We start from the raw sequence: 72,089 nt of genomic DNA on the forward strand, positions 1-72,089 counted from the left end.
AGCAGTTTTGGAAGGTTAATAGGACCCAAACCAGCAACCATTAACTGCTTTAACTGCCACACCACCGAAGATCTACACCACGTATTCAATATATGCCAAAAATATCAACCCGCTCGGAAAATATTTATCAAAAACCAAAAAAAGATTGGATCACCACACACATACCCAGAGTTACTTATGGACTTTAATAAAAATAAACAATCAGCATATAAAAATATAAATAAATTCATAGACTCAGAAGGACTTAGGAACAAAATATAATTACTATCCCCACAAAACCAAAAGACCCAGTAACTAGCTAAATAAATTAAGAAGCCACCACATAAAAACCCATAACATATCATTCAATTTTATAAAAGTATTAATAAATAATTCACTTACGAAGCACATATCAAAAACTAAGGAAACCGCAAAATCGGATGTCCTAGATGTCCTTAACGAACCGAGTAATCAGCTAGGATTCCGGTCCTAGATGTCCTTAACGAACCGTGTAATCGGCTAGGACTCCGGTCTCTTGCTAAATAAAGTATAAATAACATTCAATCTCTAAAAACATTAATTAATAAATAACTTAAAGAAGTAATATCTAAAAACTTATAAATAACATAACGTAGGAAACACACCCTAAACACCTCGACTAGTAATACCATAATAACCTTGAAAATCTCTCTTCATACATGGTTTCTACTAAGAACCTCTATAAACAGCATAGAAAATCCTCCCTCCTTTTAGAACATTTAGAAGAAGAAAAAAAATCTAAAAAAAATAGCAAAAAAAATAGCAAGAAACACCAGGCAAATGCAACAAGAAACCAGCGATGTAAAGCAAGCAGGACCGTTCCCGAGCTCTCCTTCCCACTAATGACAGCCAACCATTCAACTGTAGGGACCTTTATGGACCCACAGATTGAGGCCAAACTATCAGGGTTCCTTGAATCCATAAAAGCCTGGGGGAGGTGTCACCATCCCCTTGCCCAGGAACAACTAGCAGACTTCGGTGCAGTCAGAAAAATGTGGCACATGCACAGTTGTGCGCACGCTACTATAATTAAACTCAACAACAAAAATCATTAGAACATTTTGTTATTAGGACTTCAAAAATTTTATTTGTGGATTATTCTTGGATTATTTTAGATCTGATTCTTGGTTCTTAAAAGCGGAAGATCATTTTGTTTTCATTTTTACAGAATTTTTCCAGGAAAATAAATTATTTTCTTATTTCCAAAGCTTGTTGTTTTCACTCTTTCTCGTGTCATTCTTTATTCCAGCCTAAACACGTGACTATATATATATATATCAAACTATAATTCAATAGGGGAATTAGATGAGTTTCAACAAAAGATTTTGCGTGACTGGCCTGATAACCTGGCCTTACAGCTATGTCCGTGAAAGAACGAATTAATGATGGGGAAATGGGTATACGTTCACTATCTGAAAATTAACGTGTTGAACGAATTTTTCTTTAATTATCAAATATAATATAAACCACAGACACTCCAGCTAAAGCATCACTTTTAATCTGCCAATTTATTATGGTGTTCCAGTTGTTTTAAAAAATTTCGTAAAAGTTTTGTTTTCCGTTTAATTGTTGTGACTGTTGAAGGAATGAGTGCAATTTACACGCAAGATGTTTATGGGAAAAGTTAACCACAAAAACATATGCATATTTCGGTTGAATAGTAGTAATAGTAGTAGTAGTAGTATCTCCAGCTGCATAATTTGATAAAGAAAGCTTTAAAAGATTCTGGTTTTGTCTTAAACTGTCTGTCGGTTATTTTATGGTATTTGTACGATTGAGAGTTAGATTTTAACGTACCTTTAACAGTTTTAGTTATATCACTACAATGTCTGCAGTGTTGCAGTTTATAGTGATGTCTAGAACTTGGGCATCATGTCGCAGACATGCAACATCATGTCCCACCCAGTCACATTAACTTGACGGCAAGCCTATCAGTCTCAACACTAACCTCTTAATGCTGAGCGCCAAGCGAGGCAGCCGCAAGTACCATTTTTAAGGTCATTGGTATGACTCGGCCAGAGGCTCTAACCATTTAGAAGCGATCTGTATATGTCATAAGCAGTTTCTCGGATTACTCTGTATTCAAAGTCTACAAATGTTGAGAAATAATCATAAGCAGTTTCTCGGATTACTCTGTATTCAAAGTCTACAAATGTTGAGAAATAATCACATTTTAAGACACTGAATGTTTTATAATGTATACAATTTTACTGGACAGACACAATTACAATCATCAATTTCCTCTTTCCATGAACACAAATTTAATGTATTTTGGAAACAGAATCTTTAACAATTCTTCGGAAACACTGCATATAAAATATAGATCTGATAAGAGCAAAAATATACACAGAATCCTTCAACATAACAGTTACACTACTGTCCGTCTAAAAAAAGTTCACAATGAGTTTCAACAGACAAAATGCTTTCTGATTCTAAAATACAATAATCACTGTCAGAACTCTGCTAAACTGGCTTGAATATACTTCAATAATGGTTTTAAGGGTCCTATATGTAATGGGACACCTAAATAAAATTGAATAAGGAGCGTAAAATAAACCAAATTCATACAATATAGTGATCCAGCTGAATGTTTCTGCAGTCCATACAATGAACAGTAAATCATGTTGAGTAAATTAGCTGCATTTTGGTTTATTAATGACATTATAATCAATTTCGAGTTATGCAGATAGCAATCAGTCGTAGATCAAAAGTATGAAAGTATATATTTATACCTTCACTCTACACGTTAATTTTCAGATAGTGAATGCATGCCCATTTCCCCATCATTAATCTCAAATATCACTGTAGTCATTGACTGGATATTATTGTATCATCTAGCACATTGATGTTTTAGATTTGAGACACCCTTCCTAATCTCGTATCAACTTACTTTAATCCCTTTTCCAAACAGGTTGGAAACGTCTAGCTCCACTGCATTTTTATACTTTTATTGCTTCTTTCTCTGTCTGTACAGGCGAACTTTGCACAAGACACATTTCTTCTTATTGGTTATACGTCTTCGCTAATCGCATTGTTTACATGGAATTCGGTATGTATATATTATTCCTGTGCGCTATTTATAGAACTCAAAAACAACATTGCCTTTTTAAAATACGTAATTTTTACTTAGTTTATCTATTAGGTTCAAATGTTTGGCATTTACAATATGGGGCAGAAAGTTGTGTTTTTACAAGGTCAACACACCTTTTTATTTTCTATAATTTTATATTTTTCATATGCTGTAGTAAGTAAATATTTCATTTTACAATTTTGGGCACAATTCTACGATGAATGGAATCTATTTTTTATGTTTCTGAGAACCGTCAAGCCACAGTACCTGGACCAGTAAAATATACCTTGCACATGAGTGACATCATGATTGAAACTAACTCTGAAAGAGACTCTTTTCGAATGACTTTAATGAGACAAATCAATCAAAACCGAACAGGATACTAAGATTAAATATTATATCAAAAACAAACTAGGACAGTGGTTACGAAAATGGGGCATGCGATTCCAAGCTAAGAACATGCAACGTTATGCAAATAACAAGAAATAAATGCCATAAAACCAGTATGTCATATTAATTGGAAGCTGATACTTTAGAAAACCTCAATCAGATAAAATATTTAGGAGTCATAATCACTAGTGATCTGAAATGGTACTTCCAAATTCAATCATTATGCGCCCAAGCAAACCGTAATTTAGCCCTATTCAGATGTGGACCGCGCCGGATGTGCGATGCTCGTGGGTTAGACATCCAGGACGATTCATACCAAAATTTATTTAAAAAAAGAATGGTACTTGCAGCTGCCTTGCGAAGCGCTTAACATTAAGAGGTTGGCGTTAGAACTGGTTGGTCAAACAGAAACGTAACTTGTCTTCTTTCCCACAAAATGTGAAAGAATTACCTTTCATTCGTTTCTTTAGACCTATTTTAGAATACACTTGTACAGTTTGCGACCCCTCATTCACATGTTTTAGAAGATGAAATTGAAATATCCACAAGATCGCAGCCATGGTTGTTACATTCGATTATGACTGTATGACTATACCCCTAGGAAGCATCACCTTCGATTATGACTATACCTCTAGGAAGCATGACCTCCGTATTCAATAAGGCGTCCTAGAAATCATCAAAATTAATTTGATTGTGAAATAGATTAATGCTTTTATAAAAATTCAAAAACAAAGCAAAACTACATGGTCACAATTTAATCAGATAAAAAGAACCAATATTTACGAGGTGGGGTGGTGTAAACGCAAAAGTTCAAATTTTCCATTCACGGTAGAATTTCATGGTGACAGTGAAAACATTTTATAAGATGAAGTTTTACATCCACAGTGGCATTAGTACTAGTAAATTTTCAGGTGCATGTAAAAGGATAGGAAAAATGTCTGCACGAAAAACCTCCGTATTTCATTTTGATTTATTGTAAAATTTATCAAATGTGAATTATAAATGTTAAATGTCATTATTCCTTTAACTGCCTGAATACTTTTTGCTTGTACATTATAAAAATCAAAACACTCTGGCCTCTTGAAATGACAGTGTAATACTTCTTCCACGTTATACTGACCAGATACATGGTTCCAGCCCATATCATGTGTGCGCAATGATATTTGAAGCATTAAGTTTTATCTCAGCAGTGACTGTGTTGGTCCCATCTCGTGCTTAATTTAGCAGCGGATTAGTCTAAGGAAGTACGCTGACTTGATTTAGCTGTTGCAGTTTTTATTTTTAAAAAAGTATGTATTTTTCATAATGTATGTTCATAATTTATAATTTATGATATTGAAGATAGATTCAATTGGTCCTTGTAAATATTGCCCTTGTTATAATATTACAGCTATGATAGTCTATGTATGCTTTATACATCTTTGATTTCTACAACGATAATCAAATGAGTCGACGCTCTAAAAGAGTGTTTCAACTCCATCGGTACTAATTCAGACAACGATTATTTCTAATTCTCTTGTGACCAATGTCGGTATTTTCGAACTGAAAATACGCGACTGTTGTGTAGATATTTCCTTATATTTTTGGCCGCTGTATTAAACATTGTTCATATTAGAAATCAGCTTTTATATTTTTAATTTTATTTTCAACAATATTACAGAGTATTATCTTTCTGAATCTAAACATTCAAAATAAAACCAGTCACATAAATTAACCGTGGAGTTTTTAAACGAAAATATTGCACATAACCAAATTAATTGTGAAGTCATTATTTCTGCCCCCAAAAAATCATCTTTCTCTTGCTCTCTCAATATGTGTGTGTAGGTGTGTGATAGAGTAAAACAAAAATGTCGTATTACATACCTGAGTGAAGAAACGTTAATTTCGTGAGAAAAGTATTGTATTAAATTCATCTAGATATTAAACTCTTCCTACATTAGTCTTGCATTCTTGCATGCTTTTCTGTTTGCAAACATTTGCACACAGCAAACCGTGAATGCACGTTATTTATGCCTAGCCAGTCAATCAAAACAAAAAACAAAACATAAAAGTAATCTTAAAATGTATTGGAAGGAAGCACTATACACTAAATCTTCTATACTAGGGTAGAATGTGAAAGTCTAATATTTGAGTTAGGCAGACATAATGATTAAAATAATAAAACAATCCTGAGCCATTTCAGAAAGCCCTGGAAACGTATATATTTTCCTTGAAAATGCCTGTTGGGAAGAGACGCTATTAAGCGGATATTTACCATTGTATACCATAGGATGAAATGATGTTGAGCTTTGCAAATGTTCAATCACAACTTGCAGTTCAATAACACTAGACAATTCTTGTACAAGTTTATTATGTAAGTTTTGTTATCATGTAAGCTGTCTGTAGGCCACACATTCTTATCAGCTATAGATTGAATATGAACAATTTCGTCAGAACAAAGAGCAGGTGTCGCAACACTCTTTTTAAAGCTGTCTCATTGGCTTCCTTAATATCGTGAATTGCAATTACAAAAAAGAAAAGAAAAATCTGTCTGGCGGTCCATTTTGCCGTATGCGAATCTTGAATTCAAGATTAGAAAGTACTTTAACGATCTCAGGTGCTAAACCCAGTCTCCTCGAAACAGCATTAGTCGCACCTAAACATTTGCATGAATGTTTATCATACTCACATACCATAAGGTGCTACAATCGGGAACTGCAAATATAAATAAATGAGAACTGTTTTTTTTTTGGTATTTTTAAGTTTTCCACCTTGAATTTCAACGCATCTAATTTTCAAGATGCAACTTTAAGGCAAATCGCGGGGTGTAACCCATATTTTTAAAACAGTGTCCAATCCGGAAACATATTACTGGTCAGCAAACCAGAGAATTAAAACAGTGTCATAGTTCTTGAAATGACTTTTTTGTTGTTTTTGTTCTTGTTGTACTTTGGTTTATTGTTTGTTTCTATTTTAAAGATTGCGTGTGGTGCATTTATTATTCTCGTGTTTCCTTGCAAGACCTCATTTAGACAATTCCTCCGTTGAAAGTATCTTTTCAATTAACAAAAAGAATGTTTATTGTTTAACTACAATATACTAGTTTCATGAAACAGCGGGTCTCCAGAATGTCATGCCATCATGCCATCATCTCTTGATCAAGAATATTTTAGATACAATTGGCCTAAAAACGCATCTTTACTTCTCACAAATCTGTGTAATTGTTTCTTTCAGCTTGCACCATCTTGGTGCTCAAACCAACCCGGATTTTCATGATCAACCTGAATACGCCTGGTCTCTTACAGTCCGGTGATGGAGTTCACTTCCTTCGTTATCTTTGACAATTGGTAAAAAGTTTTATTTCCACGGTCAAGTACGAAGTTTTGAGAAAATGTAGCATGAATTTGGTCAAAAAACTCAGTGGTTAAAAAAATTAAAAGTTTAATTTTTTCATTGACTTATACCTAGCCGACAGATGTGCCGCTACATTCTCCCTTGAACACGTTTATTGTTTAGCTTGAAGATAATGTATGGTCTCGTACTAGACATACAAAAAGCAATAGCCTTCTTTGTAGTTTTGTATTTGAAATCATGTGTAACACAGAGATGTAGACCACTCCGTTTGATGGAAAGAATATTGCTCGGTTTCTTTTTCAGTAAGAATTAATTCTATTCTAAGCGTATGAAGACGTGCTGTTCAAATAAAAGACTTCCTCCTAGATTATCTGTGAAGGACGCAACGCTTCAGATATTTTTGTCTAGTATATAAATGGTGACATATAAAATGGAGAAAGTTTGCAGTATCATGCGAATCCCAGACAAAAAATCATTAGAAATCTTAAATGAAAATTCAAGAGGTGTAGAAAACGGTAATTAGAAGTAAATAATTGGTTGACTTCTTTTGAGATTAAAATCGAGTATATTATGGTACCAACAAATGCTAGATATACGGCTTCATTCGTACCACAAAAATCAAGCCAAGGAATTAAACTCACTCGTTTTTGTTTGATTTACTGATTTATGTAATCTATGAAACAGTGTTGCACTCTTCCTTCTCCATAGTAATTAGTAACAATTAATGTTTCTGAACTTTATCTCCCGTTGGTCATGATGAGAAAATTTAGAAACAGAAAACGAAGTGCCATGATCACTGCTGATTGAATGATTTCAATATGTTCAACACATCAGTATACTAACACATGTATCACACATTATGAAACTTAAGGGAAACGTAATGCAGATTACGGTCAGTGATGATAAGGTCAAAAAGTGCCATCTTCAAACCAGTCTACGCCCTGCGAAGAGTGTCCAAGGTGTACATGGCACCACACTTAACCTTCCGTCCGTATGTACTTCTTTGAATCCATGTGTCACACCGTTACGTTCTGCCTTTAGGTTTATTTAAGCACTGTTAGGATCCCCGCATACGTATTCTGCGAAAATATTTCTAGCAATATACTTAGTAATTTTGTGCTAGTGTTTAAGTATGTAATATATCATATACTATTATCACTTGTTTAATTAGTCCTTCTATGTAAAACGTTCAATCTTAATTGTGTTATATAATAGGGTATAGAAACTTGGTTGACATGTCTAAATGCTGACGACTATTTGGACATAACAATCCTAGTTTCGTAAAAGCCTTTGTTTCTGGATCTGTTTATGCATCTCAACGGTTCATTTGGGAATCAATACTCAAGGTTATTTGATATTTGGTTAAATCTACAATCCCAGTTAAATAATTCAATACCCTGCGAAGTAGTAAAAAGTAGTAAAATATTTACTTTATATAATAATAAAAACATGCTTACCTTTTTAAATATGTGCAATGTATACAAAGTAGCAAGAAGACTCTTTGTCTATTAACAGTAGTATGTGGCGACAGCGACAACTACGACACCGACAAATTCTTTTTTACGCTCAGGTTAAAATACGCAACATATGAGGAAAATATTAGTATCTAATTTTTCTTGCGTGTACATCAGCCATGGACGATATTTTTCCTCACTGTAAATGCATTTTAACAGACATATTACATTATTGCTAAAATTGCTTCAGTATCATGCTGAAACGTATTTACATAGGTATTGATATATTTGGGAAGACAGGTTTTAAATAAATGTCTTACTAAATACGGAACACATATGGAACTCTAACAAACTCATTACTTTACAATGATGAACCTATGGCAAATTTCTCTTCTTTAATAATAAAGGCAAATAAAAAAATAAAAGGAAAGAACAATAGCAAATCGTGTAAAGGTGAATTGAAATTAAGGAAATTTTGATAAAAGAAGATCAATCATTTCAGATAGATTTCTTAACATACCGAGTTTCTCAGATCACAAAAATTCTATAACTTTTGGTACATTTGGTCTTGTATAGAAGTATTTAGTAGTATATGCTTTCTTTGTTTTCTGAAATAGCTACATTCAAAGAGATAATTAAATTCATCACCCACACTGCTTGGCATGCAAAGTTTATATAATCTTTCATATCTAGGTAAATGATCCCATCTTCCTTTCTCTATCGGTCAACAGAGATTACATGTTCCAAATTGTATTATATTTGCCTATATTTATGATAGGCCTTTTAACAAATAATGTACTAATTTTAATTCAGTTTAAAAATGTTATATCTATCAGTTTTTGTGGGCTTAGTAATGGATGATCCCCATGTCTGTATAAACTGATCACGAGGTCTTTCCTGAAATATTCTAAAATTATTATCGGCGCTTTTTATTCCTCTCTGCTATGATCAGGCTGTTTGGCGTCAACCGCCTTCGCCACTTCTTGTTCACGTTGGCGTGCTGTTTTACAGAGACTTCATCACTGTTTTGATGTACTTAGTTATTTCACGATGTCACCATCAATTTACCACGCGCTTCTTATTCCCAAGACAGTAATACGGAATCAACTGAATATATTTACAACCCATATTGGGATAGATGAACATTCGAGACATTTTATAATGTAAACTACCTTTCAATGGCTATTTCTCTAACAACATGCCATATGACACTTTTAAAACGGTATCTAAAACGATGACTGATATGACATTTATTATGGGTTTGTTTATTTTGTTTTGTTTCCCTTTTTTCATTTTTTTTTTTTTTTTGTTGTTGCTTTTATCAGAATTTATTTAAAATGAACAAAATCTTTAACATTTGGGACAGGTAATGTTTGCTGCAGGGTTATACGTTTTGTTCGGATCTTTGCTTTTTCTCTGTTTATCCTAAATCAGCTGTATGACATATAGTGAATTTTGGTATCAATTAGTGATATTGTGTGCGAAACAGTAAGTCATTTTTCATGACAACCAGTAACATAACTAACTAATAGATGTATGCATAGGTTTCCTTAAAGCGTGATCAGTACCTCTAATATTCACTCAAACATATACGTCTTTGAAGCAAACAGTCTAACCACACATGAGAGTTTCACAAACTCCGAATAGCCAGAAAATCGACGTCTCTTTCACAGGTTGATCAAAACCACACTAATAGTTCATTTTTGCCATCTTGAAAATCATTATGAAAGACAGTCTAACTTTGAAAGACAAATGAATAAAGCAGAAGAACCATTCCACATTCCATCGAACTAATCAAACCTGTGTGGACAAAATGCCAGGTTGTTTTTTTAAAACAAAACTACATGACATATAATCAAGTCTATACATCTTTGAATTCGGCTATTTTCATAATAATGAAATCTCTGTATATTGTCCACCTGTCTAAAACGATCATATTCTAGTTTAGGAAAATGTTACTGCACCATCCTTTCACCCGTTAATTAATTATACATTATGTATGCTTATTCCAAGCTAAAAGATGAACGACATTTTGTCCCGAAACGGATTTATTTATTAATGAATATGTCACAAACGCTGAAATTCGGCTAAAACACTTTTCATTTTAGATGTATAATTATACAAATCAATTTTTACAACCTGTAATGGTTATCATGTATTTAGTTCATATGCTAACATGAGAACCATGTGACCTGATAAATCAGAAAGCCAATGCTAGGAAAATTAGTCCATATTTCGTCTGTTTCATTCTTATATCTTGAAAGCAACATTATTTTAACAACAAGAATCTAAACCGAAAATTCCAGTATTAAAACGTATCAATTTACTTTTGTGCTGCAGTGCAGATTCGTCCTCGAAAGTATGTTATTCTTTGAAATGTGGTTGTGGATGAAGATTCATGTACAATGAGACCACAAATAAGTAAACCAGTGTGAATGTCACTTTATTTCTCATATCTTGGTAATTTCCTGGTCAGATTACGTCAAGGAAAAAGTACTCTAGGTATGAGATTATCATTAGGTATATTTGAAGCGTATGTATGATCAGCAGATATGAAGTAGGCTAGACATGGCTACATGAGCAATTTGCAATAAACGTTAACATAAAATGTTAAACGTTTATGTAAGCGTTCGTACCCACAAAATATCATCAAAATTAACGTTATTTTGATGTAGATTACGTCCTTTTAAAACGTTATTTGCAGATAATGGTATAATGAAAAATGCATATCTTCTAGTTTATCCTTCTTTGTATCTTCAATCTCCTTTATCGGTCATGAATTTTGTTTCATATCTTCCTAGATATAATACTTTGTTCCAAAATATTTAATTTCTCGTGTCTATTTTTTTTACTCTCTCTCTCTAATTTGGTCAATATATTTGTGTGAGGTAGTTAAATACGTTCGATTCTTGCCACGGTTTCCATACCATCCCTTGAGTCTCAACATGTCCATAGAAGTAAACATAAAACCATCGAGGATTCTGATAATTTTATAAAGCTTCCAATATCTAACTGCTCAGTGCATGACATGAACAAAATTATGACGAATTAACATATTTTGCTTTTGCGAGATTTATAGAACACGATGCTTGGTTAAAACAGAAAGAAAAAAATGGAAATTGGTTTAACTGCCTTTTTCTTGATATTTTTTCATCTCTATGATGTCTTCTAGATTGGCAAATCGATATCTAATGAGTTTTAATCATGACTAACGCTGCCGATATCTTCAAAACGATAAACAGAACTAACATCATATTCACGGTCCTATATCATGTGGATGAACTGGATACTGTCAATGTTCTTTTTTAAGAAAAACTTTCCCCTGAATAACCCAAAGAAATCAAGATCATTTCAGCAGCCATTGCCCCCACCCCACCCCATTAATGCAATGAAAATAATGCGCATACAGAAGATAACAAAACAACATAGTAATTTAAAGTAAGTGGAAGGCAAATATGATAATAAAAGCTTCTGTCTTGTTTGATTGACAGAAACTTTAGGAACAGAGCATGGACTAATTGTCGAATAATATGAAACAAACGTCTTGCTTTTTTATACTAAGCACACAAAGATATACTGTCTATATTACAAAATATATCTAGCCTCAATCATATTCCATTGTGAAAACAACTTGATAAATGGTAAATACGTTTTATGTAACCTTTCTGATATCATTTAGATACTATATAAAACGTCTCAATAAATGGACCGAATATCTAGTATAAGATGCTGATTCATAGTAACATCGAACGAATATGCGCATGCGTAAAATATGAATCCTTACATTAATGCGTATGAATTTTCCTAAATGGCAAACGAAAAACCGTAACAAAGTGGATATATCAGACATTTAATATGAGTCTGAATATATTCTGGATTTGGAGGAGTAATTTTATTTGTGGACAATACGTGTATTTTCTTGTTTTCACAGATGCTGACATTCAGTGTACATGGAAGCTTTTCCATTAGCAGAAGTTGATATTCATCAACATTTAGTGTGCGCATTTGGAATTTTCTTCAGATGAAACATTCTGACAAAATATTTGCTGTTGACTTTATAGATGCATGAAATTCTAAATTGATTCAGTTAAATAATATTTTAATTGATAACATAATCCAGAATCATTTTTCCGAATTCCTGTGAAATTAAAGAATGCAGTTGCATGTTGATCAAAGAAAACGTTTCTTCATTTCATTCTTTGAAGTTTTTACATGTCGCTTGTACATAGTGACTGTCGAGCAGCTCTTTTGCAGAACACGCACAATGAGAATCAACTATTTTATCGTTATTGGAATGATTTGTATTTTCTATGATTCACAATTGAACCCTCTCTTAATCTCGGAACTTTATTTTATATATGTTTGTGTTTTTATCACGGAGTGTATATGTTTTCATTTGGTATTCCGACTCTATGGTCTACAATAAATAAAAGGAAAGAGTGAGAACCAACAAGTTTTGTAAAATAAAACAAATAATTCATGTCCCTAGCATGCAAAGTAAAAAATGTAAAACGAATTCACGGTATTTTGAAACAAATCCCAAATAGCCCTAGAATTTCGAACACAAGCAATGATGATTAAAGTTCTGAACAAACGTTAGTGGTATTTAAAAATAAATTAAACGCTGGAAGCTATTGTGTGCTTCTGGTTGCCTGTGTCGTATTGATGTGTCAATAGTCTTTTGTTGAATCAGAATAATACAATCCAAGAATATATACTTATCTGAAATTTGATTGTGCATCCAAGTGTATATTTTCAACAATGTGTATGATCTCTTTGTATTTCCAGAGAAGAAAACATTTAATGAAATAATTTGAATGAATGAATTTCAGCCAAAATGAAGTACCGGACACAACAAAATAAAACAACTGATTTTGCTCATATCATAAAGCACGAATAAATATTTTTTCCAGTAAACAAGATGTTATACTCCTCTACTTGAACTAGGTCACAATTAGTATTTTTTAAAGAAAACTATTACCTAATGGAACTAGTATATTTTAAAGAAAACTATTACCTAATGGATGTTTTCATTCTAGAAGGATCCAAGTGTTTATAGGAACTTGATTATAATTAGAAGGTCTGTTACCAATAGTATAATAAAGAACATAGCAAACACATTGTCTTAGATACAAACCAGGATAGATATGTTCACTTCTATTAATAATGACCGTAATATCAAACCCGTACTCATAGAGAAAATATTAGCTATGTATTTGTTAATAAACACAAATATATGAATGTATGTATGTATGTATGTATGTAGGTATGTAGGTAGGTAGGTAGGTATGTATGTAGGTAGATAGGTAGGTAGGTATGTGGGTGGGTGTGGGTGTGTGTAGATTGGCTACTACAGAGAACGTTGTTCTCAATAAGATACAATAAGCACAGTTCTGGCAAGAACTAAATGGCAGACCCTTTGACATACGCTAATAGGCCGTATTTATTCTTACAATGTGGAAAAAATAACTATATAAGATTTTATACGCCGGTTCCTTAGGACTGAAAAATCTCAGAAGGCTTTTGATAAGTTAAGAGCCATACTTAAAAGCGCGCCAGTTCTTACAATTCCAAATTTCAGCCAATCATTTAAACTTAATGTTGATGTTAGTGATGTTGGGGTTAGAGCAGTGTTGATTCAACAAGATGGAAATGGTGTTGATCATCCAGTGTGCTATTTTTCTAGGAACCTAAATAAGCACCAAAGAATGTATTCAACAATCGAGAAGGAATGTTTGGCTTTGATATTTGCATTACAACATTTTGAAGTTTACATTAGTTCAGCTCCTTCTTTGATTATTGTATTTAGTGACAACAACCCCCTTACTTTCATCGACAAGATGAAAAATAAAAATCAAAGACTACTAAGGTGACGTTTGTTGTTACATGAATATAATATTGACATCGGGCGCATCAAGGTAAATAATAATTTAATAGCAGATTCCCTCTTCCGTATATATAATGTATTTTTAATGTACACTGTGTATAATTCTTTTTTTTTAACCTCATGTATAAATAATATATGGTAAAAAGAAAGCTTTGTCATATAAATCTTTCTTTTTCTTTATGAGGGGACGTGTTATGTATGCTTGATTTAATTCATATTTGATACAATTTAATTGTCTGATTGTTAGTTTTATATTTTTTATTCAAGTACATGTTCTAGTAATGTAATTTTGTTTACTGGAATTTGACATTTTCCAGCAATTAGTCTGACCTGACTTTTGTCATAAACACCTAAAAATAGAACTTTGTATTTTTATGCAGACTTAGTTCCTGGCCGTGATTGAGAATCAAGTAAACAATTTTTTCATTATTCATTCGTAATGTGGGATTAATAAGAGTTAAATCTATGCTGTCTTGTGAGTAAGTGATTTAAATCTTTCTATTTGTTTTTGGAAAGTGATCACCTGCGCAGTAGCTAGGTTTAATATCGTTGTTTTGAGTAATAATCGGAGTTGGGCTTCTAAACACTTAGATATCGAGGTGTTCTTTCTGTTGTGACCAGCTGGAGTTACATTTTAATTTTTCTTTATAAGTTTTGGGTTCTAAGAGATTAATCGTTTTCTCTGGAGAATATTTGAGTGTTCATACAGAATTCTTGGACAAAGACGTTTATTGAAATTTTATTCGGAATATTAATGTTTGTGGATCAATAAAGAACTGTTGACACGTCAGTGCTATCCCGCCTACAGTATACGTCATAGCCTTCCATTTTTTACTTCCGTCGGAACTTGAACTCAAATTCAGAAGAATTGTTCTTACGTTATTTTTGGATTTGATTTGATTCTTAAAACCGTAAGTTCTTTTCCTCAATTTTACCTTGTTATTCTAAGGAAATAAATTATTTGTTAAAGTTTACAAAGCTTGTTGTCTTCACTCTTTTCTCGTTACTGTTTATGAGAGCCTACACACGTGAAACGCTTAAAAGCAAACATGCCATTGAGACAGATTAATTCAACGTACTCAAAGCTTTATGCAAATCGTCAATTTCAAGCCCAATGTCGTACATGTTAAATTATCTGAATAATACTGAATCTTGAAATATATTGGTCCTAAGCATCATTGTCTTCCATTAACACTAGATAATACTGAGGTTTAATCACATTATGAGCCATGTAATTTCTCACTCAAACTCAGAAACCCGGCCATTTTTCACACGGGTACGAATTAATCCGATGTTGAGCGGCGACATCCGTGGGTGAACCGATTTCAGTCGAAATCTGCAATACATGATTTGCAGACGTCATCATAGTAAACATAAGAAAATGACACCAAGCTTTCTCAGATTGTCAAGAGTCCACGTTTGCGCTTCAGTGTCTTCTCCAGCGCCCCAACTAATCGCCAATATGCACCCGAAGATTATTTTTAGCTAATGCACGCTTTTCGTTTCCGATCGGCTTTAAAAAAAGTGACCATACCTCTCTTTATTTGCCCTTAATTATATGGGTTTGTCACGTGCGAATGCTGTTATTATTAGAATAGTCTCTAACGGAATTTGTTGAATTTATCACTTCACTACTTTTGGATCATTCCAGAAAATGATTGGAATTTCGAAAGATAAGTTGACAGAATGAAAAGAGTGTACCTCTTAAATCTAAAAAAAAATATTTTAAAGTTGTTAATACCTAACAGCTTTATTTTTCAAAGAACGGTTTATGTCTGACAGTATTTTTTAAAATCATTTTCTTCCATCCAAACTATAATTTGTTCGAACGAATGGTCAAATTTATGATAAACGGTGGCATAGGGCAGAGGAAAAACAAAACGAACTAAATAATGTGTAAATGGTTGAATTGAAAAATAATGCTGTCGAAAACAACCTAAAACCGGACAGAAGAAAAGAAAACAAATATGCAAGCATTCAATTTGTGATTTTAAAAAAAATGTGCTTATATCATCGACCAAAAATGGTGGATACAGACACATAGTCATTATGTTTTAAACGAATTGCACAAATTGAGTTAGAAACAAAAATGATAGGATTTCAAACAAATAGAGGATTTCATAGAAAATAAATGAAATCTGGCGCAAATAGAAGATGATGAGCAAAAAGACATGAACAGTTATGAAAAATGTATCGTTTGTAACACTGTCAACATTGAACTTTATTATTTACGAACTGGGGTAATCACCCACACAAAATCGAAAACACATTAATGAGACTCGTACAAAAAAATCCATCCTCGTAGTAACTATTACATCTCTCAGTTGTTTATTTACGTACTTGAAATGTCGGAGACAAAATTCAGCACCAATCGTTGGAAACTGGATTAACAGTTTAATACAGTATGTTGATGAAAAACACGTCGTTAAAACTTAGGGCAATAGTTTGAAATAGCAATCAAAGAAATACTTAAATTTTCCTTGCCCACTTCTATATCCGATACCACGATAGACTTTAATTGTGCACGTACTGTTAATCAACAAAATCGTTCCCTTATTTGCTGACCTAGTGCTTTCTTAATTAAGAGTTTAACGTTGTTTTTCCGAGTTTATCGTGGTATAAACTTCAGCTGCCGACATACACAGCCAACAACGCCCGATTGAAATTTCAATCATTTGTTATGATATTTTGTTTGCATCATTAAAAAACAGAAATCTGAATTGAGCGTAGTAATACATGTTTGGGGTTTTCTGTTACGTAGCCATTTATAGCACTTGGGATTGTTCTGCTTGATCGTAATAATGTCATCGTAATACCAGTCCTTCAACCAATGGAAGCCAAATTTATTCAAATATTTTTTTTTTTAAATTGTTAGAATATTCTTTTCCTTTAATGCTTACTTCGTGTCCGCTTTCACTGGCAGTGGTTATCTTATGCTGTACACGCGACTCTATTTATAGAAGTGGGTATTCTTAGAAAAGTAGTTCTCCTTACAGTTCATACAGAAATAAACGCAATTCATTTGATCACGTGGTAACATTCTGACCAATGGAAATGTTACTTTCCTTTACCAGCTGCTGGCATTGCAATTATTACTATTTGAATGTTATACCCTTTCACAGGATATGTGCAACGTTTTTATATGTGAAGTGCATTACATTTCCTTCTGTACGTTACCTATGCACGAATGTATTCATTTCACTCTCTTGATTGTGTAGGATGCTGTTATGATGCCAGATTTATCCACTTTTGTGTACAGGATGTAAATAGCTTTGTGCAAACTATCTAGTAAAATTATTTAAGTGCATGCAAATTAGCTCTTAACAGATCTAAATTACCGACTCCCTACTTTAGCTGGTCTAGTAATTTGTAAACGAATTTAAAATACCCATTTTTGTTATGTATGCATGTAATTATGTTTGACCGCGCGTCAGCACCAACGTGAATATATTGTCCCGATGTGTGTGTCTGTGTGTGTGTGTGTGTGTGTGTGTGTGTGTGTGTGTGATTAGGATTTTTAATGTAGTTTTAACAATTTTTCATTCATATCGCTAGGATGTCTGCAGTGTGGCAGTTTAGAGTGATATCTAGCACTGGGGTATCATGCCGCAGACATGAAGCATGATGTCCCACCCAGTCACATTATCCTGACACCAGGCCGACCAGTCCTAACACTAACCTCTTAATGCTGAGCGCCAAGCGAGGCATCTGTTAGTACCGTTTGTCCCAATGTAGTTACTAATTATGAAATGTTTTCGTATGGCAAAATGCACAAAATATGGGTGATCAATCCGTACACGAGATGGAACTACACAAACATAGGAATGGGCCAGAAATTGTGTCGTATACTTAGACGAGATAGTAATACATAAATAATACTAGTGGCTCACAAATATTCTCGTATCCCTGCAGAAGAAGATGGCAATCCACAAATACTATGAGTTGTCATGAAATATTCTGCACGAGATGGTAATAAGCAAATAAGAATAGAAGTCCAGAAATGTTCTTGTCACACACGAGATGGTAATTTGTTTTATTAAACAAAGATATTAGTGTTGCAGATTTCTCAATTTCAGCACTGCTTACAATTCCGAGACTTCAGTGAAGTCTCAGTTCAAGTGACAATGTACATTTGCCAAATAGATACCTTAACACAAATTACCTTACGTAATACCTGACACAAATTCTACTCACATAAAAGTAGACTTGTAGAGAAATAAAAGAAGAAAAATTTTGCTACTGTCAAACAACAATCTTATATGGAATAGATCACCCTGAGTTTTATGACGACGTTATCCATAGATACGACAAAATTAAACATCTAACCTTCATTATTGACAATAATTATCTGGAAAATAACCAGAAAATATATGACCCGTTTATTATAGATGCATCGAATGCCTAGCTCGTGAGACAGTCCGTGTTAATAGACATGCTTTTCTTCTCTTTTATCTCCCAAAACAAGACAAGAATGACAATAGACCAGTTTCTATAGGCATTACACATGATCGGGGATTGATAAGTTCGATTTCCATTTCACATTTTTTTTCTAATTAAACCAGAGATAGAATTTATTTATTGTTGGAATTGTTCAAGATGTGTTTCAAATACTCTTATTATAAAAATATTAATTTGTTTTTACACATACAATCTCAGTCTAGCTCGGATCAATTCGAGATAGTTTTCAACTGTTAAATTTTTATTGTGACAACTACTACTGCTGCTCTTGCCATTACTAATACTACTAATACTAATAATACTACTAATACTTACTACTAGCAGTACTACAGTTAGTCTTCGTTTCCTTCTTCGATGTATTCTTCATCGTCCTCTTCTTCTTTTTCCTTTACTTATTTATGTAGTAGTAGTAGTATGCATTACCACTGCGACAGATAAAGTAATTTTCCTATGATATATTTTGAGCAACCTCAGCGCATATAACTTAGGTTATTAAAAGTAGCAAAAACAACAAACTGCATTAGTTTGCTTTTCGATTGTATTCGTATGTTTCCTTTTTATCTCATGACTAGTTGACTACATTTCCTTTCACTATTTTGAAAAATCTCTTCCTCATCAAACTTTCGATGAGTGATCTTATCAAGTTAGGGTCGTTCGGCTAAAGAACTGATGTTCCCTAATGACTATATCGTTCAAAGCCTGTCCCAAATCAGTCCTGTCATACCAGCTTTTAAAACCACTTTTCATGTGTGTGTGTGTGTGTGTGTGTGTGTGTGTGTGTGTGTGTGTGTTATTCGTCTTGTCGTTTATTATCGTCTTCATACGGTATACGGTATAAGTAAGTAGGTGTGGGAGAGTAGATTCAGGAAAAGGGATTGATATGAAAGCTACACGTAGAAATGGCATATTTCTGCCACTGATGGTTCTTGGGTCAACAATGCACTATTCCTTCCGCTAGTTATTAAAATAAGGATGATGCAGCGTAAAAATGGTTACATGGTGGAAACTGGAAGAAATGGAGCAGAACAGAATCAAATGATTATATGTGCATCAGATAAAAAGTACATTCCTAAAAATATATCATTATCATTTCATGCGATTGTCCTCATATGTTAAGTAAAATAAATGTATCTTATAAACTCTAATTTGCAAAGAGAAATGTATGAATGCCTCAGCCATCTCAGGCCACTCTCAACTTTCATCATGAGTGACATCACAGTACGATATTGTTCTCAAATTTTAATTGATTTGCTTTGGGTTCATCAGTAATGTTTCTCATCAATCGGGACATTGCACTGCATTTTTGTCAAGTCAAGAAATATACACATTTTCATGGGTTAGGTTATTCGAGAGCGCTAGATATATTGCGACAGACAAGGCCAACAATATCTACAATGTGACTTTGTCTCCTTTGCCTCCATACTGTGCCAGGCGAACAAAAGTATTTGTAGTTGTAACTGGAGACGAATTACATACGATGTTTCTTTCCCGACTTGACTGAAGAGGCAAAGTGTGTTTCCATTGATTTTTAAAAGGCATTCAACTGGAACATCCTCGAATATTTATGTGAGACAAAAATATACTCAGATGAATATCGTCGCAGTAATTTACGAGGAAGTCATACATTTTACTCGCCAGAAATGTCCTCACAATAACAGAAACCCCAATCTGTGTTATTTCTATTGGACTGACCATAAGATTAGTCCGCGAATGAATTAAAAAGTTTGAGGCATTCGCAACTCCTCGGTCAATACTTAGTAACTTATGGTCAATCCATCTTTGAGAACACACCATACAAAAACATTTCGAGAGAGACAAAGACAAACGCATACGATGTCGAGCTTTTTGATATTATGCTTGTTTGTTCCACACAGCATAGTAAATTTTATCCTATATGCAGGCATAGCTCAGTACATTTTCAGGTCAGTGGCATTAAATGTAGCTAACGCTACCTAACTAGTTTTAAATACTTCGTGTGAAACAATTATATACTGTTTGCTACATTTAATGACGCTGCCCTGAAAATTGACTGTGCTACAGATAGGATGAAATTGTCAATGCTGTGTGAAGTGAACTATGACAGAAAACGCTGATCTATGCACACAGACTATAGACCTACACACTTCAAAGCCTCCCAGCTTAGTAACAGCTAGAAATATGTTATGTCAAACACGCTTTATTCTAACTTTGTCGAGCATATCCGTTGTGCCCCAGTTGAATCAAAAATTCACTTACAATATTTAATGACAAATAATGCACTTACCAGCCAGATGGAATCAGTTATCCGTCAACACATTAATCGATAAGCTAATTTCACTGTAGCACTTGCCATATTTCCAAGAAAGAAAAATAAATTTTCAAAGAATCCTTGAACTTGAAAGTTTCGCACATGGTAATCCGCTAGGGTCCGTCTTTTATACGGGGGGGGGGGGGGACAACACAAGTATGTCACAAATAGTTTCACTTCCTTCAAAGCAAAGAAGAGTTATATACTATAGTGACACAGATCACTAATTACCCGTGAAAAACCCAAGCATGGACACTCATGCAACATGTAACTTTTCGTTATAATAATAACCTCTACTACTACAACAGAGGTGTGGGCCCAGTATCATTCCATTCTTTACAATATAATTTTCTATATTGGTAATGATGAAAATGAAACATTTTCTTGTAATAAAAAATTAGCTATTTCTTGTTAATTTCATATAGCATCCATATATCAAATGTGATAATACCTCAATACTATGCAACGTTTTATGTTGTTATTTTATTTTATTTTTTTGGTTCACGCATAAAAACTGTTTACTTCGGATGACACGGTCCTCATAAACATATTTGTATTAATGCACCGCATGTAAACATTTGCGCGTGAAGTATACTGCAAAAGTGAGACGTTCTTTTTTACTTTAAAGGAAATTATTGGGGAAGAAAAAGAATATAGGCAAATAATGTAACGACGCGACTGGGATTTCCTTGTCTTGGTCCAAACCCCAACATAGATTCTATACGACTCGTCTTGTATTTCAATTGAACTCAATACTGAGAGCAAATTTAAATATATTTCTTCCCTACCTAGTTTTAGTGTACTCAGTCTGTGCTACGGATCCATTCCATCCATGCTCTAATGGCAATCAAAATCCGTCTATGGTGTGAATGAGCAGAAAAGAATTGAGTGCTTTGCTGATGAATCAGCTTTTAAATGATCTCTACCGATTTTCATGAATCTATTAAAAGATCGGTGATCCATAAGACCAAGTCTATGTGATATAATGTTCACCTTTACCTGATACTTTTTATGGTAGCGATAGCTCAGTAGGTGGCACGTAAATGAGAGTTCATATCCCAACCCAAATATTTACTTTGAATATTTATTTTGGTATCAAGCAATCTTTTTTGTCTTTTATACTACGTTTCTAAACTTTTTAGATTGTGTTTCCAGACTATAAGAACACGTTTCCAAACAATTTAGAACGTATTTTCGGACTTTGTATGGCGCGTTTACAGAGAATTTGTACGTACTGTAATATTATAATAAGTTGAGTAGGCATTGTTTTTCATTTGTAATGTACGCTTCCTTATTACATACCACAGTTAGTGCAATACGGACGCCGCAAATAAAATGTTTGGTTTGTATTCATAGTTAATCATATAGTCTCTGAACCTCACATATAGTGTGTGATGTTTAATATTTTTGTATTACAACACGTTATCATATAACTTGATGTGATTTTGATTTGTCCAAATAAGCCCGTTAAATTCTTGTGCATTATTCTCTTAATTGATTGGATGTGATCGTGGGAAAATTTTCTATACTCCTTCTTATGAAATGTTTTAATTCTACTAAATACTATGACCATTTTGGATGCCACGTTTAGAATAGACTGCCTAAAGGGAATTGGGAAATAAAGGTCACGTCTTTCTGAATATGGCGAATGTACCTCCACATTTAAATGTTAATACCTGTTCAGCTTTGTTTGTTAATATTTATACGAATTACCAACTAAAGGTGCATCGACTGAGTCAAACTGGATGAAATTATTCGTTCTTCTTTCTCTCTAAATAATTTCCACTGAAATAAAAAAATATGTGATAAAAATAATTTCAAATGCATAATAATCTAATATTGAATATTATGAAACTCGTTCAATTATTCCCAGCTTTAGCAAGCCATTATTCAACTTGTTTCATTAATTCAGTTTTAAATCATTACCCACTTGATTTTCTATTTTTATCAGTATATACACGCTTTCTGCAGTACAAATATTCTTAAATATCCATTCATTCCCAGTTGGGTATTTAGGTTTTGACAATTTAATGCAATATATTATCTTGTTAACATTTATTATTCAGAGTTCTTGGGGAGGGGGGAAGGAGAGCGCGTTGAGTGGTCATAAAGTGTCTTTAAGAATTCATTCAGGTTATGGGGAGTCAAACGGTTTCCTAAGATACCAGTGATCGTCAACAGCCGTTAATATGTTACATGCAAGAAGCCAGCCATTAAATGAGTTTGTGCAAGGAAAAAAAGCGGAAAAGAATTCTCATAATGCATATAGACTCTACTTTATTAAGCTATCGCCTGATATTTTTAATCTTTTTAATGCCATACTCCCAGATCATGAAAATGGCAGACAGAGAACTTTGGTCTTGGCTAGTGCCCCTTCCCACCAGCTGGGGGTTTGCGGTGGTGGCGCTGTATGCCAACGATTATCCTGCAATTTACTACCATTTATTGGTATTTACTGACATCTAAATTCATCCATTCACACAAGGCAATCAAGCACCATTGTATGCTGTATTTCCTTTCCCCATTAGACCCATTAATTTCACTTCAAACGTATCACCTTTAAGCATGTACAAAAACCAAAAATGTAATGACGCCATTTAAGTCAATTTTAAGAGAAATATCTAAGAGAAATTACTAATAAATATCCAAGAGAAATTACTAACAAGTTGCCAGATGAGTTAATCTTGACCAAATCATGTTTGAACGTGAGTATGTTTTAACGTTCATCACTACTGAACGAAAATACATAGCTGCAATTGACAAAGGAATCAAACAGAAATACAACTGACAACAATTCTATTGTCCTTATTAAAACAAACGGCCTTATTTGAAATTAACATCTTGAGGCGTTTGCAAAACTGTAATCCCCACATACCCCTTCCCAAAAGTCTAACTACTAATGGTTTTATGACGGATTCAACTGATTGTGCCATTTTGTATAGATCGATGTATGGATCCCTCTTTCTCGCGGTGATTCAAACGAGGATTGGCGGGATGTTGGCTGTAGAGGCGCAGATGTATAGACTAGCAATTTGTTCATGACGCACACGCTGGCAGCAGAAATGAGTTTGCAAATTCTTGCTGTATGTATGCGCTATGTAATTTGCTGAAAGGTCTTGATTTTATTGTAACAAATTTACGAACTCATAAGATCTTTGGCGCCCGGTGTAACCGCCCCGTCCACCACCCCACCCATACCCCGCCCCGTTAGTACACTAACGCCTGGAATTAAGCAGAGTGAATCATGACGGATGTGACAAAATCTGACCCATCAAAGTTATTGAATAGCTTGGAAAAATGCATTTATTATTCATAAATATTTCTATTCAATCCAACGTATCTATCATTATTCCAAAAACACATATTTTGTGTTGTAAGACGGGAACATCTGAAGTATTACTATTTCTAAGTTGTTTTTATTTTCTTTGCTTGGAAAAACACTTCAGTAACATTCATGTAAATGGTCCTGGTAATATGAAATGGAATTTTTTTTTAAATATTTAGATGCGATAAAGGAATTTGATATAACTCTTCAGGTGTAGAAGCCTTTATAAACATGATGCAAAATGTGATGGTCTGCATCCTTATAACTTGTAAGGATAAGAAAAACATTACCATTCACATGTAAGTAAAGATAGGAGCTTGTGTATTAGTTCGTTCCATCTGCATGCATTTGTAAGTACTTCCTGCTTGAATAGAATATACATACAGAACAAATAATCGGATTTATCGATTTCATCTACCTACGTCCAGTCGCATAATGGGAGACTGCTTCTGCTATCTACAAGTCAAAGGTCAGCATAGAACCCAATACAACGACCCTTGGTTAACAAAAATGATGTACCCTCTGTCTGTAGTTAAAGGTCATGTGATTAAAGATACGTCACTTGATTAAAGAAATTTTCTTTGCGTGTTTCAGCATTTTATATATGTGCTGGCATGTAAGAAAGTATGTTCAATTAATGCCTCAGAAATTAAATTCAGTGACAAAACAAACACATACCTTTTGGTTGAATACTTCTTTTAGGGCAAATGTGGTTAAAACAGGTTTCTTATACCCATGAAAGGGACAAGCAGCTTTATCACGTACAAAATTATGCAGGCAACAATCAACTCATGTGTACTATAGTTCTGCACTTCCAACTGATCGGTCTGGGATACATCATCTCATGGAAATGATATAACTTGTCATGGCAATGAAGGTGCGAGCACTACAAAAGGTTGAGTCCCGGAGCAAACAGTCCGTCCTTTGGTAAACTAGTAATGTTGCCCATTAATCTTTGCACATAATAATGTTGATGTGACGTTTATAGACCTAAAATAAATTATTGTTTTGACCCGATTTATTCTTATTAAAGTATCCAAATGAAAATTATGCCATCGTTTGTCATTCCGAACAATTTCTGAGAAAATTATTTGCACACAACGTCTTCAGTGTTCGAAATTGGTAATGATGTGTTTGGAGAAGAAATTTCTAAATAGATGTCGACAAGTTGCACTTTTTGTCTCATATATTCCTTTGCAAGAATAAGAATCATCTCGCGGTTTTCAGTTTTTTCTGTCTGAACATTACGTAATTCTCAAGTCAAGTAAATACTTTCTCGTTTGTTTTAGTAAGTGTGCTTTATGTTTACTGGCAATGTCTTATAATATCTTGCCCGCGCGTTGGCATACCACTGTAAGTTTTCCTGCCCATTGTAATTTTAGTGTAGCTAGTAAATTGTAGACTTCATTATCAACATTTCCTATTTTTAACAATAGGTTGTCAAATGTCAGCACTATTTCTTCCACAGTATCAACTAGTGTCAGCTAAATCATCCCACTTTAGTTATTGTTTTAAGTTTACAAGTTACACAATAATCGACGTGCAAATAGCAAATTCATCTTCAAGGAGGGTACCGAGCATTTCATTTTCGGAGGAAGCTGTGATTTTCTTTTGAGCTGAAATAATAAAAAAAATCGTCTCAAGATAATTGATATTTTTCCAAATAATATCAGGGATATACGATGGTATTATTTTGCTTGAAATCAGAGCAGGGTATTTTTTACGTCCATTGACAGACGAAACTTGAACAAAAAAGTGCCATGCCTCTGTCCGGGGACATTGAATTGTTGGTCCTTAATATAATTGCAGTATACCGTGGTACGTTTTGCAGTAGGTTCAGAAAGACCGCGGTATACTGTCTATGTTGTTCGTGGACGTAGAACCCATATTTCTCTCTCTCTCTCTCTCAGATATATATATATATATATATATATATATATATATATATATATATATATATATATATATATATATATATATATATATATATATGCGTGTTTCTGTTCGTCTTTATGTAAGTATGGTTTCAGTAGATTCAAAATATTGGTATCAAATGTTTATTTGGTTGCTGACAGTTTTGAGTAAGTTTATATCTTTAAATAGGTGGAAAACAAAATTAGTAGTTTGATTTTTTTTTAAAAATTTAAAAAAAAACAGTATAAAAATAAAAACAGTAAAATGGTTGCCTACGTTTATGTACTGCTGTTCAAACATTTAAACATGAAATGTATCAATACTTAAAACTTTAATCGATATAGAGTTCTTGAACACCAACATCAAATTCCACACATGTCCATATAAAAATATTTAATCATTCTATTCCATTTGGAAGATTCTTTCATTGACATTACAGACAATGCTGCTTCTAACAAAAGAAAATGGGGGAAGGGATAGTATGCTCCGTTTTTGCCCTTTTGTTTCAACGGTGTGTTCTAGTTAAACCATAAAAGCCACGAAAATTATTAATCCACGAAAAATATTGAATTCAAAGTATTTGAATTGTTTCAAAATTAAGTGCCATGAACTATTGCAAACCCAGATGCGCCAGCAGAATTATTTTCTGGGTGAGGTAGGGTTTGAGTTCAAACATGTAGTCGTCAACTATTGAGGTTGCGGATGTATGGCAAAACATGTTTTGAGGGAAAATGGGGGGGTAGTGTTCCCAACTCTTGCCCCATGTGCGGACATCCATGTGCAAACCTAGTTCAAATGAAAGAGTTTAGAGTAGGAGGCAAGTTGATGAAATTGCAACCGTCGTTAATACGGCGGAGAAAGCATGCGATGTGAACTCAAACTATTGCAACCTTCATTGATATGGGAGAGAAATGAGTGAGAGGTGAATTGGGGACAATTAAGGACTACTCACAGTTCTGTAAGAAATATGGCAATTTACAAATTGTAGCCTTATGAAAATACATAAATTAATAGAAAGGTTCAAAACATGAAGACTCGCGACAAAAATTGTAGGAAACCTTTATTTAATGGAAACATTGGGAAATCACAACCTATTTCTAAATAAATTAAGTTTTATATGCAAATAATTATTTCTTCTATTTAAATTAATTTTGAAATTAAAAAAATAAAAATTCAATCCAAACAAAGGTTTGGAGATTTATAAACGTACTTAATGTATTTTTGTCAATTAAGACTTTAAACGAATGTCATCAAGCGTATTTAAACGCATTCATTTATTCTGAGTAAAGTAATTTCAAATTAAAGTTTTAAAATTCAGCTCTGAGATAATATTTTAGTAAAAATGTTTCGTCCTAATCACGCTGGATGGACCAATACAACAATTGTTATCTAATGTAATTCCCAAACCTGTCATCGTATGTATTATCATTAAACTTTGTAATATTCTTGCCAGTTGTTGATGATTATTCATCATGCAAAAGTCGAAAATGTATCCTCAGCAAAAGAATGAAAGAACTGATTTATCATGCACATGCAGTGGCTTGCTTATTCGTGTCCTCGACATATTATCGATGAAATATCAAAATTAACACTCTACCATGTAAGTAGTAATTCTATATGGCATGAAACTATATTGAATAAATTAACATCATCAACATTTTGTTACCAAATACATCAGCCTGAAACTACAAACAATGAAATTTAAAACTTCGACCATCGTGGTTTCGTAATACATCTGTAAAATAAATTAAATCTCTAATAGACTGCGTGGATGTGCTCAAACAGTATAATTTCCTCCTGAACCCTTAAGCAATGGTTAGCATCCAGTACAAATCGATAATAGACAAGAAGAAGAAAGTCTGCTGAACAACGGGCTCGTTTCCTTCTTTCTTGAAAGATTTCGTTTTACTTGTATGGGTAATTTCTACAACTAATTGAACATTGTTTCTAATTGATCATTCGCATGCGCTTTGAGTCGTTAATTCGTTTGTTCTTGGAGACAATCTTTCCTCCAAAGTGATTGAAAATATTTTATGTTTACGAATCTAGATTTTATGTTTAGTTACATCTAAAATTTCAAGTTATCATTTTTGTAAATAAGAAGCTTTTTAGACATGTAGTTTGTGATAAAAGCAAAAAAAAGGAACTTCAGAGTAAAGAATTACTATGAAAGTATCCATAAATTGTCGTGACCGTCTGAGGGAATTATCTATCCAAAGCAAATGTTTCAGTTTTTAAACGTTTAATAACGTTGGGCAGGAGGGACGTTTCCTTACAGAAGTACTTTTGAATGAAGTAGACTTTCTCGAGCAAAGGAACATATTTGCCACCAAAGACCTATATCCCACTGCTAGGGCCAATGTATAGCATGTGCGGCTAACATCACGAGCCAATGGAATAATTATGGCTTTAAGCCTTTTGGGCAGTGGCCTTGTGTGTTAGCCTATCGCAATAGTTTAGAGTCTCTAAGACAAAAAATAAGTTGCTGTACAATGCTGGCACTTCAGTTTCACGTGCGCAACATGTCTGATTTTGAAATTATGGGCGAAACCCCATGATGTAGAATATATCATTACTGGGTTAGTAAAACCAGACTAAAACACATTTACATTCATTAAAAAAAGATTTAAAATATCTGAGGAATAATTTGAAAATAGCATTAAGTATTTGGGTGATCCGATTAAAGCAGATTAGAGAACAAAAAAGGCAGACCGAGAAGGCATTGAAATATAGTGGTTTAAAAGCATCCCTCTCTTTTTATCTAGTTGTGACATTCAAATAAATCTTACACTATGGCATCCTTCTGTCTATTTATATACTCGCTTATAAGTTGAGTCAATCTGCAATCAACAAAGATCCTGATCTGCCGAAGCATAATGTGCATGCAGATAAGGGTTTATGTTGTTTGTTCTACTAATTATTCCTATCAAACTGCACAGACCCAGACCTGCCGGTGCATTAAGCCACGGCAGATCTGGGACTGGACAGTTTGCAGTTGGTTTCAACTTGTAAGCAAATACATACGGTAACCCTGTGATTGGATGGTGCTCTCATGATATGGACACATAATCATCTCAGAAGAACAAGAAGATAAGCAACGAAAACATACAAGTGTTCACAATTTGCGTGTAGTCAAAACTTACAGATTGGGCAAAACAGACTGCGATATATATGATCTTTATATAAAATATAATTGATTTCTGAAAACCCTTCTGTCGTGAATTTTGAATCGTATGAGGATGCCATATCCGTTACAATAGTTTAATACTGTCTTTCCTTTGCGAGACCTGAAAATTGTATTTCGATGTATGACAAACTATTTTCATAGATATCACTCGAAACAGGAACACATGTAAGATGATAGTTACCGGCACCATACGGAGTACTAAAATTCTGATCACGGAACACGGGCGCAGTACTTAAAAACTTACCTAATCTAAAATGGTAAAACCTCAATGAACAAACATATATACTATAAGACACACGTAAAGAACACTGTTTTCTTACGACACTAGTGTTTGGAGGAAAATCATGTCTTTATTATAATGGAGGAAAGGTCTTGAAACGTTAATCACATGATGGTTGCGCTCGTAAATTGTTTGGCCTCACATCCTGTTATTGACAAACCGTAATAACAAGATTAACAGACTTGTAAGAAAAATCAAAGGAGTGATATCTTGTGATTAAAGCGGGAACAGTCACCTGGATGTGTCTGCCCGAGTACTGTGAATTCATCAATATTGGTTCGGCACCAGGTTTCGTGGGTGTCTTTGTTGCTACACCCCGTGAATTTTAAGACCACCTCCCTATTCTACAAAATTAGGTTCGGATAAAAACGTGACTTCTTTTGGCAAACCACACATATTGATACCCATGAAAATTAGTACTAAGAAAATATGAATTGTACACAAACTTTGACAATATATCATCTTGTCTACAACAACAACCATCCCATTGGAACAACATTGAGCCTTGGCGTTTTTGACCAAGTAATTGAAAATGTTGAAATGTATTATTTTACACACACACACACACACACACATATATATATAGATATAGATATATATATATATATATATATATATATATATATATATATATATATATATATATATATATATATATATATATATATATATATATATATATATATATATATATATATATATATATACATGTGTGTGTATGTGTGCGTGTGTGCGTGTGTGCTTGTAACTTTAAATAACTCTGTTCGGTGCTTGCCAAACAATTGATAATATTGGATGCTAGACGAAAGTCCGCAGGGCAAACATAGCAAACATATATGTGTGTGTGTGTGTGTGTGTGTGTGTGTGTGTTGATAACAGGAAATATATGATTTGGGGAAAACATGGCTTGGTCAAGTTCCTGTTCTTTTAAATTCATTACTCTGTTGTAAATTCGCAATAGATGACTCTGTTGTAAATTCGCAATAGATACCGTATTTTTTAACAATGTAAACAACATATCAAAATTCTGGTTTAACTCTTTTACCCGACATATTTATTCTGGCCACCTGCTACACTCAGTATATTGAAACATAGATTGTAATGCCTTCAGTGTGTTGAAAAATAGGATGTAATGGCGAACAAAGTGTATAATCGTGTTATTAGAACTACCACGTCTTGCAGCTGATAAATTAATATATACAACTGACTGAATATACAAAAGACAATTAATTCCATATCTGTAGTGGAATGATTATCCTTTTCTTTAGCTGTATTAGATGAAAGGCAAAAGGATGAAATTCTGCGTTAGAATATTAGGAGTTAAGTTTGAATCGTTGAATCTGTGATCAAGAGAAACGTGTAAGAATGCATCACTATGTAAACCGATTGATGTCTGACAAGGCCTCGTGGTCAAACTTTACTTCCTGAGCACAAAATGTGTTCTCAGACTCAAATTTAATAATTTCTAATTATAGGCCCTGAAATCCGTCTATCTGCTGATTTTTGTAATTAAAATTATGTAGATTTGATTGAAAATATTGTCAATAAGTGTGATGAATCACAAAGAATATCAAAATAAAAATATTTGCATTTTATTTTTAATAGAGCTTTTTAACAGCAAAGTACTGTTTGTTTCTGATAATATATACCTTTAACATTGTAACAATATTTATTTTGAGAATATAGAAGCAAATTGATGTTTAATTTTGAGAACAGAGATATATAGCAGAAAAAATGGTCAATTTAGAACAAAAGTCTTTGACTTTAAAGTAAGCTTTGATTCTAAAGAAATGTCTTTGTTGATGGAGTTTGCGTCTATGAGACACGACCAGATTGCAGAAGTGCATTTAATTGTAGAATGATTTACTGTTGTTTATCTCATTAGAGATGTACAAACAGCAGAAGTGATATTTCCAGGGAATCAACCAAAGGTAATGAATGTTTATCAATCGTTTTCTGGTTTAACAAGTGTATTATCTGTAGAAAGAGATATCAGAATGAAGTACCATTCTACCATATAGCTAAGTTAAAAGTTTTGAAGATATGTAGACGCCATGCCCAGCGTTGAAGAAGTTACATTTTATGAGGTGTAGTGGTTCCAATGACAGCAGTGCTGGAATGACAATGCTCTTTATGACAGTCACAGCCGGGATCTTTTCCAGGTTCTTCCAGTTTGTCTTGAGGATATGGTCTTGGAATGAGATGGAACAGTCCTTTTTTATCCATTAAAGCTATTATGACAAGTTGAGCAGGCACAACTCTTTGCGGACTTAAAAGTCACCTCTCTAATTCCTTGTATACATTTTACTTTAACTTTCACCTGTAAATTAAAACATATAACTCATTAATGACCAGCATGTTGCTCCTTTTGTGATTTAATGGACATTGCAGCCCATATTCAATTGGACCAAGTTTCCAGGAAAGCAGACAGTTATCATATGGAACACCATTTTTAACACGACATACACAGAGCATTTTTCCACAAAACTCGAATTAATTAATTAATTAATTAATAATAATAATAATAATAATAATAAGGTAATATCCTATAAAATAATGTTTTTATTATGGAAGAAAATTTAGCAGGCAAAAGAGTGATTCAGCTGCTAGAGTTTTGGTATGGAAAACTCCTGCATATTAATAAAGACATGTATGTTTGGGGAGGGGGTATAAATACTCTCTTCCAGTTGGTAAGGCAAATGCATCATAGTTACAAAGTGAGGAACGTATATCTATATAAAATATTTAAACAAATTTGATACAAAGTGATTTAGAAAAGCAGTTAAACATTTAGCATTAAAAATTATATATTGCAGACGCTAGATAAATTAAAACCGCCATTAAAGAAGAGTGTACATTGTACGAAACATGATGCTATGTTCCTTTAAATGACTGTAAATGATGGCATTATGACATCATTAAAATGGTTTGCGTAGCAGACTAGTGACCGAATAGTCCTACCATCGGATTAGTCTTGGGTCCGCTACCGTGGCGTGTCCTTAAGCAAGGCGTTTTGCTAAAATTGCTGTGGCAGTAAATAACCTATATGTATTGTTGTGCCGAAAAACAAAACCAAACTAAACAGCTTTTTAAAAAATTGTGATTTTTTAACAAATGAATCCAAAAAATATGTTTTAATTTTAACATAGACAAATTCTTAAAATACCTGCTAATAATTTATGTGGCTAAAAAAGTGCGCATATTTAGTTGTCTTGTTCAGATTACAAACAGATAAGGATTAGTAAATGTTTGTGATTTTCAAAATATGCTGCAATATTAGAATGTCAAGGACCTGGTTTTTCGAAGACAAAAATTTACCAGTTGCCTCGGGCATCAGAGGTCTTGGGGCTTTAAAACCTCTTTTGGTCTTCATCGCCGCCAATGGCGCCATTTATTCTTAATATGCCACTGCATGTCGCAGCTTTGTAGTGAAGATTTTAATATTTCTCTCGTAAGAACTAAATCGGTTCTGTCAAATTAGCACTCAAACAGGTTAAGCCTAACGAAAATTACGATAAGTTTGACATGTTCAAACTAGGGTCAGAAGGCTAAATTTAAGAACAATAAAAAGTAGTAAATATTTTATACTTCTGTGTATGCCATAAGGTAATCATTCAATTTCGAGTGAAAACTCTGAATTCTCTCGCGGCGAATGTTGTTGTTACTTTGGGTTTAATGCTATTTCTCCGCGCTGGATAGACTATCCATACTTAGTGGAGGAGGAACCTGAGCAAACACCGATAAGAACAAACAGACCCACATGAAGCTACTGGCAGCTTTCTCTCATACCGACATTGACAGAACATGAGTCTCGAACCCACTCGGACAGAGGTGAGATGGCAGTGATCGGTAAAGGCGAAAGTTTAAGACCACTCGACAAACCGGGGTCACCAAGGCGAACGAGATTTGGACCGCAAACGAACGGAATTCACTTTTTATGTCATGTAGATGTATTCTGTGGAATAAAGTTATGAACTCTTTGTGATAGATCATGTTGTTAATGCAGGACGTATAAATCAACATAACAAGAATTGATACAAGAAATATATAAAGAGCACCGTACATTTTCAAAAAGAGAGAATGTTAAATAAAAAGGAAAAATATATATGACCTTAAATAAAGCCAGCCAATACGATTTGGGTGAAATGCAGGGTAAAGCGAATCTAATGGTGCCTATTTCTATTCATTTGTATCAGTTCTGACATTTAAATGTACGCAATAATGTTATTTTAATTTGATTTTTCTCGCAAATTGGTATTTTATCACACAATATTGAGATCTGTCAAGAAGCTTTTAGTCGGAGGTTGAGGGTTTAATTCAAAGAAATGTATGAAATGGAGATATTTTCAGCAATCGCACTTGACATTAGGTAGACCAAGATTGCGTAACTCACATAAAGATCAGTATTGGCAATGTTTGATTGATGTCATTGCGCACCTAGACATTGATTTGTCAGTGAAGTACGTGCATGATGCGCCAGCAGATCTGGGTGTACCATTTTCGTAGTTCCTCGCGCGTTAGACGATGGCAAATAACGTAAAACCAAATGTCCGCTTGACAAATGAATTGCTGCTATACTGGTTGTACCCTTTTTAACTTTCTGTTGTGGATTTTTTTTCCACATCATTATTAACTTTCCTGTATGGACAGACAGGGTATAGAACACGCTATTATTATTAAACTTGTTACATTAAACAATGTCTGAACCATCAACACTGTCATGACGTGAAAAATTTAGAAGTTGAAATCCTGTTATATTATTGATATGATAATGATGCTGGTGTAAATGACAATGTTGAGGATAACGTTGTTTGTTGTTTTACAATGCATTTTCAGCACATTATAGGTTATATGGTGTTTAGGTAATAGAAGATGAGTTACTTTCCCAAGGACAAGCCGAGACACTCAATCTGGACGATAAAGATTACAAGAAAGACGCTGATAATAACGGTGACGATAGTTATTAAAAGAGTATAACAAAAGTAGCATGAACTGTATTATGGCGAAATATAGATCGTAACAACACTTAATATGGAAAAATATTCATTGCATTTGGTGCAGGTACAAATTGCCTGTTGTTTAAATGGTTAGAAAAACTGCTAGAAAACGTTATGTGATCTACTTCTATTATATTATATTATATTATATTATATTATATTATATTATATTATATTATATTATATTATATGCTATTATATTATATTATATACTATTGTATTATATACTATTATATTATATTATATACTGTTATATTATATTATATTATATTATATACTATTATATTATATTATATTATATTATATTATATTATATTATATTATATTATATTATATTATATTATATTATATTATCTACGTATCAGTAAAAAAGAACAAAATTTATGCAGTTATTTTTGCTCGGTTTCCATTGATTCGATATTTTCCGACACAGCAAAACTGGTAGGGTTTTATGTACTGCCAAGAAAGTAAACTGGCTTGTCCATGGACATATCATGGTAGCCAATCTGTACTGATCCTGTGTTGGGAATAAAACACAAACCGTTCTGAAAAATAAATGGATAAATATCATAAGACCATATTATGGAACCTCTAATAATATAGACAATGCTGAACAGAATAAAAGAAATAAACTTACGTCTTCTGTTTCAGTAATCCTACAACATTCAGCTCTTGAAGTTATAAAATGATTTTCATTTGCAAGAAGTGTTTGTATCGGGGATGGGTAAGCTTGTGATTTACAAAATCCACGGCATGCGTTATATGTCACATTGAACACTAAACAATCCGGCTGAATCTGCTTCTCTATTGTCAGTCCTAAAATAAATGGAAAAAGGCACATTAAGATCTTTCAAGGAGCTGAATATCTGCTTCAACGATGCAACGAGATAACATAAAATAAATATAGGATCTCTAACGGGTAATGATTTAATATTGAATTTATGAAACGATTTAAATAACGTCCAAGTTTGGCGAACTCTTGCGAGCAAAAGCTGGACATTATTCAATGAGTTTCACACGTTTAATATGAAATCATTACTCATTTGAGATTCTTTTCATCACAAAGTTTCAAAGTTTTTATCTTAGTGGAAATTATTTAGATTGAAAGAAGAATGAAAAATGTCATCCATTCTGGCAGACGTTGCACCTTTCACTTGTTGTGCGTAGAAATAATCCAAAACAAAGATGAACTAGTGCTACAGTTTAAAAGCAGATTATACTTTTTACAGGCTATCAATGAAAAAAAAACGTCCTACCGAATACAAATACAAAAACATTTTGCACAGACAAAATTATATTTCAACTCAGAATATCCAATGCGTGTGATTTCACATTGATACAGTACCAGTTAGAGTGCATTAAACGATCTACGTTTACCCTAATGTCACTTTTACAACTAAACATTTCCTTCTTGCGATTTTCGTGTGAATGGAGGTTTACTGGAAGAGCTATTCCCATATTTACTGTAAAATAATTGCAACCGGATATCTTCAACATTTGATTTGGAACAGTAAACTACAGAGGTCGTAAACAAATTTTATTTGGAGTCGAAATTGCATCACATAAACTGCATAAATATGCCGTGGTTGGATAAAGTTCAGTCACTGGGGAGGCCGGTTTATGTCCACATTCTTTTGTAAACAGAGGTGAGTCTATTTAGTTCTGTAAGTTAACGTTTGAACAACGCTTGTATATAGGGTGGATTAATGGATATATAGCCCTCCCCCTCCACTCCACTTCACACACCCGCTAGCAACTGGGCAATATTCTTAATGGACTTGTAGTACTTTTTGTCTAGGATTTTTACGCCATCTTTCATATAATGATATGTTATATGTGGGGGTAAATTGGCCATATTCAGACTCATGAACCATTTATTCGCAATTCCCTTTCGTGGCTCGAGGCGAAAAACGACCGCCGAAATGTTTATTGAAAACAAATTCGAGATGGCGCGGTTAGAAAAGTTTTCCCACGATAGTAGCTAATCAGTAAAAAGAATACTACACAGTAAGTTCCTGGGTTTATTTGGACCAATCAGAATCACATAAAGTGATATGTAACACGTTGTGATATAACAAATATGAACCTATTATAGAAAAACAGTACAGACTATGTGTTAATAAAGAATAGGTCCATAAGCACCGAAGGGATGGGGCTATTAATTAATGGTATGGTATGATATGTGAACACTCAAAAAATGTAGGGGGCAATATTTTCTTTTTTGCACAAACAAAACGCATGGTACGACTATATGCGTCATATAATGCATGTAGCTGTGTCGTGGGTGGGGGTATGGGTGGGACTAGGATGGGGGGGGGGGGCTCAAATAGCCATATAATATAATTTACAATTACAAGCGACCCAAGCACCTCGAGAGCATTGTTAATGAGTTATCGAAATCCAAACCTATTATCTAAATATTTTCTAAGAGAGGTAAATGCTGCGTCAGACAAGGACCACTCTCGAGCAGATTGTGACTATTTATGACTCACTATTGTGAGAGGCCATACTTTCAAGCTTAAACGTTTTTAGCAAGGAAGTCTCAATTTTCTACAATAGGTCAACATTTTTATGTTATCGTGGACTCCTGGTTTCTTTCTAAAAAAAAATAATATCGTTTTGGGCTCCATTTTCAAAAGTCTTTAGAAAATTCCCAATTCGAATTACCAGTATCGTTATCATTTTAAGAGGGGAATAAATCAACCCTGCGTATTGATCTTTAGACTTTTATATGGTATCTGCAATTTGTCTAGTTTCGTCTGAAGAACTGGGAATAGCTGGAGATTTTTTAATGTATTAATTTCTTCATTAAAGTTTCCGTATAAAAGATAGAGAATTTTTTAAAATTTAAATTAAAGTTTACTGTTTCAGGCTTTGATGTGATTAATAATTGGGAACCAAGCCTTTCAACCTACCAGTATGGTAACGATGATTTAATAAGGATTTAAAATCAAATTACAAAGACTCTCAAAATCTACAATTAGGATGGATATTTATTTTATCCACTCATTTCTTGAAAGACAAGAAAAAATGGACCGCATAGGCAGGATAATTTAGTGCAGGATTTCTACATTTCGATTTTTGTTCAAAACAAGCATGCGGTCTAAGTTATACGAACTGAGCTGTACGCTCCACTTATGATTGCCCCTGTCCTGTACCAAAATTATGCGAAATAAACCATCTCTGAGATTAGAAAACTACAATTAGACATGTCCTTCAGCTCTATGAAACGTCAGAGCAAGTCATCATTTACACGAATATTGTGTTGTAGATATTAATATATACATGTAATATTTCATTCTATAAGTACGTAATATGTAACACGTAAAAGATTATTTACGTTTTTCAGATATCAAAACTAGCATGATCAAAACGGGATTGTTAAAGATCGAACCCAAAGGGCGACTCTGTCAGTACACCTAAGTGAGTTGCAGAACGTTCATACCATACAAAATATATGATCGCTATTACTACATTTAAAACAATATATTTTTTAAAAAATTACTTTTTCTGATGAAACTTAAACTTTCCTAGTAAGGGCATCGATACTGTAAGTTGGCTTTATTAATTCTTTCTAGAGCAGAGCGTAGTTCTGATAATGGGCGTTGATCCAGGAATACTCTTAATGCGGAGGCGCAAACTATGGTTCTGCATTAACCAAAAAATGAAAAGCTGTATGTATAGTAAAACTGTCTCGCTGTACACCTTGGTGTAAATTACTGGTACAGACAATGTTTTGGGTCACTTCTGTCATTATTATTGTGTCATTATTATTATTTTTAACTTATGTATAAGAAGGAAGAAAAAAACACATCACAACATTTCAGTATATCACTAGACTGAGAAACAGGGTAAGAGAGCTGAAAACCATTATTAGGACACTTTCAATGGCGGCGGGAGAATTCGAGATGCCCTGCTTTACTGCCTTAATATAAGGTTTGTGAAGAGTTGCTCCCCCCCCCCCCCATGGTGACGGTGTAATACAGTGAAAATTGACGCTATCCAGTGCCTAGTGACAGAGGTCATTTCCTCTTTCCCACCATATCCCTCGTGCCATCACTAAAATGTTTTCTTAAAAGTATGAGGTTTCGTAACCAGATTTAATATTCATATATTTCCTCCCTATCAAGCTTAGAATTTTACCATGATAGCATGCATAGGTGATTTAATCGAACGATGTTACTGACAGACATTCATTACTACGCAATTATGCTATTGGTCTATGAAGACAGGAAGTAATACACTAGTCTGGTACCCATTTTGATTGCTGTTGGGCAATAAAGACAGGAAATAATTCATTAGTCTGGTACCCATTTTTATTTAAATATTTATAATACAGTCAAATACTTTAAACGTTAACGAGGTAGTTTTAGACATTTTGTAGCATCGTGGTTACAATTTTGCTGCTTTATACTTGATGTTCTGTCTTAGATATCTAATAAAAAGACTAATCTCTTATTTCATGTCCAGACACAAAAAAAACGTATTAACCACTTTGTTCGCAGGTCCTAGAAAATAATGAAAAACTAAAGTTGATATAGATTCTGGTTCATCAAAATAAATATCAAAGCTCTTCTGATTCGTGGTTATCTATTCTGGCTGGAAGTCTTATTGTCAGAAATCTCATACGATAGGATTTTAACACTCTGTAAAGAAATTATCAAAAACTTTAAGTTTTAAATTTATATCAGAGAATTTATTGACCATGTGTAAAACCTAATTAAAACACATGTTGATATGTAAGAAACGGATGTCTACAAATTAACTAAAACATTTGAATTAGGTTTTTAAAGGTTTTTTAAGGTGCAGGTTTAAAGATTTTTATTTCGCAAAATCTTTATATTTGAAAAATGAAATAAAAACAAAATAATAAGTACTCGATATTTCAAAAACGAAATAATAGTAAAATAATTAGATAAAAGTACTCATTATAATTTATGGTCAGGTCATAAAGTGTTTTCAAAGTGAATGCTTGAACATGTCCTTTCTGGACAAGTGTACAGATGTTAGCTGAAGGTTGTCTCACTATATATGACTTATAAAAAGTAAAACCATTGAGAAAAAAAGAAAGAAAAGTAACTGTAATGTCTGGAGAAAACTGAATTTACTTTGAAAATAAATTCACCAAGGTACAAATCTTTCGATTGGATGTGGAAAAACTAATGTATGAAACTCATATCACTTTAATTGTATCATCATTTGATAATAGTAGTAATAATAATAATAATAATAATGATGAGGACTTTGTATAGCGCCTAATCTTTAGAAGCTCTAAGTGCTTCACAACATTAGACAACACCTATAGCATAAAAAAACATATATAATGATATGATTACAAAAAAAAAAACACCATGAAATTAGAAAACATAAAACACATGCTGAAAATATTTAAGGTAGGAAACATTATTAGGTCTTTAAGTTTGTTTTTGCAGTCGAAATAAGTGAGTTTTAAGAGCACTCTTGAATGGGATCACTGTGTCTTTGTGTCTAAGTTCAGTGGGCAATTCATTCCACGATGCTGGGCCCTGGTATGCAAAAGAACGCTGTCCATATAACTTCGTTTTCATAGTGGGAATAATGAGTATACGATTGTCAGAAGAGGAGCGTAAGTATCTTGCTGGTGTGTACACATAGGTGAGGTCGGATAGATATGTTGGACTGGAATCCCTCAGTGAAACGTAGCACAGGGAACAAATGTTGTGTTTGATTCTGGATCAAATGGATAGCTAGCGTAGGGTACAAAGCAGCGGGGAGGTGTGCACTTATCGTGGTACTCTAAGTATGATCCGATCAGCTGTGTTTTGAACTTTTTGATGTTTCTGGAGTATACACTGAACTGAATCAGACAGAACTGAGTTACAATAGTCCAGTCTTGAAAGTACTACTGAACACACAAGTGTTTTAGTGGCATCAAATGAAAGATATTTGCGAATGGTGATGATGCATCTCAGTTCAAGATATGCTGCCTTGCATATGTTCATGACATGTTGGTGCAATGTGAGAGTACTGTCCAGAGTAACACCTAGGTTTTGTACTGACTGTGTGAATTTAGTGTTGATGTTACTGATATTTATTGATTGAGGTAAAGGATGTGAATGAGAAAGTCTTTGGGTTGTTATCAGAATGGCCTCAGTTTTATCATCATTCATCTGCAGTTTGTTACATGTCATCCATGATTTCACATCAGAAATGCACCTCTCTACACCTTGGATGGTAACATCAACTTCAGTTGGGTGGCTAGATTTGTATAGTTGGGTGACGTCAGCGTACAATTGGTGAGACACTGGGTGATGATATATAACACTTGAGAGCAACTGAGTGTATACAGTGAAGAGAACAGGTCCAAGGACAGATCCCTGTGGAACACCACAACATAGATTAACTGAGCTGGAGTGTATTCCATTTGCAGATACAAGTTGTGTCCTGTTGATCAAGTAGGACTTGAACCACAGTAAGGCTGTATCATGAATGCCAAATACATGCTGGAGACGGGGAAGTAATATATCATGGTCTATTTTGTCAAATGTTGCAGAAAAATCAAGGAGGGTGAGGACTGTAATCTTTCCGCTATCCAAAGCAGAGAGAATGTCATTAACTACTTTTAGAAGAGTAGTTTCAGTCCTGTAGTAAGGGCGATATGCAGATTGTACATTGTTAAAAAGACAGTTTTAATTCAGATCAGATACAAGCTGGGATATAACAACCTTTTCTAAGATTTTTTATATGAATTGGAGATTAGAAACTGGGCGGTAGTTCTTTAAATCGTTATGGTCTAGTGTTGGATTCTTCAGCAGAGGCTTTACACTGGCAGCTTTTAAAAATGATGTGAATTCCCCGGATGAGAGAGAGGTATTAATAACATGAGTTAGTGAAGGCAATACTGGACCTAAGCACTCAAGCAGCAGTGATGTTGGAATTGGATCAAGTTCACATGACCTTGGTGTACTACTCTTCATCACGATTGTACGTACTGAATCCATAGAGACAGGTTCAAATGCTGCTGATGGTTGCCGCTGAAATTATGTATCCCAACTGTATGGCGACGACGAGTCAATTAAACTTGTGTTGTCAAGCTTATCTCTAATGGTTTGTACTTTGTCAAGGAAGAAATTTGCAAACAGGTCCGGAAGGTCGACTGTAGAGAAGGTACTGATGTACATTTGTTCTTTGATATATGCCCTCATTAATACGTGTCTTATTGAGACACATGTCCTCATTAACATCATCGTGTGATGCCTTGTTAATGCACGTCCTTTTCTGATACATGTGTTCGTGTGTTACATGTCCTTATTAGTACACGTCTTTTTGTGATACACGTATTCATTAATATTTTTGTGATTTATGTCCTTATTAATAAACGTCTTCATGTGTTACACGTCCTCGTGCTATACATAATTAATTATTTCATGCAGTTATCTTTGAGATAATTTTCATTGGTCATGAGAAACCTTGATTCCCAATTTAAATGAAATGTGAGATCCATACTTTTTGTGGATGTTACTTTTACTGAACATGGTCATGGCCTATACCCAGGAGATCTATAACTAAATTATCTTCTTATTAGAAAGAAATATATCAAGGAGAAATAAATTCATACGTTTTGATGGTAATCATGTTGCTTGTGTTCTGAATTCGATCTCAAGTGTCCGTATATACCACAGTATCAGCAACCAGACTATAACACGGTTAAGTTGAACGATTCAAGGGTGTTCTTTGTGCGTCATTTCACACTGTAAACATTAAGTCCACACTATATGTGGTTTTATTAAGAAATGTACCAATATCTAATATACACCTTTATGGCAGTGAAGATAGAAACATTACACATTCGATATAGTTCACCGTGAATTATAACGGATATGTACCTCTCACTGAAATAGATTTCTTGATGAAAATGTACACCTGTTTAACCCAAAACTAAACCCAAGTCATCGAAACATGTGACGAAGACCACGATGACCTTTCTGAGGTAGATTAGAAAATCGGCAGTCGTTGAAATGTATCATTTCACATGCTTCTTTAAATAAACATGAACATGAATGACAAATAAATTTGTATCTAAACATGTCAGCAAAGTCACTTATGTAAAATGTAGGTCACAATGACCTTATTAGATGAAAAAGCACAGTTCTTACTGAGATATGGAATTATTAAATGTTAACAGTGTTTTAACTAAAGGTATTTGAACGTGAAATATATGTTACATAAACCATGTCTTGTAGAAAGAACTTAATTTCAAAGACTCTTCTGATAAAGTTTTACAATCATGTCATGACCAGTACTAAAGATCCTTTACTAACTTTAAAAATAATTCTGTCGTTATTTTTACGTTGGATGTGTGCACTTGACATATATACGCAATCTGAACATAATTTTACTCAAAACGTGTGAAAAGAAATGTCATTACCATAGCAGATTTCAGAGTTACAATCTGTGAAAAGAAATGTCATTACCATAGCAAATTTCAGAGTTACAATCTATGAAAAGAAATGTCATTACCATAGCAGATTTCAGAGTTACAATCATATTTCAGTGATGAAACTTTAATAAATGCTTCTCTGAGTCTTCAGAAAATACCGTGCCTGGTTATCAATGAGTTCCCACTTTTAAATTTCTCATAGCTATCTACTGCATATCAACACTCTAAAAATCTTATGACAAAAAAGAAAACTGTGCAACTGAAATGAAATGTCAGATTTGTTTCACTTATGACTAAGCTATCCAGTAATGCCATTGGTTACAAATTCGGTAAAGTTTTGACACAGCTATGAAGATGCGTAAGATACAGCTAACAGTGTACACACTATTTTACACTAAACCATATGTAGCGATTCAGCTGTTATAGATACAGCTAACAGTGTACACACTATTTTACACTAAACCATCTGTAGCGATTCAACTGTTATAGATACAGCTAACAGTGTACACACTATTTTACACTAAACCATCTGTAGCGATTCAGCTGTTATAAATACAGCTAACAGTGTACACACTATTTTACTCTAAACAATCTGTAGCGATTCAACTGTTATAAATTGTCTGGTTCAAGTTAATATAGAAGTTTTTATGAACTTTGGAAAAGTTGAACTGGGAACTAATTTGTGGCCACATATTGCATCAACAAACGTAGAGGGTAGAAATGCTTCAGCCACTTGCTTCCATGACCTCTGTGGTACTGGGTTCAATCCATGATGGTAGCATATATAGGACCAGTAAATCACGTCACCTATGTATTTGAGATAATTATAAGCAGAAGAAAGCTTATCTTTAAGAATGGATGTAGCATTGGTTAAAAAGTGGTAAGAGAGATGATAGACTTACAGTTAATAAACTTGCACATAATATCAGACTAGAAATGCGTACATAGGACACAAATGCCCTCGCCAATAAGTATTCTGCCGCAGAAAGCAAGCTTTCTGCAATAATCGAGAGTAGGGTTCAAAGTCAAACGTGGGCTTTAACCTCTTCAAATTTAGCGGAAAGCTAGTTTAATTCGTGCTAGACTTCGTGTCAACGGGGATTTTCATCCATGACGTCTTTCAAATGTGGAAATGAAATGCGTGACGGATTAACAAAATGAACGATGGAACCAATGAACACAAACAACATAACTATGTGCCTCCATAGATATGGCGAGAGCAAAAACATACCTGAACTGTGCGCTCTGTAGATTCAGAACAGGCGCTACACATACAAATTGAAACCGTTGTTATTAGAATAACATTGGAATATATTGCGCACTCGCTTTTTATATATTTATAAAGGAAGCATGGATATCACACTGGTAATGCACTTGCTTAGCATTTTTATAGTCTTTTATTGTATATATGATCCTGACACGGTTATGTGATTGCCTCTCCAGAGTTGGGTTTCTTTTTCAGGTTCTCAAGTATTTTACCATCAAATGCTACCTTAAGAGTTTTCAAGAGCGTATGGTTTAATTTGCTTTAACTTTTTATACAATCAACGCTCAATAAATAAAATATGTATATATCTACGTGACTCACCTACTCTGTGACAACCTGGTCGCTCCCAGCTGTGTGGCACACACGACCCTGCAGTTAGTGTCAACAGCAGCAAGATCAATCTGTAACAAGTCCGTATCGCACTATTTAAGTCCATTCTAACAATGTGTGGGAAAAGTCCCAATAGATGACCACTATTCAACATCTTAAAATTAACAACAATTTACAGCTTCACTCGTTTATCTGATTCCAAATATATGAGGTATTCTTTCTGCTTTTACTCAATAAAAGCTCCAGTATGGGTCGCATCAACTTAACAGTTGTCCCCTAGAGTTGGAAGCACGTGAACGGCGATCTAATAAGGATGGCAGTTTTAATGGACTGAAATGATATGGCTCATTGATTCTGTGTCCCTGTGATGCTTTTATAATATTCGGTTTCAATCAATTTATCCTTGGTGATGTTAAACCTTGTCTATCTGTAAATAAAAGACAACATAAAGATAAAGGTTATCTAGATACTGAAGACATATAGAGATGTTAGTTTTATAAATCAAGTATTAAATATCAAAGCAGTGGCAATCTAGATGAAGGACAACATAAAGTTATATTGCATAAAGATGTAAATGAGAATATTAATAAATATAACTGTGGCAAATATTTGCTTGTATTTGTAACTTTATATAGAACAAAATTAAGCGTTATTACAAACGTGAATCGGTCTCCATAATGTTGAGTGAAACTGAGCAATTGCAACCGTCACCGTACTGCACTCAGCAATACTATAAACTAACATAGGTGTAACAAGGTGAGACCACTTTTTTATAATGCATCAAACAACAAGTTGCATCTGCCTATAATTATTTTATTTCTTTAAATATTACCTTTTCGTCTTTCATAACATTCTGTTAAATTCGTGAGTGTGTTATCAGACCATTTGATGCTTATTTACTGATATATTTTGGAATTCTTTCTTAAGATCTCTTGCGATTTAAGATATTCGAACTGAAAAGTAAGCTTCATGCTCAAACGGAATGTTATTGTTTTATTGGCTGTCACAACAGACGAGTAGTGGTTGTTCTGACCTAATCTTTCAGATGGAAACTGTTAAACCTACAAAGGGTAAGTTTATTTGGCAATTTTAAAATACAATGTAGCTTGACAATCACGTTTCTTTTCAGTAAGGCATTGAAATATGACTTTCGTGTGCAATTCATTCTTGTGGATAATTTTCCTACCGTACCTTCATACCTGGTAGTTTGTTTGTCTATTTTTTTGGTGCCTAAATTTCTTGTTAATGCCCCCAATTGCAACTAATATGTGAGTTGATACATTCTGACATGTGTAGGCATGTTTCAGGGCTGAATTAAAATAAAAGATATTTTCACCAGTTTAAATGACTTAAGGATATTTGAACATCTAATAACCTGAAAAAATATGAGATTACAAAGCGCTAAAATGTGTATTGGTTTTGCATTTTTATCAATGATTTATTTCACCAAATGTATATGTCCACAAATCGCTCATTATTGCAAACATTCACATTATTAAACATCTTTAAAGTGCTCCATACAAAAATTGGTGTCCGAATGATATTCTTAACAAAGCCTTCCCCTTCTCTATCAATGGTGACATCCACTGAAATAATTATTATCATTTCTATTGAGTCATTAAAAATATTATACATTGACTAGAGATCAATAGCTAAAGCGATTGTACATTTGTGTCTCCATTTTCGTTTTCTTTCTGCAACATGATGGTTGTTTTACTGAAATTGTGTGTTCGCATATATGTGTTATTACTTGCATCTGAAAAATGGAGTATTGCATTATCTTATTTTGCTCTGGCAAGGAAGACCTCTCCATTTATTTTACAGTTACCACCCCACCCCCATTTTTTTCAGGAATGAGCGCGAAACAAACGAGACGTTTCCTAGAGTTACGATTCTTTTACAGCAAGATGGCTAAAATTATGTCTGAAAATGATTCAAAATGCAAAGGCTTCCGGTGGTTCCATCCCACAGACGCTTTGCTTACCTGTTTACGCTCGTCCCTAATGATATTTGTAAATTCGCCCCTGGAAACCCTAAATTTTTAATAAGGTTTTGCTGTGACTGTACCCATAAAATACGTTCACCAAGTGCAGTTGTTTGTATTGTAATATATGAGATACATGGATAACACTGCAAGTGTTCAGCTGTTCATAGGGAAACAATGTCAATACCGTGACTTGACAGTCTAATTACATTGCCGTGACTTTACAATATCATTACAAAACTAAGACTTGACAGTCTAATTACATTACCGTGACTTTACAGTATCATTACAAAACTAAGACTTGACAGTCTAATTACATTACCATGACTTTAAAGTATCATTACAAAACTAAGACTTGACAGTCTAATTACATTACCGTGACTTTACAGTATCATTACAAAACTAAGACTTGACAGTCTAATTACATTGCCGTGACTTTACAGTAGCATTACAAAACTAAGACTTGACTGTCTAATTACATTACCGTGACTTTACAGTATCATTACAAAACTAAGACTTGACAGTCTAATTACATTACCGTGACTTTACAGTATCATTACAAAACTAAGACTTGACAGTCTAATTACATTACCGTGACTTTACAGTATCATTACAAAACTAAGACTTGACAGTCTAATTACATTACCGTGACTTTACAGTATCATTTGCAAAACTCAGACTTGACAGCCTCATTATAATACAATGATTTTACTGTCTCATTACAAAAGTGTGACCTGAGTCTTTTTACAATACCGTGACTCGACAGTCTCGTTACAATAACGTGCCTTGGCAGTCTCATTACAATACCTTGACTTGATATTATCATTACAATAATGTGCCTTGACAGTCTCATTACAATACTGTGCCTTGACATTCTCATCACAGTAATGTGCCTTGATAGTCTCATTATAATACTGTTTTGTATTTAGTATTTCATTACAAAACTGTGACTTGGCACTCTCATTATAATACAGTCTCATTAAAAATGTAGTTATCTCAGAAATATAGTTACAACAATTTAGTTTTTCATTAAATTTTATGTTTTTTCTTTCCCACCTTATACATTACAAATAATGACTGTATTCATTATGTAAGATAAAGTAATAAAACCAAAAACGTGTTGAGAAATTCGCTCACATAAATATTCTTAACCGCCTCCCTGCAACCCACCCCTATCCCATTTTTAGAGATAAGTATAAGGTCATCGTCATCATCATCATCTTTATTTCCTTCCATGGAAGATAAGAATAAAGACTGCAAGACGAGTTATCTTCACGAGATTAACCAAGACAAAAACTGCGAGACAACAGTGATTTGCAGACAAGGCGTTTTATGATGATGTTCGTTAACATGTATAAAGCTGAATACAAATCCATTGAAAACTTGCATAATTGCCTTCATAAGGTCTTGTCAAACACTACATCCATCTCCAAGTCAAAATGAGTACACGTACACGCACACACACACACACACACAGACACACACAGAAACACGCAATTTGGTCGTTATACGCATCTTCAGATGATGACTGCAGTATGCACCAAAGCTAATAGTGAACCATTGCGACATTCGTTGCTTTCGCATGATTTTGGGATACACTACATTCAGCTGCAAGCATATAGGGCAATAACTCTTGTAAAGTGTGAGGGAGAAAAGTAATTTGTCAATATGCGCATGCTCACATGATGACCAAAACATGCATAAAGTGTCATATTATTATTATGATCATTATTATTATCATCATTATTATTATTATTATTGTGAAAAATTTGTAGAATACTTTTTGTAGAGATAATATCACAGTGCATTATGTGGGGGCCAGCGTGACACGCAAACATTACGTTTGACGTATAGGGTAGACTATCCATAAGTTGTTGACTACGAGGGATGTAAAATCTGTCCTCTTTGGGGCATGAATTGGATGTTAATTAGGACTCGCTTGGCTAACGGTTGGAGCCAAATAAGAGTGCAATGTTAAAACAAGGTCAATAGTGGTAAATAATAACAGACTGAGACGATCAGGGACAAGTTTAGGAAGTCTAGGGCCATTTGAAATATGTGTCATAAAATTAAAATTTCCAGAACAGTTATTAATAAAGGCGGACTTGAGAGGAATTTTCTTACATATATGAGAGCGATAACAAATTCTGGCGGTTAAAGAAGAAATCCTGGTTGGCTTAGTTAAACGAGCGTGTGTGTATTCCGAGACGCGTGACGGAAATCATGTTTCTAAAACAATATCCCTCGCGATATTAGTTAATCCATGTTTTTTATGAGGGGAAGGTCTAAGGGGCCTCAAGATCAGTAAAAAGTAATCTTCTCGTTAAATAAATCGTCCAAGAGACATGTAAATATTTTTACTTATGCATGATCTACAATATATAGATGGGTGGGGTAAGACTTCCATAATAGATTTTCACCCTAGGGTGATTTTTCTAAGCAGATGTGTTCCTCTAGGAGTAAAATTAGACCAGAAGATATTTCTATATTTCTATACGACACCGGAAAGATCTTGCTAAAGTTATATATTAGTCACGATACGTGGCTGTGTATAAATGGATAAACATTTTTTTCCCTTAGATTAATATTAAAATAACTCTAAAATAATGTATTTTATGACCATGATAAATATACTGATACATAATTTACATGGGACTTATTTCATTCTGATAAGAAATCGTTCGAATGTATATATATATATATATATATATATATATATATATATATATATATATATATATATATATATATATATATATCTTTGCAACTCGCCCCCTCACGTGTTTGTGTAATGCTATAAAAGCCCCCAATAACCAGTGATTTATTAAAATATCAAGTATATATTTTAAAAACGTAAACGTTTTCTGGCTTAATCTGCCGAAGCCTGTTTTTGATAGAACCTTAAACTTGCAATTCAAGGGTCCTAGGTTCGATGCTAGCCCTGGACAGCATGTGTCGGCTGATTGAATGTGTCCTTGGGAAAGGTACTCATCTCCCATTTCCTTGGCATTATATATCCAATATGTTAAATGTGCCATTCAACCGCTCCCACCCACCCAGTCCTTGTCGCATTATTAAATTTAGTTCATTCCACTAGGCCGACAATATCGACAAAACTAATCAATACTGACAGCTCCATTGCATATAAACATTAATAGATAGACCATAGATAAAACCGTAATTAGTCGTATTTTAACAATGGAAAACTTGCTTGCGACGAATGCTCTCTAGTCACACAAATTTATGAAACATGTTTGCATGCAATCATCGTGAGCATTAGGGTTATAAGCGTGGCAGCGTTTACAGATGAATATAAGCAGCACAAAATATGATTATATACCAATATTCACAGACAGCAGGAACACTCATGACGTTCAAAATAAAAATATCCCATACAGACATATAATATTAATGGCAACAATGCCAACGTCAATGTTTCTTTCCAATTTAAAGCCTTAATTTTAAAATTCTCCTTTTTTTAAACGTTACACATCTTAAAATTGCTCTAGACAATCAAAGAAATAGCTCGATAAGCTTCCTTAACCTGTATTTGAATGATTCTCACATTTTTCTTTCAAAATAATATTAGAAACCGTAATTGCTGCACATAACTAGAACATAATTTGTTTCATTGAATTCTTTCCCCTCAAAGTCTGATGAAACTGATTGCGTTGTAATGAAAAGTAAGCTTCTAGACTATTTAAAAAAACCAGTGATTTTTGACCGTTTCCTTATTTATTTCTGTTTATCTCCCATATTCCTGTAAAATACCGTTTTCATTTCATCTGCTTGTAAATTTTATACCAAATATGTGCAAGTTGATTGCCTCATGTCAGGAACCAACCAATCAGCATGTGAAAGACGGTTAAATACAAGGAATATGTATGTATCTATCAGCATAAATTGTGTCTTAAATTCTTCAAACCATCATTTCGATGGCAGATTTGTCAGCAACTAAGTTTACGTCGTTTTATTCCACTCATTCACATATATAATCTGTTTCTGGCAGACTGAATCAATTTTTATTGGCATTTTCCACGTTAAACTAACTTGATGGGTTCATTAGCTTACTCTCTTTCACTCATAATTGTCTTAAATATGTGATCCCTTGACGAATGTAACCAAATTACATATTACCGGCTCATAAAGTTCTCAAACGTTGCGTTGTTTTCCTCGCAGTTTCCATAAATAAGATATATTAAACTTTATTTGGTGAATTATACTCCCGAAATGACAAATTATGTTCGACATATAGACCACTGTCTGTGCAATTTGCCAGTAAATATTACATTCGAGTTAACAGCGATTTCCAGTTTACACGTGAATGTCTCCTCCTTCGTAACACTTTACTCAGCATCATTGATCAGGATATCTCTGAGTAAGATTTGAAGTTGATTAAATTTTTTGAATCGTGGGACCCGGACTGAGCGTGCCATTCGAGTAATGGTTGTATTCGAGTATTTGATGTTTGAGTTCTCGAAGTTTTACTTTACATCAGTTTTATTTATATTTTCATCGTAGTGAGTTGCTGTGCCAGAATAGTGTGTTTGCAAGTCTGTGTTCACGTCTCCAGTTAATTAGTTTGTAGGTTACTGCCTACCAAAATCAGTTTCTCTATTGCAGCCGTTTCCATTAATGTGCATTGGAAGTTTCATGTAGATTCTTCGTGAAACCTACCATGGGAAAATTAAACTCAGTACGTTTCCCCGTACCTGAAACCTCCTAATAATTCTTGAAAGAATTGTTTGATCCATAGTGTCACGGTGTTATTATCACATTTAAATGTATCAACTGAACTCTACATAACTAAAGATGCACGCAAACACATATAAATATTTCCCGAACATGTAGCTATCGTTTGACAAGACTGACATCAATCAATGTGACATGGAAGCCATTATTGCTACAGTAATATTCTTGTTATTGGAGAAAATTAATCGTTTCCTTTTTTGGGTGGGATGGGAGGACTACAATTATACATAAAAAGATACACTGTTATTGGCTATTTTGTCAGCTAATGCGACAAACATGTCATCATTGAACCAATAACACTTCATCTAGATTGCAAAATAAATTTGCGCGAAGGCATGACTATTTACATAAGCTGTTAATATGACAGTTAAGTGCTCTCTGAAAAAAAAACGAACGTACCAATTTAATCTGTGTATAACATGCATGACATGTAAGTGCTCTCGCGAATACATGAATATACTTAAACTGTGTATAACACGCATGACCTTTATGTACTCTCTCTCTCTCTCTCTCTCTCTCTCTCTCTTGCATGAAATTATTTAATCTATATACAACGTGGATAACACGAATGTACTGTACTTAAGCTGTGTATAACATGCAAGACATTTAAATGCCCTCTCATGTGCATGAATGCAATGTACTTAAACTGTGTAAAATACGGCGTCATCCAACTGAATTTGGAAATTTTATCTGTAATTTGATAGTTCACCGACAAATCCAGGTTTACTTTGGTTGCTTGAGGTCAGTAAAAGAGAAAATAGCACAGACCCTGATCTACCAGTGCATTATGCTACAGCAGATCTAGGTGTATGTTATGGACAGCTTGAGGCGTGTTTAGTACTAATATTAGTAACCCTACACCTATCTCGTGGACGGGGTACTAAATGAGCATATACGTGCCAATGGAGCAAGAAGGGTGTGATTCACATCCGGCGCTCTTTTAGCCTAATACAAAAAATTTGAACATATTCCTTGCATATAATGCAATAAATTGAGTAGTCCTCTTTTTTAATACCGGAAGTATCGCAAATCATTGTAGAAATAGTTGTGAAATCTCGTTTACCTTATTTATTCGGTATTTTCGTTTAGATCGTCCGCCATATTAGTTCAAATAATGATTAATTCCGTTCTCAGCCTCGTTTGTGTGTCATATAAGGACATTGAGGCCCCATTTGGAAACGTAAGCAAATCGTAGTAAAAATATGGTGCGGTTTGAGTCAGAAATTCTGCGCATTAAAAGTAAATACGGTTTATCGGCAACTTTGAAATTCCACCAAGAAGCCATTATTCACAACTTGATTGATAATAACATAGCGTAAAATATCCAAATATGGTATGGCGAGCCTTACATAGAAAAGGTGTCACAGCGAGAGTCTCGCGTTATCTGTCATGACGGACACGGTGAGGTTAGTGTAACCATGCCAATTTATTTTATCGTGCAAGGGCTTAATAACTTCAAAATAAGCCAAACTTCTTTCTCGACATGATTATACTTATGTAGTAGATTTCTACACTATTTGTTTTTCTGACTTTAGTGACGATTTTTTTGTTGTTGTTGCTCCATTACATGATATAGGATCAGTTCGTAGCCTCAGTCACAGCAAATCAAGTTAAGGCTGCGACATCGTAGCTATAGGCGTGTTATACATGAAGATACATGATAGAAGTCCCTTGCATAAATTGTCTGTACCGGAAAATCGGTTGAGCCGTTTGTTAGAACGAGATATGGATAGTCTAAATTTTTTGTTCTTGTTGGCTTAACGCCATTTTTCAGCACATGATAGACTATGCATCGCTGCCAGTATAACTGGTGGAGGTGTAACCCGGAAGAAAGAAAAAAAGAGAACCACCAACCGACAGAAGCTAGTGGCAAGCTTCGCACATGTTCAGATAGGCTGAGCCTAAGACTGGAACCAACGCGGACAGAGGTGAGATGGCAGCGATCTGTAACGGCGACAGCTTTAGACAGCTCGGCCACCCGGGACCCATAGTCTAAAGTAATAAAGACGGTATCATGGTTATGAAGTCATGAAGAAGAAAAAAATGATGTCACTATTTTAATTGAGACAAAACATAAAATGAAAAGTCACGAAAAAGCAATGAATACAACAGAAGGAAATGTCATTAAATTTCGCTACAAGAAAACGTTCATTATAGGTATGATCAGAAACAATACTGGATTTCTGCAACACGCAGCAACTTAGAATGAAACATGAAATGAAGGGTTGTCACACATCTGACTCCCCTATTTCTGGGTCAGTCGGTGTATTCGTTGACATAAATATTTTTATTTGTGAAGAACCCGTAACAGAGCTTTATTTACTTGTAGGAGATACACACCTTTACAAAAATATTGGCACTTAAGCGCTGCTAAAATCATATTTGGGGGGGGGAAGGTAAGGGGGAGGGGGGGGGGGGTGAAAGGGGGGAGGGGGAGGGGAGGGGGAGGGAGGAGGAGAGAGATTATATATGTCTATAGATAAGTAGGGGATATTTGATACACTTTAATGGCATGTGGAGAACACAAATGGACATTTTCACTCGGCATCCAAGCTGTTTTTGGTTCAGACTGGACACACGTTCAGTAGTTAACTCAGCGAGGCCTATAATAGTAAATACTGACTTTTAATCTATATTTATGGTTGGAATCTATGTTTCACTTCCAAATTATACCATGATGCAACAATCTTTAAACGAGGATCACGTGGGCCTTCTATCGCCCAATTGATATACATATCAGTAATTGACAATTTAATTTGGCATCATTTTCAGGCATATATCTGAATGCTATCTAACAATAACTCTTGAAATACTTTTGATATGGATTGATCTAGTGAGTCTGACCAAACGCTGTTCAAGAATATGCAAATATTCTCATCGTAATCAATTTCATTTGAGATTCAAATGAAAGAGCATGACAAACAATGTATTCTGCGGAGGTAAAGCGTTGGACATGGATGCCATGTCACGTCTATAATATTTATAGATGTCACCCTTAATCCAACTCATACCGACCTTTATGATTTTATTTTATTTCAACATCTGCTTAGAAGGTATTGCTAATCAGATCACTTCAATTGGCGCATATGTCGCTTTAATATTCCAGCCCATCCGCGATTTTTATCATAAAAACCTGAAGACCAAGTAGGATCAAAATCTACTCAGAACTGCATTTCTTCTATATCGGCTACAATCTCTATTTTTTCAGATGCATGTATGTGGTCCGTCATCAAGCTAGTTTCTAACACTGATGATGTAAGTCCATACCCCAAATTTGATCGAAATCTGTCAAGAAATTCAGCCTCCGGAATAGTAATAAATTCAACAAATCCGGATCAGAATCAAGTGATTGATATGCATTGATTTCACGCATAATTAGAACTGTACTCATGGATTCAAACCTATATAAGAAGTTTCATTCTAATACGGCAATTACAAAGGTAACAAGCCAACCCAATCAGAGGCTGATCTCTTATTAGTACGCACTATATTTATCCACAATCAATTCTGCAATGCCTGAGATCTTGTTATAAGTGTTCATACTATACAAATTCTGCTTAAATACCTCTTCACTAAAATGGGTTTTACAATAGGAGCAAGGTCAACCACATGGATGCCAGATGAATTTATTAATATCGATATTGCTCATAATCAATACTTGTGCAAGAATTTGCTTATATAAGCTTGAAGACAAAGTTCCGTCAAATTTTATAGGAAATTTAAAAATTCTAGACCGTTTAGATATCAATCTGTGACAAATAAAGCAGGTTTTGACAGAGGGACGAATCTAGACGGAGGACGGATACAAAGAAATACCATGGGGCCATTAATCTAATAAAAATGCGAGTTTTATGGGAACCTGCTTTTATATCATCTTAAAAGGAACACTGGTGCATAAAACAAAAACTTAATTACACCCAAATCGATAAATATAGGCACGTGACTAATTCAATCTAAGCTTCAATAATAACCACCTGCATATAAGGAGTACCCGTGTATAAAGGCCAAGTTTAATAGGTCCCGTATATACTTAAATTAATTTATCATATACCTGTATATCAATCCTAACTGTTCATAAAAGCCACTTTTAGACGGTCAGCTGGGTATTTCCGTACACGGTTTTGAATATGCAAATGCATCAAGAAATAATCTTATTAAGAATATAAACACCCACGATAGTTTTCAAGATAATTATACTCTTCAAGAATTAACCACAATTTCGAACACATCTAAATATTTACCGATGCTTCTTTTCACTTTTTCCAATAAAAATGGATATTTCTTTCAAAATCAGTGAAAAAAATGAGGTAGAATTGCATAGATCTACTGAAAATATGAAAGAATCTATGAGGAAAAAATGTCACGCCTGGTGTCAGCAATTTGTGATGAAACACCTGACGACAGAAGATTATACAATTATTTGTAGTTCTGCTCCATCAATATTGGAGATTTACCGATCTAAATTGTAGGCAACTATTCGATGTTCAGGTTCTTAAAAGAGAAAGAAAAGAATCTGACATTTTTGCATGGCCCTTATATACAGTTCGTCGCTATAGAAAGGTGACCACTAAAACCTGTTTGACAGTATGTAAACTCCGGTTATTTAGCTGACGTGCCTTTTAACTCTAATACAATCACGCATACATTGTATTTTTAGAGTAAAGAAGCATTCTTTCAAATTGCTCATAACCCATAGGCGAATGCGTGGCAAAAATATATATTATCGATTTTATAAATAAAACTACCTACCTTTGATCAAAATTCCGAGATATTTTGAATTAAAAGCCACCGTTTTCCCTTCAAATGATGAAATCCGCCAGATGGTAAAATTGACAATTTAACGACTGTCTACGAAACTGTCCATATCAGCTAATAAACTGTCTCTGCCCTATACATCTGCTATCATTGTTACATACTATCACACACTAACACTAATTTTATACGGAGTATATTGAATATACCGGTGAAATTGAGGAAAATAAAGATTGATAATTTTGACAGACAAGTTCCATAGGAAATAAAGAGCACCAAAATGAGTAATTAAGAAAGCAAATGTGTTATATCGTGTGGCAGTAAACCTGGCATACACCAGTGCTTAATATTAAGGAAGGTGTATGCAGCATAATTAAAAGAGAAAGACAGCAGCCAACAAGTAAAAAATAATCAATATATCAGAATCACTAACCCCAGCTCAGCAAATGAACTTGTCTCTGTGATCCCTTTCTTTCTCTCCCAACAGTTATTTTTATGCGTTAATCCATTAACATTGCTAGATGATGTATTCCACACAACTCCGCTCGTGTTAGAGTCGATTGATAGAGTTGATCAGATAGAATGATCATAATATAGCTTTTCCCTATTGAATGGTGGGTGGCAAATAATCATAACACTAGTAGGCGAAGCAGTACCCACGCATAGATTCAGTCCCTGACCAAATGTAACAGTGATTTCGAAAATGACATTCTTGGCGTATGTTCAAGTTGTCAGTACCTGGTAACACTTTTTCAATTAATCTAAATAGTACACCCAGGTATCATCTCAAAGACCACAAATGTCGAGTAATCGTACGTCATAGAGGACGCAACCAAAATAAGATAAGACTGCATAGACAGTTAACAAAGAGCCTGAACTCAAATTTAGCCCGTTTTCCTATTGTAAAGATAGAGAAACCTTCCGTTAAGAATACCTCTTTGATGTTTGGCTAGTTTAGTTACCAAGTAACAGTAATACTTGCAGATACAAAACAAGTAACACCCTAACAAATAGATGCATACACAAAGCTGTTTATCTTGGGATGGTCCGAAGATAAAACATTCGCCTAAGCATTAGAGTTAATCCCTTTTTGAACAAACTTTCAACAATTACTACCGCCAACCTCGAGATATAAATCACGTACAATGCAATATGTCCTTCAAATAAACACCGTCTGTACTTGCTTATAAGTCGAGTCCAACTGCAACAACATAGACCCATATCTGCTGGGGCATTATGCTACGGCATATTAGGATCTTTATTAGTTTATTTTTTCAGTTTGACTCGACTTATAAGCGAGTATAGACGGTATCAAGCTACCAAATGTAAGCATAGTGGGAGGATTTTGAAATGTGTGTATCTATATGTAAATATGTAGAAAGTTTAAAAGCAAGTCAACACAATGTTGGCTAAATGGCGCTAATTGAAAGTTAAGTTCTAAAATGTAAATATACATAATTGCCACATAAAAGATGGGAGGATAAAATCTTCTACATAAACGTAAAGATGTGTTGCTACAAGATAAAAAGTAAAGGTAAAGATGCCACAATTCTGAAATACGTATAAAATAATAAAGTATAAAATAGAAATTCTTTAAAAATAATGTATGATCAAGTTTTTAATATAAGAATATGTGCTCAAAAGTCCATGATTTTCACCGTAGAGATCTTTAATCGAGTTCGCAAGGTTAATATATCAACGAAAATGTAGAGCAAAGAATAACATGTCTAAATGGATAATATATGATTTATATTTGTTAAAGATTTTATGGTGGGGGTACATGTAGAGTGGGGTAGACACTGTATAATTCTCTCTATTATAAGAGAAGTTATAATTTTCGAATGGGATTTAAAATTGGAGAATAAAACTAAAATTAATTGTTAAAGTTGAGCAAATTTAGAGAGATTATCGAGTAAAAGACAATTTATTGTCAGTGTTCAATTGATAATATTAACACAAAGGTGTAGTGACCAATACCCCACATTCATCTACTATCCAGAATACAAAAATATACCTTCAACACGCATTGTATAGTGAGTAAGGCTCTGTCATCTACTATCCTGCACCCCATACTATACCGTAAACCAGTGGTGTCCAACTCGCGGCCCCCGGGCTGATTTTAAATGGCCCGCCAGAGCTTGAGCAGCTACAAAATCGTTGCTTTTCAGTTTTCTGCTGCGGCCCTCGGCTTCAAGAAAAAACATTTTTCAGCGGCCCACGGTGCCAAAAAGGTTACACCACTGCCGTAAACAATCCGTGTGTAATACACAGCAATTGCTATTCAACGCTCCGGGTTTAGTGACTAATATCCCTGTCAGGAGGTGGTGGGATGTGTGAGATCCCCTACCCCTTATCTTGCTTTGGTTATCGTTATCTAGGACATGATGTTATTGATCAGATATATTAAACAGTAAAATAAAATATGAAATGAATGGATGGAATAACAGAGATCTGAGCAAAGAAATGAATAGAACAAGATCAGCTCCCGTACGTAAAATATTACATAAACCGAACCTTACATTTAAATGATTCACTTTCTCTTAGAAATAGTTACGAAATTTATGCGAAATTAAATTAGCCGTTCTGTTATACTGATAGAACAAATTTCACCATGGTCTCGAGTAACTGTTGGAATTCAAATTGCCGGCATGTCAGTATCTCTTGCTGTTCCAGGTCTTTTCCATGTCGCTGTTAATCATAGGTCAGCGTTGCCCACTCTCTCTCTCTCTCCCTCCCTCCCTCCCTCCCTCCCTCTCTCTCTCTCTCTCTCTCTCTCTCTCTCTCTCTCTCTCTCTCTCTCTCTCTCCCTCCCTCCCTCCCTCCCTCTCTCTCTCTCTCTCTCTCTCTCTCTCTCTCTCTCTTGGGGTCACCAACCGTCTTGTCTGTAGACTGTGATCTTTTCCCACTGTGCAATACAGTGTGGAGCTATTTTTTTCCTTTAAAAATAAAAATATAGTTCTCAACCTAAATCAGGATCAGTTTTTTTTTCTTCTTCTCCTCCTGGAATCTAACAATATTCCGACTCTTTATGTCAGATATCGTGTATCATAATTCAACAGAATTAAGGTATGTTGAGATCGCCACCTGATGCACACTCAACCTATTATCAGAAAATTAATTTCTTCTCTTGCCACTACTCACATACCTAATGAGAACCTAACATATTAAACCTCTTAGATAAACCATTACACCCCTCTGTGGCTATAAATCACCAGCTGAACTATGCTTGTCGACACACGTCCCTATTGCTAACACCATCGATTCTCAGTTGAATTAAAGGACTTAACTCCTTGTCCTAACTACATTACTTTGCTACATTAATTGACAAACACTTGTAGTTTACCTTTGGAGCTGCTCAAACGCAATTACAGAGAGTTTGTCAAGATTGAAGAGAAAAGCAAAGACTAATTGCATATAATACACAATTAAAATGAATTACCACTTGAACTTAAATGCCAAAAACGACTGTTTCAATAAGTCTTTTGATTAGTCAGGTTTTATGCCAACATGACTGTTCTGCGAAAATGTTGACAATGGCCAGAGTCGATAAAGAAGAAGAAAACGAAGAAAACAGTAAACGTTTGGTTTACACGAAACGGACATCATCGTAATTCTAGTATTAAATTACTCTAAGTTTAGTTGAACAAAGTAAAATGTATTGCTCCATCAATCTCAATGCACAGTATGTGGTGTTGCTTAAAAGTTCAAAAGACAAACCTCAACTTCCGGTATTGTACAAACATTTATTAACACTTTAGCTACATTATGCTTATGACAATGTCACTCAATCGCCACATTACCCATTGACTTAAAACCTACCATTCCTGATTAGTTAAGATTTAGTACGAATTGGTGTCACAAGTAGTGTCTAGAAGTCCAGACAATTACAGGTCACTTTCTCATTTTCATCTCTCTAGAAGAACCTTTGAAAAAATAACCCACCTATTTTCTTTTTAAACATATTCAACAAAAGTTCCTTTTGATCTCAACCTTCTTCCAAATTGATTCGTGCACTTTATGTCGCGACGACGATACACAAGTGCGTTCATATTTGTTAGAAGCTAGTCTCAAAGATGTCTTACGATGGTTTATTTTGACAGCACGTCAATAGCTACCAGACACCATTCGCATAGCACCTCAAATAAACGTTTCTTCCCTGATCTTATAATAAAAAGCATAAAGTATCTTTCTCACAAAAAACTGAACCAATAATAGATACTCAAACCAAAATTCGAATCACTTTTTTAAAAACAAGTGGATTTTGAGAATGTGAGGTTATTTGTTTACTTTTAAATGCGATCCTAATGACAAAGCTAAATGGGCTCAAACAACCTAAAACAAACAGACCAAACAGAAGAGAAGTGAAGTTCACACAAGAAGAAGAAAAAGAGGACAAAAATCATCCAAACACACGTATCCTTAAAGAAAAAGAGGTACTGCTGCTATAAAGCGCACTTGCTTAAGAAACAATCACTCTGTGATGGTCTCTTTCTTTCCACCTCTACTTCTGCTCTGTTAATAATAATTATTGCAAAACTTTATTATTGTAAGACAAGTATTTTCCAAATTGTTGATAAAATGGAAAACTATTTCTAAATAAACTTTTATTCCGTCGTCGTTTTCTGCTCTAACTGCCGCAGCCACAAAAGGATTTGTACTAACAAGAAGGAGAAATATGTAGCTGGTTAAGAACACAATTAGTACCCAGAGTCAGGTTATTACGATGTCCCGACAATCAATGGAGATGAAGTCCAGTGTATCAGGATGTTTTCTCAGTGCTTATCATTTCCAATGCCCCAACGCAAAAACAAATCATTCAAAAACCATAAAGAAGTCATCGATATTGTGCGTGAATCTTTTATAAACGTTTTGAAAAAACGGTGTCTTTGACCAAGATACAGAAAGAGCGGTTATGATGATATCGTTACGTTCTTCCAGAAATGGTGAAAAAGAAAATGTCAATCAGACAAAATATAAAGGAAATAAGTTGTAAAACATGCGATTGGGTTCAGGTTGGAAAAAACCCGCACTTTTGACAAACGTTATTTACCCAATTGCACGACAACAATGTTTTGTGTCATACGACAAGAGCGTGCACGTGATCCCCCTGTCTATAAATTGGAAGACATAAACAAAGAATTGTTAAAAAGGAACATTTTACTTGCCTGCGTTACAACGAGTGACCAACAATGAATACAACGTATAGAATAGCGAAAGTATTCTTGATCGAAAAAGACGTTTGGTGGGAAAATATCGACTACAAGAAGAGAAAGTTTGTTGCATTTGATAGTCTCCAGTTTTAATTATTGGCCTGTCTAATCACATGTTAACGACTATATAATGAAGTAAATATTACCCTCATGCAGTTAAACACAGCTGCAGCGACTACTCAGAGTTCATCTCTCCAAAAATTACATTACAACGCAATGGGTGTAATGTGGTAAACATGGTTTCTCAAAATTAAAGTGTTTTTCTGCCAGGTCATTGTGGTATTTTGTGACATTGGAGAAGCTATTGGAAATATGACTTTTTGAAAAGTAAATAAACAAATTATAATTATTTTACTCCGCAGTTGTGTTGGTTATCCATTCCTTCGTTGAGATATACCGACAGTGACAGAAATAGTAGCTTCGCAAATACCAGTCACCATCACCTCTTCCATTAACACCTAGCACCCCTCTTCTGCAACCCTCTTTGGAAAATCTACATTCGTCATCTAATAACTCCTCGAAGACCAGTACCGTCGAACTATACTAATTGTATTTAGCATTACCTAGTGACAGTTCTATGGAACGGTTTCCGAACAACACATTTTGCTGTTAAACAGCCAAATTACCTCTGTCCACATAACTAGATAAGGAAGTGATTGTGGTACAAATAACTTATCCCACTCAGACACAAAATGTGGTCTGAATTCGTATTACTTGTCCCGTCGAAATATTTAGGGAAGAAATTCAAGAACAGTTGGACAAAGAGCATAATTTCATTTACGAATCCAAAACACATTAGCAGGCTGATCCAAACTAAATATCTATACCTTAATAATTTCAGCAGGATTTTATTTTAATGCTCAGCATATCGTCGATACGACTACAGCCATTTTCAACGATGAACTTGGCAAAGTACTAGACAAAACTCACTGAGGCGTACTGATCGACTACAATAAATGTCTTGTTACGTATATCTGATTCGATTCATATTTATTCTAATTTTATTGTTTGTTTGTCAGCTTTAAAATTTATTTTTGTTGTACATTCTATTATAACATAATCTTGTTTACATTATTTGGAATTTGTTTCGTCGGAAAATAGTTAGACCCTAACTGATACATTTGTAAACACATAAAGCTGACCTTGTTCCCGACTTTAATTCAAAATTACTAACAGTCACGTGAACAAGATTTTTTTACATTTATTTTTATTGTGGGAAAAATAAGGCTGAGATCGGGGCTGTGTTGGTACATGACCACCGACTTGTAAATAGATTTTGGTGAAGTAAACAACTTTTTAAAATTTTATTCTTAGAATAAAATGATTAGTTTTCGTCAGGGCCCTGTTTTGAGTACGTGATGTAAATATGATCATATGACCCTCATATGGGCACCCATTTTGCGCCTCAAAATTACTGTATAACTATTGTTATATATAAATAATCTCAGTCTGGGCTAAAAACACTTGGTGTCAAGGTGTTCATTTGTTGTGTCAGTTTGGAATAATTTTAATGTCTATTCGAATTATTTGGATTCAAGAGGATTAATTCTTTATTCCTAGAAATATATATGCTCATTCAGAATTCTTGAACAAAGACATTTCTTAAAAATTGTATTCGGATTCCATCACCGGAGTGTCATTTCTTGTGTTTCTACAAGGAACTGTAGACAACCATATTATACACTATACAGCACACGTCATCGCCTTCCATCTTGATTTCTTAGTTGGGACTCGAACTTGAATTTATTTGAACATTTCATTATTTGGACTTCTAAATTTTTATTCTTGGATTATTCTTGGATTATTTTTGGATTTGATTCTTAAAACCGTAAGTTCTAATTTTTTCATTTTTACAGTCTTTTTCCAGGGAAATAAATAATTTGTTAAATTTTTCAAAGCTTGTTGGTTTCACTCTTTCTTGTGTTACTGTTTTTTTGAGACTAAACACATAACATAAGAATCTCTTAATCTTAAATTGGATTTTTTTCTGACTGCAAGTCGCTCTTTATCAGATATGAACCTTGCTTTGCCAGAAAAAAATATTTGAGATCTTACTTGATTATGTGTGCAACTTCAGGACAATTAAGAGCAAACAGTTGCAACGGGATTTCTTGCGACGATTATGGAGGTGGATATGCTTTGTGAGACATTGATTTCACTCCAGACAAAGGCAGCGGCTAGACACGATTCCAACCCTTAATATCAAGCCAAGTCAATATTAAATTCGCACCAGCTCTGGCGATCACAGCATGCATAATTCGACAACACCATAGAAACAAACAGTTTAAGATAAGTGACATTAGACCATTAAATAATAGTACACGAACCTATGGAGATATGCGATGATGATGTTTTCTGTCCAGAATAACAGTCATAGACCGCAAGTGAAGAAGTTAGAAAAAGTAATAAATGCAGTCGTTATGTCAAGCTGGTCAGAACAAGGACAATACTTAGTCTTCTTGTTTCGCTCGTCGCTTGACTGAAAGAATCTCACCAGAGTAATGTTGGTCTCGTTATCAAATATATCATCCTCGTCAGAAACAACTCGACAAATGTTGATGAAGAGTCAAAAAGAAAAGCTGGGAGACTATCTTGGAAATGCTTGAATATCTCAGAAGAGAAAATTTTGAAATTGTAGTATAAAGAATTTTGTGACCATGTCTTATCTCCTTTGACTTTTTTGGAAACAAATAGCATCGAAGCTCTTTTGCAGCAGTTTATGGAGACATCGTTCATCGATTTATTTGACAGATATTTTCAACGAAAACCTTGAGTGTGAAATCATTACTTAATGTCACGTTTGAAAACACTGAATATCTGGGAATCCCATTACATTCTGAATCACAATCCGTACACTGTTTCTTGGAACCCAGTCGTATATTCTAAAAAGATGAACCTCCACATCAATACCCTAAAAATGCTCATTAGTCGTAGCCCATAAATACTTTGGTAACCTACTACTTTATCCGCGACCTCAGCGTGGATTGCTTTAAATAGTATGGACGAAATTGTTCTAGAAAACGAAATCTCTGACTCTATGGGAAGAAATGCTGTATCTACTCAATTCAACAATGAGAGATTACAAGGATCAGATTTAATTGTCTGTTAACAATATTGTGTTTATAATCATCATCAAAGCAAGCAGACTTTTACACCCCTTAGAACATGTACTGATTTAAAAGAATGTGATTTCTCTAGAAAAGACGATTAGTTAAAAAGGTGGAAGTGTAATCATAATGGCTATCTCTATTCTATAGCAGCGAAACTTAGTCTGTTTCAGTGCAAATCTGACACCATACGAGATCATTGGAAATCAAGTCTTACTTATTTAAACATGTTCATTTAGAAAACATTTTTTCCTTACTTTTAAAACCGTAGATGTCTTTTCGACATGGTCTTTTAAATTATGTTTGTCGTTCTTCGAATTTTTGCCAAGAGGGACGTTTAAATTCAGGTCCATCATCCATTGTTGAGAATTTCTTAGTAATTGCGGGATGTTAATCACTGAAAGCGGCGTGAAAATTTGTAATTTTATACTTGTATACATATTTGTCACAATTTGTAAAAAATATTACGTAACATTTTATTTTACCATTGCTAAAATTGTGTAGCAAATTTTTAAATTTGTTCCGACATTTTTCAGACTATAATCAATTCAGTAGAATTTGTTTATTTTTTGTTTTTTTATCAAAAATATCTTTTTTTAACGTAGGCTACAAATTTGTTCAGGATTTTTGTTTCGTGTTCGCTAAAGTCTCTGACAGTTTTGGAATTTTAGTCTAATCCAAAATATTTTAATATTACTTTTTAGGATTTCATTCAATCTCCTCAAACGTCCATAAGAGTTTATAAAATTTAATAATACTTGAAATTTTGGCTCCGTGGTAAAATTTCTATTTTTTAAACTACTTTTAGTCAAGTTGAAACTTTTACATCTATCCTGGATTTTTATTTTGTCTCTGCTGAAGTTTTTAACAGTTTCTAAATGCTAGCATTACTGTTATTGTCCGCCATTTTAATTTTATATTTCGGATAGTTTCTAGTACAACATTATAAGCAAATACAGCAACAGTGACAGGATGAAACAACTCAAAATTAATACAGATCGTTCATGCATTGATTTATAGATATACAATATTTACACTGACGATAAGAATGTAAGAATTAAAGCAGGAATTAAAAACTTGTATTCCAAAGAATTTTCGTTTTAAGATTCAGCAAGATTCTTATTCATTCACAATGAAAAATAGACAGGTGTATAATCACCAGATGCACAGCATCATGATGACCAACGATGAAGTGTCTGTATATGACACAAAGTGCTTCTTTGATGACAACATAAACACACTGCCATGAGGCCACACGAATATCTTGAAACCAAAATGGAAAATCAAGTCTCATTAAACGTTTGTTTCTTTTATTTCATTTCAACTGCATACAATCTCTGATGTCGTTTCACCTAGAACTAAATGATTTTCATCCAACACCATCGTGTCCTTGCTGCAAAAACAAAAGCATTCTTCAACAGATCCATTATCAAAGAGATGTACTTTTGCACAGTCACCCACACAGATGTCTACCACTTAGCCAGATTAAGTGAATTGCATTCGTTTTAACGTCATCAAGAGATTTCCACAAGCGCCACTTAGCAACCCATAGCTCTACATACTATTATATTTTATCTTCTGGATCAATTAGTATTCTTACATATATTTGATTTAATTTTTATTTGATTAAAGTTGTATTTGATTTGGTTTGATTGTTTGTGGGTTTTGGAATCATTTTGTTTTCTTTATATGTCAATATAATGTAATCTTTTTTACTAGGAATTTTATATTTTCCAGAAAATTCAGTTTGACCTGAGCTTTAACTTAGATACCTAATAATAGAAACACTGGTTTCTATTTTTGACATAGTTTCTGGCCTTGTTTGAAGGTCAAGTAAACAACTTTTTCTGCGAGAAAAAATGATTGGTTCTTATCAAGGACATACAGGAGCTATGTGACTTTTACATGTAAACATGATCATGTCATCCTCTATGACAACACACTAGAGGCTACATCATACGTCATCGCCTTCCATCTTGGAATTTTCGTCGGGACTCAAACTTGAAATCATTAGAACATTTCAATATTAGGACTGCAAAAACTTTATTCGTGGATTATTCTTGTATAAATTTTGGATTTGATTCTGGAAACCTAAGTTCTCATTTTTTTTTCTTCATTTTTACAGTATTTTTCCAGGGAAATAAGTTATTATATTTTTCAAAGCTTGTTATTTTCACTCTTGTGTTACTGTTTATTCGAGCCTAAACACGTAACATAAGAGTATTACCATTTTATCTTGTAAAATCCACTTTCTATTGTAGGTCTTATTGCACAGAAATTCGGTGTAACCTAAATAGTTCTTGCATTCAGTGTGAATTATGTTTATTGCATACAATGTGTTACTAGATTTAGTCACGCCACGAAAATATCATGTTTTTGGGGTTATTTCAATTATGTTTATCGATGCAAAAAAATAATTGACCTGAGGTAATTGCTTTCACTGTTAACATTGCCATCTGCAATAAAATAGATGTGAGAAAAAAAAGTTTCTTTTCTGTCGATTTGAAAATGTTGCACATTGGCCATTGACAAAACTACCTGTGTGTTTTGCTCCGAGTCCGATGAAAAAAATTCGTTTGATATAGTGTAGTAATATGTTGAGGCCGTCAGGCCGAGACCTATGTTCCAATGCCGTATCAAACGAGTTCTATCCTTATCTCGGAACAAAACATTTATATGAATTTGTATTTATTACATACAGCCTTTTAATTCATATATTCTTTTCAACATTATGAAAGATATTGCACAACGCCAAAATTCATATTGTGTATTTATGTAATCGGTCTGTATGAATTACAGATATGGATTTATTATTTACCTCTGAAGTTTTAAAGATATTTTATGAGGTATATAAATGGATTTAAACAGCAGTCAAAAGCAAGTTGATTTTTTTCCGACATCTCAAATGAAACATAGATTTTGGTTCAGTAGTGGCCATTTTTCTTACTTTCTCGTTACTGGATACACACTCTACTTCCAAGCACACAGTAATTAAATACATTCAATTTTACACTGAATGCACGTTAATTTACAGTACTTTCTTTCAAACGCTCTCTTTTATTTTTTATTTTTTAGTTTATTACACGAAATTTTTGATGCGATGAAAATGAAATGATAATTTAAGCATATTTTTTTTTAAAGAAATCGAAAATTCAGTTTCTTTCTAGCATGATTTTTAACATTGTTCTGATTTCCTGTCTTTATTTTCAACTTTAAACAGTCGCAATTATTTAAAATATAAACATGAAGTTTAGTTCATTTGTCTCAGTGATGACAAAATCTCAACAACATTGTAACATGGTGTAATTCTTCTAAATTTGCGTCATAATAAAAAACGCTGCTCCTTTCTGTGATACCTTCATGTTGCAAACGTTTGTCATTTTTAAGACATTCTTAAGCGTGATGAAGAGAAAGGCAAGACATTCTTGTGGGGTGAAGCAATAGATATAACCGAGTTTGCGCAGAATAAAATAAATATAAATCTTATCAAAAGTGTACATGAAACGCATTATGTATGAAGCAACAATTCTAAGAAAACGTTTGAAAAGATGGCGTATGGACAACAAAGAGTGCAAGGGAAAATGGTAGAACGAAGCGAAAAGCATCAAAAACTGTCCATGTAAAAGTAGACAGACGAGAAAAGGTCAAAAAAGACATATCACAAAAACTAGAGAGATCAAACTATAACGAGCTACAAAGAATACATTAGGAACAGATACCACACTAATTAAGTCTTCAGATTATGAGCATCACATTAAGCAGAATTTTACAATCATTAGGAGGCAACATCACCTCAAACATGACATTGAAGATACAGATGCATCTCTCATGAAAACCACGCGTCCTCTCATCCGGGAAATTTCATTTAACACAATTTGTCAGGATTTAATGTTCCCCTACATCGGCACCTGACCCGGTATATGAGGCATTACCTTAAATTTATTTTCCATCCTGATATTTACTTAAATTCTTTGTTATAGACACAACACACACACACACACACACACATTCACAGACTCATGCACTAAGAATATTCACAAGAAAGAACCGTTTACAAACCACAAGGTGTTTTACGTTGCCTCTTTGTTTGTTTGTTTGATGTGAAAGTAAATCAAAACGAAGAAACAAAACTTAAAGTTGACAAAAGGGTCCACTTTTTCTTAAACTTATCTCTTATATTATTCATTTTGGCGACATATTTTTTCCAACTTTTGCTTGATAAACACAATTTTTATAATAGGTGAGATCTGAGATATTTGATACACAACGTGCTCTGTATAAAACGTGTTTTGTAAGACAATTTTGAACATTTACAAGATCATGAAAGTTTCTTTTTCCTATAACGACATCTTTTCATGTAGTTTTAAAGTTTGGGTCGTAAGTTTGGATCCATTCAACAAATAATTTCCAGACATATTCAGTAACTGAAGAGTCAAAGATAAGTGCGCAATTTGTCCCTCCTTACAGAAGGGGCAGTTATCATTATCACTTGAATCAATCCTTTTCAAACACTGGTTTGTGGTAATATGTCTATGTAGAAAGCGAGAATTAAAACAAAACAGTGTGTGTCTTTCGTACAAAGATTAGCCAAAATAAAAGAGTTGGTCCATAAATTTGCACCAGTTGCACACCCTAGCTGCCTGGACCAAGTTTCGAATTAACCAGTCGGTTCTTGCATCTTCGTTCTTATTAGATCTTTATAATAAAAACAAATATGTTTTCTCTTATCATAACGAGCGAGGTTTTGCCGAGTATTACTTGGAAAAAGTTTCACTTTTTTTAAAAACAATCTCTTAATTTTCTTTATTCACTTCACTGATATCTTTGAGATAAGACCAAAGTATAGCATTGTGAGTTTGTCATTTTTGTTTTCTTTCATTAAAACACATTTTTTCTCCATCCTGTACATGATTTAAAACTGTCTATAGTTACTATATTAAGAATATCTTGATACAAATATTCCCGAACAGTCGATGGTTCATTTTTCCATCGAGATAAAGCATAAATAACATCATTCCAAAACATGTTTAAATTGTTTTAGATATTTCTTTCAATTTGGTTTTCCTTAATTTTAGTAACGGTTTATCTCCAAATTTCCCAAATATTTCTTTGGAAACAAGTTTTTTGCCAGAAACCATCTTCAAATTAGCAATTGACCAGTTAATATCAACTTTGGATCATTTTTTTCATTACAAATTTTATATTTCCAATCTAAATAGCTTTTGATTTAAAAACAGTGAGGTGCAAACCCGATACCGAGGCAAAGTTGTTTACATTCTGAATGGTTGTATTTAAGGACGAAGGAGAACCGTCTATTAATAAAAAGCATCATCAGGGTACTGCCTTAGTCTGAATACAATTTCATTTTAGATAATTCCTTTAACATTTTGTCTTCTTTTCAATTCTATTGCAAGACGTTCAATTCATAATATAAACAAGTAGGATGCTAAAGGGTCTGCCTGTTGAAAAAATGGGGATAACTGTCCATTATTAATGACACAACTTTTTGATTTATTGCAGAATACTCTCAACCACTGACATATAGCTTCCCCAAACGTTAAAAAAATTCAGGACATTCTCCAGAATGTCCCATTCGACCGAGTCAAAAGCTTTCTCGAAGTATATCATTAAAAGAAGACCAGATTCATGTTTTGTTCACGATACTGCATCAGGTCATACAAAGATATTTTAACAATGAATCTCCTTTTCATAAAACACTTTTGACTGTCACTAATAATAAAAGAGAAGATTTTCTTGACCGGGAAGCAACTGATACTGAAATGATCTTGTAATCGACATTAATTAATGTAATTGGTCTCAAACTTTTAATAATATTCTATCTTTATCTTCCTTTGAAATTCTGAAAAATAATGCATGTCATATCTAACATTTAAAGACTTCTATTTTTCCAAAAACTAAATTGGCAGTGCTAAATGAAGCTTTATTTCGTACTCATAACTGGGCTGAGCAGTTGTTGATTTGCACCTTTAGAGTAAATTCGATTGTATATTCTACCCTTAACAAGCGCAGAAGTTCAGAATCGTTTAACATTTGCCGTTCGTTAACTATTAACCTTTGTCTGATTTGCCTACTTGCTGTGATTCTAGAACGTGTTACAAAGGAAAAGATCTCGTTTATTTTAGTTATCCAATGTAAGCTTGATGCTAACATCTGTAAATATTATGAACATCTAGTGCTACAATTTCACACCTAACCCACAGTTTTTCAGTAAAGTACAAAAAGGATGCCGACATACAAACTAAATTCCAGTCAACTTTAATACAATGCATGATTTTCTTATCTATTTATGAAGAATATAATATAGATTCAGCAGACGATTAGTCAAAAAGAAGTTAAGGTAATGACCTTGAAATGTTCCAATTCCATCAATTTTTCTTTTATGGAGCCCCTGAATGACTGTCTAGAACAGAGATTTGATCAGAACGAATCATTTAGAACAAAAGTTGAGACGGTTCGAATTCTTCTTTCAAATGCTAGTTACTGACAATTTTCTTCTGAAATGTAATTGCATACTTGCGCACATATTTGTCTGCGTCACAATGTATTGATAAAGTTGCACAGTTTTCATCATACGGGCAATGTGGGGCAAGAGCAGCATTATCTGGCAGGAAAAAATAAGAAAGCCGACTGTCTCTTAAAATCTCCAGTATCTAGCTCACACAGATGTGGGATAACTCGTACAAAAGAGATATTTTCATATCTAGATTTCTAAAACTTTTCCCTTGAAACACCAGTGCTACAATGAATCAAGGGTTATGCGTGCAACTGCAATTTTTCTAGTTAAATTGTCTCTTATTACATGTTTATATAAGGCGCCATGTACTAGAACGCAATATTTCTGTGTTTATTTTACCCATCTAATTATTAAGCTTCCACGCGTTTCTTTAGTGAAAACTTAAACAGTGTACTGCGCTGATTATAATAAATACAGCGAAGAGTAATTTTTGCAAGTGTCTAGTCCTAGGGACGAATGATTTGGAATTTTTCCTGAGCCCTGCTATTAATTCCATCTGTTGCCTTTATCTGGCTGCTATAAATTTTGCAAATGAAATATGGTGTGAGCGATTATGACCTTCATGTTGGTCATATCATTCCAATTATCCCCTGTGATATTTCTGGTCCCGATCAACAAAACAAATGCTTCAATTTGAAAATATTATATATACTTGTTAACTAGTAAAAACGACTTAAAACGTGATAAACAACAATGGATCGAATTATTTAAGGTAGCTTCTTAAACACTAAAGAGATTTTGATGAGCATTGTTAAACCTAATTTGCCTTTAAAACCTTCCTGCACATTAAGGAGCTACCGTTGTAATGGCAAGCATTGTAACGAGTGAGGTTGCAGTCACAAATATATCAATACCAAAAAAGCCGTTACACATTTTATTTATCAATAGTTTTTTCAGGCTGAGTTTGAATTATAAAATCCTGTAAAATAGCCAGTTCCACTGTATGTCATGTAATCAATTCATCTAGTAAATATTTAACCTATATATCTATTGGAAGAAATTTGCCGACCAGTGATGTCACGTGTATATAAATTTTACTGATCGGAAAGTTAAGTTTTTCATGATTAGTTTGCTTTCTGTTTCTTAATTTTGTTCGCAATTGGGTTTTTGCTTGTTATTCTTTTCAGCTGTTT

At 34.0% G+C, this 72,089-nt stretch overlaps 1 protein-coding gene across 2 annotated transcripts; it reads right to left on the reverse strand.

The window, feature by feature from the left end:
- Positions 1-31,187: 31,187 nt before the first annotated feature.
- LOC149804577 (thyrostimulin alpha-2 subunit-like) lies at positions 31,188-56,986 on the reverse strand. Of its 2 annotated transcripts, none has more exons than XM_089932829.1 (4): positions 56,538-56,986; positions 44,608-45,043; positions 35,238-35,416; positions 31,188-31,923 (listed from the first exon to the last, which is right to left on the reverse strand). In XM_089932829.1, the coding sequence occupies exons 2-4, from the start codon at positions 44,768-44,770 to the stop codon at positions 31,822-31,824; spliced, it is 444 nt and encodes a 147-aa protein (XP_089788955.1). In that variant the 5' UTR covers positions 44,771-45,043; positions 56,538-56,986; the 3' UTR covers positions 31,188-31,821. The 2 variants fall into 2 exon arrangements, with proteins under 2 accessions (XP_089788955.1, XP_089788962.1); XM_089932836.1 differs by lacking the exon at positions 56,538-56,986 and adding an exon at positions 56,102-56,379.
- Between the last annotated feature and the right edge of the window lie 15,103 nt (positions 56,987-72,089).

The sequence above is a fragment of the Sinohyriopsis cumingii genome, chromosome 2 (genome assembly GCF_028554795.1).
Source record: "Sinohyriopsis cumingii isolate HCF-2022 chromosome 2, ASM2855479v2, whole genome shotgun sequence".
Taxonomy (NCBI): Eukaryota; Metazoa; Mollusca; class Bivalvia; order Unionida; family Unionidae; genus Sinohyriopsis; species Sinohyriopsis cumingii.

Bases quoted from the DNA above. Each gene is read 5' to 3' on its own strand.
- LOC149804577 (XM_089932829.1), bottom strand. From the start codon at position 44,770: ATGTTGAATAGTGGTCATCTATTGGGACTTTTCCCACACATTGTTAGA. The intron at 35,417-44,607 runs GTGAGTCACGTA...CATTTATTTTAG, and splicing joins ACCAGGTTGTCACAGAGTAG to GACTGACAATAGAGAAGCAG. The intron at 31,924-35,237 runs GTAAGTTTATTT...TTTAATTTACAG, and splicing joins GGATTACTGAAACAGAAGAC to GTGAAAGTTAAAGTAAAATG.